General features: G+C 35.0%; 2 protein-coding genes across 3 annotated transcripts; one reads left to right on the top strand and one right to left on the bottom strand.

Moving 5' to 3' along the window:
* The first annotated feature begins 10,820 nt into the window (after positions 1-10,820).
* On the top strand, positions 10,821-11,901 carry LOC114733620 (vinorine synthase-like). Of its 2 annotated transcripts, none has more exons than XM_028921111.1 (2): positions 10,821-11,197; positions 11,325-11,901. In XM_028921111.1, exons 1-2 carry the CDS (start codon positions 10,843-10,845, stop codon positions 11,726-11,728), a joined length of 759 nt encoding a protein of 252 aa, XP_028776944.1. In that variant the 5' UTR covers positions 10,821-10,842; the 3' UTR covers positions 11,729-11,901. The 2 variants fall into 2 exon arrangements, with proteins under 2 accessions (XP_028776944.1, XP_028776943.1); XM_028921110.1 differs by having other exon boundaries at positions 11,286-11,901.
* A 34,879-nt stretch (positions 11,902-46,780) lies between these two features.
* LOC114733614 (vinorine synthase-like) lies at positions 46,781-53,293 on the bottom strand. Its single transcript, XM_028921097.1, has 6 exons — positions 53,119-53,293; positions 52,666-52,990; positions 52,359-52,580; positions 47,861-47,918; positions 47,675-47,764; positions 46,781-46,843 (listed from the first exon to the last, which is right to left on the bottom strand). The coding sequence occupies exons 1-6, from the start codon at positions 53,291-53,293 to the stop codon at positions 46,781-46,783; spliced, it is 933 nt and encodes a 310-aa protein (XP_028776930.1).
* Positions 53,294-72,089: the final 18,796 nt, after the last annotated feature.

Here is a 72,089-nt window from a genome sequence, read left to right as displayed (position 1 = left end):
TGATTATTGAATATCTATTTATCTCAAAGTATTTGTATGATCTACTTTCCCCTTTCTTTCCTAAGCCATTACCTCTTGGCCACGTTATAAGCCAAAAAATCCCTTTGATTTCAAATGTATATGGGGTGAATTGTAGACAGAGAGAGAGAAGAAGTTAGGCTTATGAAAGGATGCGGTTGAAGGTTAGTATGTTGGCTAAAGTCTCTCATTCCACTGAAACAGTATCTTAAGAGATGCTCATTGACTCTATACACACACTCACACTCCAAAATCATTGAAAGTTTGTTTTAAGTTCATGAAACTTGTTTCTTTGGGTGATTCAGTAATTTCCTATCATGTATAGTTTCTTGAGCATTTGATAAGGATACAACTGTTCCTACAATCTTTAATGTGCAATTTTGTCACTTAGTCGCTGGTTTGTTGTTTTACTCGAGGACGAGCAAAAGTGTAAGTTTGGGGGTGTGATAACCTCTCGAAATTCCTAATGAATTAAGCTGATTTAACACTCTTTTATTGGGTTTATAAGTCAATTTTGCAGGAAACAAAGCCTGAGAAGAGTAAAGAATGGAAAAAAGCTGAAAAGAAGTCATCCGCCGCGGCCTCTGGAAGAAAACGCCGCGGTGGATCAAACAGAAAGGGAGGAGTGTGCCTCTGTGAAATCTGCCGCGGCGCCTTGCTGAATCCGCTGCGGTGCCCAAGCTATCTTGGAGGAAACCTGTTCGGTGAAATCCGCCGCGGTCGATTATCACGTGCGCCGCTGCGCCTGAGCCATAATGTCATTCTGTAATAGGCGCCGCGGCGCCTGGCCCCTCGCAGCTATGCGTTTTACTTGCTAACTTAAAAAATTAGGGCATATAGAGGTGGATACTCGGTTTTCTAGAGAGAGTTCGACTTTTGGAGCAATTTTGGAGGCTGGCTCTGCTAGGGTTTGGAGTTTTGGAGGCTTAGAACCTTTGGGCTTGAAGCTAGAAGAGATTCAAAGCTTGTAACTTGAATTTTCTGGGTTTCCTTCTTCTTCCCTTCTTGTTTCTGCTATGACTACTAGATACTCTTATAGTTGTAGTTCTTTACTCGATATGTATAGCTAAATCCGTTTTTCTAGGGTTATTTTGATCTATTGTATGGATTGAGACTTGGTTTTACTATCTCTTGAGTGTTAATGATAATATTCAGTCGTTTTTACTTTGAGCTTAATGCTTCCTTTTGTCTGGCCATCATTTGGATTGATTGATTGATTAGTTTAACTTGAGAAAGTTAAACTAATTCGTGAACTTAGGTAAAAACATGCTAGTCCAGAAATTTAATTGAGTGAATAGATGGTTTGTCGATGGATCAGAGATGTATCTATTGACCTAGCATAGACTAAATGGGTTTTGGTTTTTAAAGTGCAACCTTTTCAAACAAATGCAAGAGATTGTTGTGTTTTAATTGTGTTTGCAAACATTTGGTTTTGACTTGAGAAAGCTTAATCAATTCTGTAAACCCAGGCTAACTGAACTTATTGTAAAGCATTACTTGAGAAGTAATTAACCCAGTTTCATGAAGTACTTTAGTGAAGAATAACCCTAGTCTCTTAATTGTTTCAAGGTCAATTTGATTTTATACTGCTTTAAACCATTGTTTTCTTAATTTCATTTCACAAACTCTTTTACAACAATTATTTCACTTAACCTAATCAAATACACAATTATGATTTTTCAACTCGTCTAGTCTTAATCTCTGAGGGAACAATACTTTTTATATTACTTGCGACCCATCCACTTGCGGTCAAGTTATTTGGTGAACACTGAAGTAGTGAGAAAAACCATAAAAATGGTTGATGGGGATTTTCTGAGTATGCTTCAACAAGATGGTCAGGAACCTTTTGAAACCCTTGAATCAAATTTACAAAAGATGTATTTGGTAATAGGGAAAGGTGTTCCTTGTTATACCTTCATTACCTGGTTGAGGCTTGGTTTATATGAACCAAACTTCGGATGGGGCAAGCCAACCTGGGTTTGTACTATTGGAGTGCCTATAACAAAATGTGATTATCTTGATGCCTACTTCTTCTAGGGTTGGAGAAATAGAAGCCTGGGTCACCTTAAATGAGCTTCATATGCCCCACGTTGAAAGCAATCCTCTACTTCTTCAATTTGCTTCTTTTGATCCTTAACCGCTCCCTTGATTTGTATGTATACTTATCTCTGTTTGCTAATTTAAGTCAGTGTTGGAGTGTGAAGTGTGTGGTGTATTTGAGTAATGTTAGCTGAATTTCTGAGTTACGTTGTTGGTTAAATATGTTTTGGACTATTGATAAGAAGTGATCAAGTCATTGATATAAAAGTACGTTGTAGTTTAAATGTTATCTACTGTGGTGTGTGTGGGTGTGGGTGTGTGTGTGTCAGTTGGAGTTTTATCTCCTTTATTATTGACCTTTTATATATCCGTCAAAAGTTTTATCTCAAAAGTCTCCATCAATTTTGTAATCACCTTCAATTACATACACTCATTCATAAGACTCATTTTATAGTATATTTTATATTACAAAATAAATCTTATATTTAAAAGCGAAAAAGCATCTTACCTGATAGAAAAACATGAGAAATATTGGATATATTCAATGAGACGGAGATCTCATCATGGTTTTGTTTTTCCTTTTCCCATTTATAATTTTTCTTTCTGAAAAATAAGGGACACAGGAAAAAAAAAGGGTTATTTGAGACAGAGAATAAAAAGACAAAGTCCCTGGGGGATACATGGGTTTTATCAAAATAATTATGGAAAAAGCTAAATTTCAAAATATTTATATTGACTATAAATAAATAAATTTATTAATTTTTCGCTGCCAAGTGAATTGACTCAATTCAAACATTGCCGGTGAGAACAAATTAAAAGACTAAACTGAAACTTAATCTAAATTTGGAGGACCAAATGCATTCCTTCTTATTCATAGTACAAGAAGTTTTATGAGAAAATTTTAGTCCATTTTATAAGACGTTTTGATGGTTTTAATTACCATTAATTTTTTCTCCAAATATGCCCATATTTAATAAGAATAGTGAGAGAAAAAATTAATACCCTTTTAATCTTATTTATAAGACACTTTCAACATGTTTTGCACAAATTAAGAAAAATCTTAAACTGCATTAACTCTCCATTAAAATATAACAACTTTTAACTTTACCCCTATTTAATATATACTCCTTTCAAAAAAATAACTATCTACATTATAATAAATAAAAGATAAAATAATACATTCATACTAAAAATTTAATAAAGTGACTTATAAATAAGATTAAAATAAAAACTCATCTTTCAACCTTATAAATAGGGCAAAGAAATATGATATAAGAATTTAGTATAGTTAATAAGAATAATATTGGGAACCACTTAAATTTCATGAAAGGTCTAAAATTATGGACTAGAAAGAAAGAGTGTATTTTTTTCCAATCAAGCACTGAATCATCTTCTCGATCGTCCGCATATCAACCCTACCAGACAAATGGAGGGAAGTTCCAAACAAGCACCATGTCCTGATCGGTTCCGTGCAGCCCATGGGCTTTGGGTTCATCCACTTGGGTCCCACAACCCCTCGGCAATGCCCAGCAACCTCGGCCACAGACCACAATGGCTACTAACTTAAATTCTAGAGTTAAGTTGTATTTAGCATAATATCCTTTTCAGTAGTATTTAGTATTCCAAATTAATTTTTGCTGCTTCTAACATCTGAAATCATTTTTTCAGTGGTACTCATTTTTCTCAGTAATTTTTGGAGCACACTAAATTATTTTTTAATTGGCACTTAGTATCTTAAATATAAAGTGCTCATACTTACTATAAGAAATACTTGATGAGCAAAACTGCATAAAAAATTGTTCAATATTAAGTCAATATCATAAATTTTGCGATATTTAAGATATTGGATGCCATTTAAAAGATAATTTAGTATGTTGGAGACACAAAAAATTATGAAAGATATTGAGTATTACTGAAAAAAAATATTTTTGAATACTCGATGTAGCAAAAATTAGTTTAGAATACCAAATACAACTGAAATTTATATTTTAAAATGTTAAATGCAACTTAAATAGCAACTTAACTCTAGAATTTATTATTTCATTTGGGCTAAATGCAACTTAAATAGCAACTTAACGTACTCGAAGTCGAGATAAAATTTTTTAGATATTTATTTTATACACAATAAAATTATTTTTTAAAAACTAATTTAAACACCCACTCGTCCGACTAGCTTGTGAACCCAACCAGCGATCAGGTGAATTTGTGCGTACGCTTCTTGTCCCAATGAAAAATGCAACAGAAATATTTATTGCTGAAATTGACATGTTATGTGTCCTCTACTATTTGATCAAAAGATTTTCTAGACAAGATGTTGGTGGGGACAGCACTGAAATTCTCCAAAAATTTAGCAAATTTTCCAACTCCATAACACTATGCAAATCTTGTTAATGACAACACCTATAGACAAATAGAAAATTCAAGTCGGGCCTTAAGAACATTATCCTTAAGAGTGGCAAAGTAATAGTGCACTCCTTAGGATTAAACAAATTCTCCCTCTTAAAATAGGGTGAGTAAAGAACAACCAAAGATGAAAAAACAAAAAACGTTGCTCGAAAGCTTAGAAGTTAGAACTTGGGAATGTGGTGAACTTTATTCTAAAACCCCATTTATAGGCCATGAATCACAAGAGAGCATTGGGCACTTAAACACAATTAAATATCAATTGCGAAATCATTAACTCACTTAATGAGGATTTAAAATTATTAAAGATGTCGGTTACAAACATTGAAGAGGTATAATAGTGATTAAAGTGATGGATTAATTAGACACATATTTTTCATAAAGAGTACCTAATACTGCATTTGAGTAGTGCACAAGAGGTGAGTGGAAATTACCACATTCACCTCAGATAGCCTATTGTGTGCACAAGCTCACTTTCCTTCTTGACTCATTTAGTAGCCCAAAATTATTTATTACTTGGATATTCATAATTTCAAACGATGTGAGACTTTTCCTTTGACCCACCCACACACATAATATTTACAGCGTAAGATTCTGCGTATGAGTTTGATATTAATACGTTTATGTCCCTACGTACGTTTAATTGTATTAAATCAGGGTGGAAAAAAGATTGAGGCTGAGCTTTGGGCTGCGCGGTCAGCTTTCTGTCTTTTGCATGAAAAAGATTCGAAGGGTTACTCCTCTAATTCTATTTATAAGGTACTTCTAGCATATTTCATATTGATTAAGAAAAATCTTAAAATGTATTAACTCTCCACTAAAATATAAAATATTCTAACTTTACCCATGTTTAATATATACACCTTTCAAAAGAAATAACTACCTACACTATAATAAATAAAGGACAAAATAGTACATTCCTTTTGAAAATTTAATAAAATGACTTATAAATAGGATAAAAAAAAAACCCTTCTCTCTTTATCCTATAAATATGACCAGAGGAGTATTATGGAATCGGATTCTCTTGCTCCTGTGTCCTTATTGAATGATTGGATTGTGAATAGGAAGACTGCTAACATATTCATTGCCCAAATCTGAAGGCTGGTCAATGAGAGTTGGGATATACATATTCTACACATTTGTAGAGAAGGAAATTATTGTGCCAACTGGATTGCAAATTGAAGCCTGTCACAGGACATTGGTTTTCTGCTTTTGAACAATCACCTGAGGGATTGAATATGCTGCTGTATAGAGATTTGCTGGGCTATGCTAGCTCAAGACTTCTTTCAATGGGAATGAATAATTTGGGCGATTTGCTCCGTTGCTCATAAAAAAAAGCGCCACTTGTGTGAGACACGCTTAAATTGAGATGCATTTGAGCTGTTGAATTTTTTTTTTCCATTAAAAAAAAGGTTATGGACTTATGGATCTTATTATTGAATAAATAACATTAAAAATATGATTTTAATTTTCAAGTTGCAATATTTACTCATACAGATGGATATTTAAATATTACATCAGCCCATACATATTAAACGTTAGGAGAGAAACGCAATCAGGTCCTAAGTAAAAAAAAAATTATTAAAAAGTTTCAATGACAACAAAACAGTCTGTAATGACAAGTTTTAAAGCAGTTATTATGTTTACTTATCATTAAGATTTTTTAATAATTATGTCTTTTATTTGAGACCTCATTACAACTCTTCCATATATTAAAGTGCAAGTTGAAAAATAAGATGTACTAGTGGGAACATGCGCATTGCGTGGCCACATGCGGTCGCTGCTGCTGGAGAACTCTTTAGATGACGATGTTGATTTTTTTTCTTAATTAGATTATTAGAAAACGATGTTGTTTTTCAAAATAAAAATAGGATTAGTTTCTTGTATACCTAGTAATCATTTTCTTACGATATAACACACAAGACTTCTATATTGGTAGCTTCATTATTTTATACAACTGATGAGTTGATGGAGATCAGATTAATTATACGAGTAAATCCTATTCCTTAATTGCTATAACTTCAGTAGCTAGGTTATATTTAGTTTAACATGGGTTTGTACTACTCCTTTTAGAGTTAAATATAAGAGCTACTCCCTCTTATCCTTATTATAAGAGCTATTCTAGTATATATATTTTTATAAAACCCTTTGATAATTTTGACTTTTAAAAAAGTAAAGTTGGATAAAAGTTAAATGAATAAGCTGAATTGTGTTTAGATTAGAGTTTAGAAAAGTTAATTTGTAAAAGTAAGATTAATAAAAGGTTGTCTGGATTATAATTGAGTAAAAGTAAGTTTAGTTATAAAATTACCAAAATGGGCGTGACTTTTATTACATGATATAAAATAAAAAATTATCAATTTACAGAGTCATAATTTAAATTATTTCAATTGGAAGAAGTTAAATATAATAAACAAAACAAAATATATTTAAATTAGAACATTTGCAGAATATATTTATTAACACGAAAATTATTTTCAGATTTAGCTTTAATTCAAATAAAGATTTCCCTATATACCAGTGAAGTAAGACACCAAAAGGAAAAAAACAGAAAAGGATGAAAAACGTGTATAATTCCACCACCTCTTATGTAATTATTTTTTATTTACAGATTTTTTTAGAGACCACAAGTCTGGAATTCCTTTTTGTTCTTCATCTCCTTTCTCTCGCTCATTCATCTTGGGTGCCATGGTGGCGACCCAATTGGTAACGGGTCTGGGAGCGCTGGCCTGACGGGAAGGATAGATCGGATAAGGAAAGAGGAGAGGCGTAGACGAAGAAGCAAGATAAGGAGATGAAACGGAGACCCAAATCTGGACATGGCTTAGGGAGGAGATGCGATGGAGATTCCATAACGGAGAATGAGGAGAAAAGTGACAAAATTTTTTCTGAGAATAATTATTACTCCTCCGGCCCTTAATATTGGACCTAATTATTGAGTTGGTTTTGGTCCTAAATATAAGACCCATTTCTCATATTTATCAATTTTCTCTAAATTACCCCTATAGATATTCTCTCAACCATAATCAAGTAGAAGAAGGAGAGGGGATATTAAGAAAGATGATTATGATATTTTAGGAAAAATGTGTCACTTTTCTTATAATTAACTAACTTACCTAACTTTTTTAATCTAATCAAATTAGTTAAATAGACATTATATTAAAGACCGGACGAGTATGTTTTAACGGTCCCTTACTAGCCACCCATAAGCGCGACACACAAGTTATAAGTAGATCTGAGGAGCTTATCAAATTGGGCTTATAAATCTGGCTTTTAACTGTTAAGGAGGATTGGATAAAAACTCATCCAAACAGACCAAACTTTTCAAAACGTGCTTACAGACCCAATAAGCTACTTTTAGATCACTTAAACGCTTAACCAAACAGGTCCTAACCGATTTATGCTTATCAAGAAATTAGTTAAAATCAATTTAAAATAATAAATATGTAATGTATGTATTTTTTTTCCAAATATATCCTTATTAATGAAAAAAATATAAGTAAAAGATATAATAAATGAATTAAAGAGAAAATAAAATATATAAAGAATAAAATAATAAAAAACTTATTAAATATTTAGACAAAATTAGAACATATCTTTTATATATATGTAAAGCCCTTTCAACAAAATGTATGTTATATTTTGAACGGGAGAAGTACGCGGTATTCCTCACTAATGGTATGACTGGGACCGGCGTGCAAGTGGCCCCTTTTTTTATGCGAAGTACAGGCCAATTTTTTCACACAAGAATTTTTGGTGAATTGTTAGAAAACTTGAACGATACTTGTCATGTTTATTGAAAATAATTTATAATGCAAATGATTAAATGGTATTTCTTTTAATTTTTACTCATATATTTTTAATTTTTAAATTAAATTATAAACTTTTATAGACTACGTTCTCCTTATTTTTATATTTTTATGTAACTGTATAATTAAATTAATCTCAAAACTTGAAATATATACATATAATTCATTTTTAATGGGTATTTTATTAATAAAAATGATTAAAAAAAAGAGAATCAAATTTAGGATAAAAGTTTCTAACAAAATGAATAACAATATTTAAATTAAGTAAAAATGATAAGACTTTTTCTTATTAAAATTAAAATAAAAATGTAAAAAAATTTAAAAAAATTAAAAAAAGTTTCTTTTTGGGGTTGGCAGGTTGTGGGCTGAAAAAAACTGTATCAAAACAAACTCATATCTTGCCAACCCAACCCACCACTTTTGGGGGGATTGGTAGGTTGATCTTGAAAGCTCAACCCATGTTACCACTTTTAGTTGCAGTGATGGCAGCGCTCAAGAATTCTATTTTCAAAATGCAAAGGGAAGAAGAGAGTGAAATAGAAAGCTGATTTTCTGATTACTTCTCAGACTTGTTTTTCCCTTTCGGCCTGATACTTCTCATATTTGTCAAGGGCATTGGAACAGAGGTCCTCTGAGGAGGTATGGAGTTGTGTTGATTGCAGAGTAGACCAAGAGGGCCAGTAAATAACAACTCTTAAAGTCAATGAAGCAACATTTCAATTGGGTGCTTCAAAAGCAACAAGCCCAGATGGCCTCTGTGGGTCGCAAGATGTGAACGAAAATGTTGTCAAAATTGTGCAGGATTTCTTTTCTGGAAAATGGATACTAATAACACTGCTAAGATCTAAGATCAGAGGATCTCTTATCTCCGCACTTCTTTATTTTGGCTGCTGAGGTTTTATCTGCTGCTCTTCTAGTATCATGTATAAGTTACTTCTAACATATTTCACATAAACTAAAAAAACCTTAAACTTGATTAACTCTCATTTAAAATTTAATAACTTTTCAATTTTATCTTTATTTAATATATATTATACCTCATGAGAATAAAATCAACACAATAATAAATAAAGGATAAAATTGTATATTTATGTCAAAAGTTTCCCTCTCTACCTTATAAATAGAATCAAAAATTTTTTTATCTCTTTGTTCTATAAAAATAGTACGCCAGAGGAGCATGTTGAACAAATGTGTGAGTTGAGGACATTCTAAAGGCATCATATTGCCTAATGGCTGACCACGCAAATATCCCATAGCTTCTTTTGGAGATTATTTTTTATTTATCTATTTATTTTATTAATCCCGGCTTGGACAACTGTGAAAAGTTGGGACATTTGTTGAAACCATACTTTGAGGCATGGGGACATGCAGCAACCAAATTTAAACAACTTACAAGCGAGTGGAACATATTGTGGCGCCGAATATGTAGACCTTTTTACTAAAACAAACATGATTCACGCCAGATTTTAATTTGGGGCTTCCGTGACAAACTTGGACTCGTACGTGCAACCACATCGCCTAAGTTTGAATGGCAATTCAAATACTGTGTTGACTGGCGAGTTAACCGGATTGGCTTTCCATAAGCGGTGGAGGGAAACGAAAGTAAATGCTATGCATTTCTCCTCTGGTCCTATTTATAGGGCAGAGAGAGAAGGTTTTTTTTGGTCCTATTTATAAGTCACTTCATTAACTTTTCAGTATGAATATACTATTTTGTCCTTCATTTATTATAGTGTAAGTAGTTATCTTTTTTGAAAGGAGTATATATTAAATAGGGGTAAAGTTGGAAAGTTGCTATATTTTAATGGAGAGTTAATGTAGTTTAAGGTTTTTCTTGGTCTGTGTGAAACATGTTGGAAGTGCCTTATAAATAGGACCAGAGGAGTATTATTTAAAGCTCCTCAATCTCTGTGTCAATATAAGATCAACCAAACCTCATCGACCTTGCTGCAATTCTACTGTTCGCATTCCTTTCTTGTATTGTTTTAGAAATATTTTGTTGTCTGAGAAATATGGCAGAAGCTAAGGTTGAGATTGTATCCAGAGTCACCATAAAGCCATTATCTCCAACTCCAAATCACCTTAAGCACTTCCAAATTTCTCTCCTTGATGAGATAGCTCCTCCCCCTTCAGTTTACATTCCCATTGTTCTCTTCTACTGTGCTTCTGATTATGATTTTCCCAAAATGTCTCAAAAGTTGAAGACTTCGTTATCTGAAATCCTCACCCCCTACTATCCATTCTATGGAAGAATCAAAGGAAACGAAGGCAATCTCTACGTTGATTGCAATGATGAAGGTGTCATTTACCTTGAATCTAGAGTTCCCTCAAAGCTCTCAGATTTTCTTGAGAAAAATACCAACCAACAGCTCAGGGAGATTAAAGGGCCGGGTTTCTTCCATTAGATCCCTACACGCCTAAACTAGATGATGATGATGAAGATTGTCTAATAACGGCTGTTCAAGTTACTGAGTTTGGCTGTGGAGGTATAGCAATTGGCGTGTGCATCTCACACAAGGTTTGTGATGGGACAACAGTAGCTTCATTCCTCCAAGCTTGGTCTCACAAGGCAATGGGAGAAGGAAGTGATGAAGTGGTGGCTTCTTCTTCGCCTCTTCATATGGAAGCTTCATTGCTATTTCCATCCAAAGGCATAGAGATTGACTTCAATGACATGATAGGTGAGAAAAATATTACCACGAAGAGGTTCATGTTTAGTGAAAATAGCTTGTGCAGGCTACAAGAAGACATTTCAAGAGATTGCGTCTTTAAGCCTACTAGAGTTGAAGCTGTGACAGCCTTGATATGGAAATCAGCCTTGGAAGCTGCAAGAACCACAGAGGCAACTCATAATGGTAGTTCATTGATGTTACATGCTGTGAACATACGAGGCCGGATGCTGCCGCCATTGCCAGAGAATTCTTTAGGTGACAATAACATGCTTCACTTATATATGTATTTATAAATGTTTTTAATTGCTTTCTTAATCTGAACATTTGTATTAACAAAATATAGGTAATCTCTATGTGCCTGCCATTTCTCCATTGTTTGAAGTTGACAAAGAAATGAAGGTGGAGCTACAAGACTTGGCAAAAGTAGTGAGAAGAACAATAAAAATGGTTGATGGAGATTATGTGAGCAAGTTTCAAGGAGATGGGCAAGAACTTATGGAAGCCCTTGAACCAATATTACAACTGTTGTATTTAATGATCGAGGAAGGTGTTCCTTGTTATACTTTCAGCAGTTGGGTGAGGCTTGGTTTCTATGACACAAACTTTGGATGGGGCAAACCAAATTGGGTTTGTACTATTGGAGTGCCTATAAGAAATGTGATTTTTTTGATGCCATCTTGTTCTGATGACGGAGGAATAGAGGCTTGGGTCACCTTGAATGAGTCTCATATGCCCCACTTTGAAACCAATCCTCTACTTCTTCAATTTGCTTCTTTTGATCCTTAACTACTCTGTTGACGAGTAGTATATGTATACTTTCATCTATTTGCAAATTATTTGGAGTACTGTCAAGCATATGTATTAAGTTGGATGATTGTTAAAGAAATATCATATTGTGAGGGTACTATCTTCACTCTATAATATAACAGCTAGTTAACTTATTTGAGTAGATCAAAAAAGTTTGTTAATTCAGTTGCTTGTAACAAATATGAGTTGAATTTTCTAGAATATCTTTACTAATCATATGTATTAACTAGAACTACTATTTGATAAAATTGCTAACATGTGCAACTATTCTAAAGACTAGTTTGAAAAAATAGATAAATATGACAGACAAAGTAGATTGAGATCTTATATTTAAGATTAAAATAAAAGTTAAATTAACTCTTATATTAAAGATCGAAGGTAGTTTTATTCGTATTATGTTACATGTCTATTTGTCAAAAGTTATATCTTTAAGGGTCCCCAAATGTAAAGGGTCTGTGTCACCTTTTTTTTTTTTTTTTTTTTTGGTACAAGGTCTGTGTCACCTTTTACTGTCAGACAAGTAAATAGATCTTTCAACTTCAATTTCAGGCCCAAAAAAAAGATCTTTCAACTTAGACGTCGGCTGGTCATCGCTCATCTCTCTTGGGCCCTGTCATTAATCAAAGGCTGTGCAGGGCACCATACTTAAAAAAGTGGCAAGCATGCGGACATACTGTCTTTGATTTCTATTATATATTTTAAATAATCTATTCACATAGTATAAAAAATTCGTTAAATTTAATAAAAAATAATAAACAGATAAGAAATATACTTTTATTTCTAAATAGATCTTTATAATAAATTAGAAAAAAATGAAAGAGAATAGATAAAAGAAAATGTGATGATAGGGAGTGAAAAAAGAAGAATAAATGAATGGGCCAGCAATATTGGAGCTGGAGAGGCCGAGCTCGGTGACGGAGGTGTTGGTTAGATCGCAGGTGATGCCGGAGCATGAGCAGGGGTGGGAATCGCTGTAGTTACAGAAGGAGAGGGAAGAGTCAGGATCATTCATAGAGATGTTAAATTTGTAAAGGTGACGGCTCGGTGGAGAGAGACGATGGGGCAATGTAGGAAGAGAGTAAACAAAGGAGCAAGATCATGGAACGCACCGTCTTCACTCGAAATGACCCAACAAAAAAATTATTTGACCGGTCAGCAGCCCATAAATTAATTAAGGACACAGTTGGGAAAAAAATGCATCAAATGATTAGACAAACAAAAGATAAATCTTACAAAATCCTTCTTTAATTCTCAATATAAGATCTAATTAATTAATTTGAGTAGATTAAAGATGTTAGTTAAATTAGTCAATATAATTTTCTTTTTACTAAAACACCCTAAGCATCTTTTTTAATTTCGTTCCTCCCTCTTTCGTTAACTTGCTTGCTAGAGGCTACGATTTAGGACACCTTTCTGTAGCTATTATGGAGGAGGCCATATTAATTATTCAAAGGGATTGGCCGGTGCGTATCCACCAAACTTAATGGGATATCAATTGTGACCATAAGAAAATTTTTGAGACAATGTCAATTAATTAAGATACTCCCTCCGTTCCTTATTATAAGAGACATTTGATGCTTATGACATGTTTCTATATATAAGAGACACTTAAAAGTTGTCTCTACTTTTTTGTGTTGATTTCCTATTTTACCTATATTTATTATCTCCAACTCACACTCTCTCTCCCTCCCACTTCTCTCTCTTTTAATAATTTAATTATTCTCTCTCATGCTCTCTCTCCTTATTAATGAGGGCATTTTTGGAAAAAAATTATATTTTTTACACATTAATTGTTCTTAAATAATTTTAACTATTTTTTTATCAACGTACTTCGGTTATTTGTCTCTTATAATAAGGAACGGAAGGAGTATTATGTTTATAATAAAAACATATCTTTTTAACTAGCTCTTATGTTTAGACTCATCGAAAGCAAAACCATTCAAGCTTCCAAATAGTGCATACGAAAATCAAATTTTTTCACATACTCTTATATTTCTATTTATAAAGCACTTTCAGCATGTTTTACACAGGCAAAAAAAAAACTTAAACTGTATTAATTTTTTATTAAGATAAAACAATTTTTTTTAGCTTTATCCCTATCTATTATATACACATTAAAAAAAAATATCTACATTATAATAAATGAATAATACATTCATGTTAAAAATTTAATAAAATGACTTATATCTAAGACTAAAAGAAAAGCACTCTTTCCCTGTCTAGTTGGCCGAGCTAGCTGCAGGCGAGCAACAACCATTGCACCATAATTGGGGCATCGCATTAAATTGAAATTAATGAGCATTAAATGTTCCTCCATACGGTTCAAAGTATATGATATATTTAGGTTCTGTTTGGATTAGCAATTGAAAAAAATAGTTATTGTGATGCAGATTTTAATTTAACTAATTAATTATTTTATTATTGTTTATTTTAGATCGTAGGTAGTTACTCCATTCACCCCACTTCCCCACTCCCCTCATTTTATTTCTTTTATTTATTTTATTTCTTTCTTTTATTTATAGTTTAGGGTTTCAGTTTGTGATCAGACTTGGCATTTAGAATTTATCGATCAGTTTTTCTCCCGTTCTCCCTGCTTCTCTGCTTCTCCTCTCTTCTTCTTCCTCTTCTCTAACTTTTCATCCCTTCCAATCCTTTCTTGTTTTACATCAATTTTGGCATCAGAGCTTGGTTGTGTTTCCCTGTGTTTAATTTCTATCAATCCAAACCATCCAAACACACCCTTAAGTTCAAAAGCTCCATCAGTGCCGTCACTCTCTAGGTTTTGCCGCACAATCGCCTCTGTCCATTCACTCCCAAGCTTCCTATCACCGTGCCACCACCGTTATCATCCTCTTCGGCCAATAACCGTCCAGATCACTCAGTTTCACGATGAGTTACTGCCTGAAGAAGTCCACTGCGCAAGATCACCGTCACCGTCACTTTGAAGGCTCATAACTCTCTCGTCCAACCTCAGATTGCCGCGAAACCACCGCCGTTCGAACCGTAGGGAGGAACACGGTCACACACCGGAGTTTCACGGCCAAAGAACTATCGACGCGCCTCCACACGCCGGAAGAAGTATCTGCGTGTGAGATCCACGCGCCTCCGTGCTTCTGCAGTTCCAGATTCAGTTTTAGCGAAAATTACACATTTGGACCCGAATTTTCCAGAAAATTTCGCCTTCGCCCCAGATTTTGAAATTTTGCAGTCTGACCCAATTCGTTCGAGGAAATTACACTTCTGGACCCGGATTTTGTCAAAATTTTCACTTCGGCCACAGAATCATTTAGACACTTTGGGGTAATTTTTCTGGTCTCTTTAAGTGCGTTGGTAAGGCGCAATTGACCCTCTCTTTAACTTACTGTGACTAGTTTGACATACTGGAGGTTACTAGTTTGCTTTTGCCATTTTATTGATTATTGTCTACCGTAGATATTGTATTTTATTAGCATTTTCATTTGTTTAAAAAAAAAAGCAAAAAAAAAAAGAAAAAAAAAAGGAGGAAGAATTTATTTTCATTTTATTAGTAGCTCTTTACTTGCTTCATTATTTGTTGTTAGCTTTCGTCTACCTACTGCATGACTATTCGTGATATTGAAAATAGACAAGACACCTTAGACCAAGCACTTCAATCTTTAGAACCTCGTGTTAGCTCCCTTCAATCCCAAATGGACCAGAGACTTCAGACCTTTGAACTAAAACTGAATGAACTTACCAAATGCCTTAAGGAATCTTTGGCCGAGATTAAGCAAGAATATAACTCCCAGTGTCAGGAGCTTAGAGCCACTACTCAGGAGCTTAAGGTATCTAATCAAGAGCTTAGGACCTCCCAGCAAGAAATTAGAGATTCTCTCCTAAGAATTGATAGGCATGTCTTTAGTAAAGGTGCAGAAGGGATTCTTGGAAATGTACCTGAGACCAATCAAGCGCACCTTAAGTTCGACACCATTGGACCATCTCACACTAGAGGCTCCCAACTGTCTATAGGGCTACGTAACCCGCAGGCTAAACCGCTACACGTTGAGACCCTTCCCCCACAGTTCGAGGAAGAGGACAACCCATGGGATGAGCAAGGGACAGAGGCTCGCTACGAATCCCATGTTGTGAACCGACGAGCCTATGGAGGATACGCCGCGCGCCCTAGGTATGGACGAGAACCGTCGCCGCCCAGACGATACCGAGACACCCCTCGGCAAGACTACAATGATGATGCGACGAAGAGGGTTAAAGTTGAGGCACCTGACTTTGATGGTCGTTTAGATGCGAATGCCTTCCTCGATTGGTTAGCCACCATGGACGACTACTTCGAGTGGTACAATATGAGTGACATACAACGCGTTCGTTTTACCAAGATGAAGCTCGTAGGATCTGCAAGGAAGTATTGGCAGTTCGTCCAAACGAACCTTGAACGCCTAGGGCAACCTCCTGTCACTACTTGGGAGGAGATGAAGTTGAAGCTTAAGGAAAAGTACGTGCCGGTCAGTCACTTAAGCATGCTTTTCAACCAATTGAACAACCTCAAGCAAGGAACCTCATCGGCAGCCGACTACGTCTCTCGATACGATGACCTTCTGATCCGCAATGACTTAAATGAGCCGAGTTTTGTGGTTATTGAGAGGTTCATCAGCGGCCTTAGGGATGACATACAGAGGGAGCTCAGAGTAAACCGTCCTTACACTTTAGAGGAAGCATATCATAAGGCTATCGACATTGACTCCCTGCCTAAGTATCCCTCTTTCAGGCGTCCCAGCTTCTCTGGATTAGAGTCTCGTCCAACACGCAGCTCCACTGTTTCGGGCAATCAGCGGATAAGTCAACAACTTTCAGGACCAAGCGCTCCTAGGCCAAGAGAGTCATTAGCCTCGAACGCTCGCACAGGTAGCTCATCGATAGAGTGTTTCAAGTGTCACTCTAAGGGACACATCGCTTCAAAGTGCCCGCAACGTGCGTTGCTTATCGAATCTCAAGACGATGCACTACTCGAGAGCGATCCAGATGTCGTCATCGACCCTGTCGATATTCCTTCTGATGTGGACGAAGAAATTAATTGTGATGACATGCCATCAGGTCATCTTGGAGTGATGCGATGCCTCTTGACTGTCCCAACGCCAGATGACTCATGGAAACGGAACAGCATCTTCCACACCTTCGTGAAGTGCGGTGATAAGTCATGCAAACTGGTTATTGATAGTGGAAGTGAAAGGAATGTGATCTCTAGTCGAGGTGTTGCTCGTCTTGGACTTAAGACAGAGCAAATTGCTAAGCCTTTCCGAGTTGCGTGGATTGACAACACTTCAATGCTTATCACTCAGCAGTGTCGAGTCCCACTCCAGTTGGGTGACTACAAGGAGGATGTTTTATGTGTTGTGATTCCTATGGATGTGTCTCATATTCTTTTAGGACGCCCGTGGCTATATGACCATGATGTCACTATCCAAGGCCGAGCGAACAACCACATCTTCAAGCATGAGGGCAAGACCATCTTACTCCGTCCTGCAAAGCCTGAGCCTAAAGCAAAAGGTCTAATCCCCACGAAAGGATCCACTTCTAAACCTATCAACCTTCACCTCCTCACGGAAAAGCAATTCATCGAAGAAAGTAGAGAGGGTGATGTCATCCTTGCTGTTGTTTCTAAAGTCATTTCTCCTCCTGCACCAATACCTGACAACTTCCCAAAAGAAGTGACCCAACTCTTGGACGAGTTTAAAGATGTTGCACCTGAGGAGTTACCTCCTGACTTGCCACCCATGAGGAACATCCAGCATGCAATCGATTTGGTTCCAGGATCACAGCTCCCCAACCTTCCACACTACAGGATGAACCCTAAAGATCGGGAAGAGCTCAATCGTCAGGTTAACAGCTTGCTTGAGAAGGGCTATATCCAGCATAGCCTCAGTCCTTGTGCTGTCCCTGCCCTTCTGACTCCGAAGAAAGACGGCTCGTGGAGAATGTGTGTTGATAGTCGAGCCATAAACAAGATAACTGTCAAGTACAGGTTCCCGATCCCTAGGTTAGAGGACATGCTTGATTTCGTGTCTGGGTCTAAGTGGTTCTCCAAGCTTGATCTTCGTAGTGGTTACCATCAGATTCGAATCAGACCAGGAGATGAGTGGAAGACCGCATTCAAGACACAAGATGGACTGTACGAGTGGCTCGTTATGCCATTTGGCTTAACAAACGCCCCGAGCACATTTATGCGAGTGATGACGCATATGCTGCAGCCCTATCTGGGAAAGTTCGTGGTTGTCTATTTTGATGACATCCTGGTTTTTAGTAAGTCCAGAGATGACCACTTGCACCACCTTAGACAGGTGCTTCTGACCCTGCGGAAGGAGAAATTTTATCTCAACCTACCAAAGTGCTCCTTCCTACAGAGCCAAGTTATGTTTCTCGGATTCATCGTCTCGGAACAAGGCTTATCTGCCGACCCTGCGAAAGTCCGAGCTATTCAAGATTGGCCAGAACCGCAGACACTGCATGAAGCACGTAGCTTCCATGGGCTTGCATCTTTCTATCGGCGTTTCATCAGAGACTTCAGCACACTTATGTCTCCAATTACTGACTGCCTGAAGAAGGATAAGTTCAACTGGACTCCCATGGCCTCCACAGCTTTCAGCACTATTAAGAAGAAACTCTCGAGTGCTCCCGTCCTGGCTTTACCTGATTTCAACAAGTGCTTTGAAGTTGCGTGCGATGCATCCGGGGTTGGGATTGGAGGCGTTCTCAGCCAAGAAGGCCACCCTGTCGCCTACTTCAGTGAGAAGCTCAATGAGGCCAAGCAAAAGTACTCCACGTATGACAAAGAGTTCTACGCCATTGTTCGCTCTTTGGAGCATTGGAAGTACTACCTCCTTCCCCAACAGTTTGTCATATACTCAGACCACCAGTCTCTCAAGTTCCTTAGCTCCCAACGGCATTTGAATGCCAAACATGCCAAGTGGAGCGAATTCATTCAGGAGTTTACCTTCGTGGTCAAGCACCGCCCAGGGGTAGAGAACAAAGTAGCTGACGCTCTTAGTCGAAGAATCCACGTTCTCAACACTCTAACGGTTAGTGTCATGGGCTTTGACCGGCTCAGGGATGAGTACACCTCGTGTCCTGACTTTGGCATCATTTATAACGAGGTTAAAGATGGCAACCGCCACGATCATGTGGATTTCCTTATCAATGATGGCTACCTGTTCCGTGGGACAAGATTGTGCATTCCCCGCACGTCAGTACGCGATTTTCTTGTTTGGGAATTGCATGCTGGAGGGTTAGCCGGACACTTCGGCGTTCAGAAGACTACGGTCCTGGTTGAAGATAGGTTCTACTGGCCTTCCCTTAAGCGTGATGTTGCTCGAATCCTTTCCCAGTGTCGTACATGCCATACGGCCAAAGCAAAGAAGAGGAATACTGGATTGTACACGCCTCTTCCTGTTCCTGAGGCACCTTGGAAGGACATTAGCATGGATTTCGTGCTTGGATTGCCTAAGACAGTGAGAGGGCACGACTCTGTCTTGGTTGTGGTTGATAGATTCTCAAAGATGGCACATTTTATTCCGTGCAGTAGGACTACCGATGCCTCACATCTGGCAAAGCTTTTCTTTCGAGAGGTTGTGCGTCTTCACGGTTTGCCTACCACTATCGTCTCTGATAGGGATGTCAAGTTTGTCAGCTATTTCTGGAAGACCCTTTGGAAGCTATTCGGTACACAACTGAAGTTCTCGTCTGCTTTCCACCCTCAGACTGACGGACAGACTGAAGTGACTAACCGTAGCTTAGGTGACCTGCTCCGTAGTTTAGTTGGCGATAAGCCTGGTAACTGGGATTTAGTCTTGCCTATAGCTGAATTTGCTTACAATAACTCGGTCAATAGATCCACTGGCAAAAGCCCATTCCAAATTGTTCAGGGTTACAACCCAAAGCAGCCTGTTGACCTTGTTCCCCTTCCCTGTCTGCTCGCCCTTCTGAGTCCGCCGAGACCTTTGCACATCGCCTTCACGATATTCATGCTGAGGTTAGGCGTAAGTTAACTTTAAATAATGACAGGTATAAGGTAGCTGCTAATGTCCATCGACGTCACCAGGAGTTCGATGTTGGCGATCTTGTCATGGCTCGTATACGGCCTGAGCGTTTTCCAAAGAGGCCTTACAAGAAGCTGCATGCTCGTGCCTCTGGCCCATTTTGCATTTCCAAGAAGTTAGGGCCCAATGCATACTTATTAGAGTTACCTCCAGATATGGCTATCAGTCCAGTATTTAATGTTGAGGATCTTGTTCCTTACCGGGGCACTTTCGAGCCGCCCCCTTTGTGTTCTGATGATTCTGCAGGTACCTCGACCTACCAAGCCCCAACTCCACCGTTGCCCAAGGTTGCGCCGCCTGCCCCAGCCATTGATGCCGTGATGGATGAGCAGACGATATCCACTCCAGCAGGTCCCATTAGTCGTTACCTCGTTCGTTGGAAAGGCTGCACTGATGCAGATGCCACATGGATTACTGAGGACGAATTTCGTCATATGGACCCCGCCTTCCTTGATGATTTCCAGCTGTCCAACTCTCCAGTGGCGAGTTCTTCCAAGCCGGGGAGAAATGATGCAGATTTTAATTTAACTAATTAATTATTTTATTATTGTTTATTTTAGATCGTGGGTAGTTACTCCATTCACCCCACTTCCCCACTCCCCTCATTTTATTTCTTTTATTTATTTTATTTCTTTCTTTTATTTATAGTTTAGGGTTTCAGTTTGTGATCAGACTTGGCATTTAGAATTTATCGATCAGTTTTCTCCCGTTCTCCCTGCTTCTCTGCTTCTCCTCTCTTCTTCTTCCTCTTCTCTAACTTTCATCCCTTCCAATCTTTTCTTGTTTTACATCATATTGTCAATTTGATTTTGAAAAAAGTAAAGTTGAGTAAAAGTTAAATTGAATAGGCTGAATTGTATTTGGATTGGAATTTAGAAAAGTTAATTTGTAAAAGTAAGATTAGTAAAAGGTTGTCTAAATTATAATTGAGTAAAAATAAGTTTAGTTATAAAATTACCAAAATGGGTATGACTTTTATTACATGATATAAAATAAAAAAATTATCAATTTACAGAGTCATAATTTAAATTATTTTAATTGGAAGAAGTTAAATATAATAAACAAAACAAAATATATTTAAATTAGAAAATTTGCAGAATATATTTTTTAACACGAAAATGATTTTCAGATTTAGCTTTAATTCAAATAAAGATTTCCCTGTATACCAGTGAAGTAAGATACCAAATTAACTACTCTGTTGACGAGTAGTATATGTATACTTTCATCTATTTGCAAATTATTTGGAGTATTGTCAAGCATATGTATTAAGTTGGATGATTGTTAGCGGAATATCATATTGTGGGGGTACTATGTTAACTCCATAATATAAGAGCTAGTTGACTTATTTGAGTATATCAAAAATATTTGTTAAGTCAGTTACTTGCAACAAATATGAGTTGAATTTTCTAAAATACACTTACTAATCATATGTATTAGCTACAACTACTATTTGGAAAATTTGCTAACATGTGCAACTACTCTAAAGATTAGTTTGGAAAAATAGATAAAATATGAGAGAAAAAGTAGATTGAGATCTTATATTTAAAATTAAAGTAAAAATTAAATTAACTCTTATATTAAAGATCGAAGGTAGTTTTATTTGTATTACATTACATGTCCGTTTGTCAAAAGTTCTATCCTTAAGTGTCTCCAAATGGAAAGTGTCTATATCACCTTTTTTTTTTTGTTGCCCACCTAATTCACCTGAGTTTTGCTCCAACTATATTTGGATTCTACCCGCGTCGCACACATGACTGTGGTAAGTAAGTCTTCAAACAGGAATTTTTGCATACGTTGAGGCTTGAACTCGAGACCTCGTTTAAACGATACCAAACAACTTACCACTTAGATTAACTCCTGTTGGTTGTCTGTATCACTTTTTACTGTCAGACAAGTAAATAGATCTTTCAACTTCAATTTTCAGGGGAAAAAAAAAAAAAAAGATCTTTCAACTTCAATTTGTTATGTAGACGTTGGCTGTTCATCACTCCTCTCTCTTGGGCCTTGTCATTAATCAAAGGCTGTGCAGTGCACCATGCTTAAAAAAGTGACAAGCATACGGACATACTGTCTTCGATTTTTATTTTATGTTTTAAATAATCTATTCACATATAATAAAAAATTAGTTAAATTTAATAAAAAATAATAAATAGATAAGAAATATATTTTTATTTCTAAATAGATCTTTATAATAAATTAGAAAAAAAATGAAAAAGAGTAGATTAAAAAAATGTGATGATAGGGAGTGACAAAAGAGAGAATAAATGAATAGGCCAGCAATATTGGAGCTGGAGAGGCCGAGCTCGGTGACCGAGGTGTTGGTTGGATCGCAGGTGATGCCGGAGCATGAGCAGGGGTGGGAATCGCTGTCGTTACAGAAGGAGAGGGAAGAGTCAGGATCATTCATAGAGATGTAAAATTTGTAAAGGTAACGGCTTGCTTGAGAGAGACGATGGGGCAAGGTGGGAAGAGGGGAAAAAAAAAAAAAAACAAAGTAGCAAGTTCATGGAAAGCACCGTCTTCACTCGAAATGACTCAACAAAAAAAATTATTTGACAGGTCAGCAGCTCATAAATTAATTAAAGACAAAATTGGGAAAAATACATTAAATAATCAGACAAACAAAAAATAAATCTTATAAAATACTCTTTCAATACTCAATATAAAGCCAAATTCACTAATTTGAGTAAATTAAAGATATTAATTAAATTAGTCAATATGTTTTTTTAATTCTTTTCCCCTCTCTCATATTTGATTATTGTTGGGAGAATATAATATGATTAAATTAAAAAAAATTGATGAAAGTATGAAATAAATCTTATATATATGACTAATATTAACTCTTTAACTAATTTTATATTAAAGACCGAAAGAGTAAATCACACTCCACTGCGCTCTTAGAAGGAGAAAAAAACAGGCCCATAAAAAAAATCTATATCTTGTGTTACGGTTTTAACAACTCCACTTTATATTATGCGGAACAGATCAACAGGGTCAATACACACGAGTCTTGTTAACTAGTTCCCTGTGACAACTGACAGTCAACATCGCAGGATGAGAAGTTAACTTAGGCTTTGAACCAAATACTACCTCCAGTACTTAGTCATGAGATGACTAATTTAAAGAGATTAATATAAATAAATAAATTATTTTAAATTATTTTGTCTGACTTATAGATTTATATATAATATTATAATGGACATAAGTATTTCATAAAAATTATATAACATATGTTATAATTAAATAAATTATTTAGTTTTTTTAATTTTTTTACATTGGCAACCGGGTCTTATATGAAAGTCAATTGAAGGAGTTTACAGGAAAGCAATGCTTCTGCATTTTTTTGCTCTCGAACTATACATTTTTTTCAATCTAAAACATTTTTTGCCTTTCAGATATAAAATTAAAGATTTCATTATAAGAAGTTGTGAATAAAATTTTTTTATATAATAACTAATGTATGATACTTTTAGGTTACACTTAAGCACTATTTAGCGTTAACTAATGTTATGTCTAATTCGTCACTATTCTTTTATGAGAACTAACACTTGTTAGTGATTTTTTATGAATATTTTATTGATGAATAATGCATCTATGTAATTTGTTTAGTATGTATACTACAATTTTATGATTTTTTCAAAATTTATATACCAATTGGTCTATTGATAAAACTCAATCATGTAACCGATCTCACTTGGTAAGATCGTTTTTTTTTTGGGCCGATGGGATAAAACTTTATTGCCTAAAATGTGTAGACTCCACCTACCGCTCTCTTAGCTGTAGGTCATACTTTACTTCTTCAAATGATGGTGGAAATTGAAAACTTGCTAATTGACAGAACACCATCAATTAATGGGACTTCCTTTAGGAATTCACAACACAAATTAGGTTTCCATACATCGTCTCTCTTTGGTGAGCCTCTTTATCAAATGATAACATATTTTGTGCATTATTGCGATTTGTATCAGAATGAGCTACGCGGTAGGTCTCAAATTGAATGACGTGTTTTATTAAAACACATAAAGAAACTTTTGACAAAAAACAGTGTACAACATGTGATCTTTGTTTTCTCATAACTTAGACTTACTTTTTTTTTTAATTCTTATAGAGCTCCTTTGGTTCGATTTTTTAGACTGAAAAAACATGTCTTGAAGGCACAAAATGTTGGTTGGGAGATTATTTGAAGGTTAGGTCATGTTTGGAATGCTTTGACTAAACAGAGCTTTAAGCCAATAATGATCCAAAAGCCAACGCTACTTTCACTTGCTTCTAGCATTTCTACCGCAACGTTGAGCCACTTTTTTGGACATTTAAGTCATGTTTGGTGTGAAGCATTGAAAAATAAAAGATAGGGAGTATGATTATAATTGAAAAAAAAAAATCATTAAAAAAATCATTAATATGAGTAATTGTTTGTTATATGGGATCAGCTAAACCCAGAAGGTAGGATCAGAGAATACTACTTCCCCCATGGTATTCCTCAATCTCACATACATGAGTTTTTTTAATCCAATGTAATAAGAAATCTCTCATGCTAAACATTCTTCTAATATATTTTCTCAATCTCAATCTCAATTCCTATTTCTTATTTTTAATGATTCGTGCCAAACTGTACTTTAGTGCTCTTTTAGAAGAGCATTTACAGATTTACCCCCAAAAATCATATTTTTTATCACATAATAAATAAAATAAGATAGAGGCAGGGAAGTGGGGATATCAAGATATTCCTCTAATTCCCATTTATAAGGTAGAGAGAGAGATTTTTTTTATCCTATTTATAAGTCACTTCAAAATTTTCTCACTAAAAAAATTTTTATTTTATAATTATAATTTAATTATTTTTAATAATTATCACATTAATATCATAAATATAAAACACTACTATTTAATAAAGATTATGTCCTTTTTAGTTATTAAGTTTTAACTTTTTCAACTAACTTTTTATAAAGGTCAATCAAAACATAAATCACATTATACCAACAAGCTGCTAGTTGAGGTGGTAACAGCATCAATTTCCTAGGGAGGAGAATACAAGTTCAAATATCTAAAAATGTACTTGTTGGGAAGACTACTTTTTAACTGTCCCAGATTTACAAGGGATTAATCTTAAGTACAATGTGATTTGAAAATACCTTTGTTTCATCCAAAAAAAAGTTTTGCCAACACTAATCTAAGCACTCCTTAAAATGACAAAATAAACGCACTATAAGGTAAAGAATAGATAATTGGGTAAGATACATGGATATTTTAACTTGCTAAAATTTCCTCCACTTGACTTTGTATATAGAGGTTCTTCCATAATTAAGTACTCCTCCGTTCCTTAACTACTTTAATTAAATTAAAAAAATTAGTTAAGTTAGATAATAATCGTAAATATGGCACATATTTTTCAAAATACCTTCAGTTAAAATTTTTTTAAAAAAAATTGACATTTCAAAAAATGTTTTAAATTATTTTAGGCTAAATTATACAAAACTTCCCTAAACTATGGGCCAGTTGCATATAACCTACTTGATGTTTAAAAGTTTAAATTCAACCCCCCTAATCTTTCTTTTTTATTTATTTATTATGAACACCTTGCCATTAACTCACCGTTATCTTTCTAATGAAATTTGCCACGTCAAATCAATAAAAGACACCTCGCATCCTACGTGGTATCTTACACGGCATCCCATCTAAGTTAATTTTATAAAATACCACTGAACTTTAAACTAGTTGCACATAACCCCCTAACATTTTAATACTAAACTTCCATTACTTTTTTTCCTATTTAATGCTCATCAAAACCTACTCATTACTTTCATTGCAGCATTTTTACAATGTTATAATTTTATTTTATGATCTTAATAAATTTATTAAGATTTTGACAATCTTTTATTAATTAAAATAGCAATTTTTGTGCGATAAAAATAAAATAAAAATTTTGTTTAAGAAATTATGTTGACAAAAAAATAAGAATAAAAGCTCAACTTCTAATTGGAAAAAAACAAAAAAAAATGCTAATAAAAGATAAATATTGTTAAAAGTGAAATACTGAATAAGGCTGGAAGTTTTTTTGACGGCGTGAGGGTTTCATAAGAATTGAAAGGTAAAAGTTGCGTTTCATCGAAGAGATTTTTGTTAATATAAAATGACATTTTAATCCTCATATAAAAATGATATAATTATAATAAAATGAGTATATTAGATAGGATGCTAGGTCAGATCCCACGTATACTACAAAAAAAATAGTAAATTACTTCTAGTGGTTAAAAAAAACGCTACAAAAATAAAAATTTCTAGTGATTATAACACAAACCACAAGAAATCTGCTACGTTTTGACTAGAAAGGGTGTGGACCCCACACATTTTTAGCGGTTTTGACCCAACCGCTAGAAAGTGACCTTCACAACTATTGCCTCCATTTGGCATGAAGTTGGCGCTATATTTCCAGCGTTTAATTTCTAGCGGTTTTGTTGCTAGAACCGCTAGAGAATGCAAATCGTCGTTGTATTTTTTAGCAGTTCCTTAACTGCTAGAAATGTCATCAAAGTTTCTAGTGTTTGTCATTAAAACTACTAGAAATATTTTATTTTTCTCGAGGAGTCCTGACACGTGGCTACATGCAGGTGGTGGAGGAGGAGCAACGCTACAAATTTCTAGTGGTTTGCATATAACCGCTAGAAAATCGCAGCCTATACATACCCCCTCTACCTCATTTGCACACTTTTGGCAAATTGTGAAGCGAAGCTCTACTGAATTCTCTCCACAAAGCATATCCAGATCCAGTTCCAGATCCACATAGTATTCCACATTTTCAAGTAAGAATAGAAATTTATTTATAAATTATTTATTTAGTGTATGTCTTAGATAGTTCTCTATAGTTTGAATTATGTGTTATATTTTTTATATTGAGTTTAATAGACTGGTTTAGTTAGAATTAATAGAAATAATTTTTTTTATAATAGACTGGTTTATTTAGAGTCAATGAAGCATTGTTTATTTTTAATGAGTTGATATGAGATTTAAATATACAAATATTTGTATTATCAATTATTATTTGATTATATTTATTTGGAGTTATATTTTTTATATTGAGTTTAATAGACTAGTTTAGTTAGAGTTAATAGAAATAATTTTTATAATATACTAGTTTATTTAGAGTTAATAGAAATAAATATTTTTTAATGAGTTGATAGCAATTTAAATGTACAAATATTTATTTTTTAATTATTATAATTTGATATTATCTATTTGAAGTATTTATTTAGAGTTGATAGATATAATTGTTTATTTTTAATAATTGTTAGTTGTAAAATATATTTTTCATTATAATTGCTATATGCTATTATTAGGATGACTCATCAATTAGGGAAGGAGCCGGTCGATCCTGAACGATCCAGCAAGGATCATGGTGTTGGAGGTGATGATGTTGTTGAGCCATTCCCAAGCATCCATGACGATGATCTGAACAAGGAGGACATCTTAAGCTTCATGGCAAATGATGATATCCAGCCTATTAAGGAGGCTAATTCTTTGGGGGATGAACAACCCCATAATGATGATGGTGAGGAGGAGGAAGTTTAGGGGAATGAGAATCCCCATAATGAGCAGCGTCTTGCTTCAAGGCGCCAGACCAGTTTTGAAGTAGAGTTTGTGGGTAAGTATTTATTTAATCTTTTTAATTTGACAACTATTTGATTTATATAAAAATTGTTTTAATTTAATTAATATATAATTAATTTCCCAATTAGATTTTGCAGATTCTAAGGGAAACAGGTCCTATAGGAGGTTGACAGCTAGAGATCTGTCCATGATGACGAGTGGACGAGTGGTTGTGCCGCTAAATGGATTGGGCCAACTAGCTAAGAAAGGTGGCCAGCTATATAATAAGTATCTGCACCTTCTTGGTCAGTAGTGGACTTTGTTTCCTATTTATGTGAAGGATTGGAAGAAAATCACGGCAGAAAAGAAGCAATAAGGTTGGGAAGTGATAAAGGTATATATATTTTTATTTAAATTACTTAATTTTTTTGACTATAATTTGTTATTTTAATTAATTTGTTATTTATAATTTTTAAAATTAGTTAAATGAATAATTTTTATTTATTTAATATAGAGTAAATTTTATATTAGGAGAAAGAGTTAAGGGCGGATACCACAAGAGACTTGGGGTAGCATGGAAGAACAAGAAGGTTGACTTGTGGCGGGAGAAGAAGGTGACAGGACAAGGCCCCTGCAGGGAGATACTGGCAGATATACCTGGTGGAGTCCCACAGTAAGATTGGTCAAGTTTGTGTATTTTAGGACATCGGCTAAGCAAATGGTATGATATTATGCATTAATTACAAAAAATTTTCATTTTTTGTCCAATTTGACTAATTTTATTTTTATACATTTTGTTCAGGCTCTTTCCTAGAGAAATGCTAGAAGCATCAGGCAACACACAATGCAGCATAGGGCTAGATCTGGGAGCTTTGCTATTACCTATGATGAGATTGTAAGTACATAAAAGAATTTATATGTTGTGTGTATGTATTTAATTTGTAAATAATAATTTTTTTCTTTTCATTTACAGAAGAAGGAAAAGATGCTGCAGGAGCAGGGATACGCGCCTACCTATGGTGAGATGTGGCCTTATCTATACAGGCCTCGAGATGGGTCTCCAAGTTGGATGAGGTGAGGGGATGGCGGTAAGTAATTAATTAATTAAATATTAATATCGCAGTATAAATATTGATTACTAGTATTTTTATATTAATTTTGATAGACGCAGATGACTTAGGTCAATACAAAGTTGTGTGAGTCTCAAGTGTTCGCCTTGGATCCACACCTCCTCACTTTAGTGGGTCGTGGGCAGAGCGCAACACCCTGGCTGAGTTAGCGAGCTTGGTCTTAGACCCATACTGAGTAGGCTGCCCCGCTCAAGTGGCGCTAGCCCTTGAAACATTGTGGGGAGCTCTCAATCAACAACGACGTCCCATTAGGCGAGCGCAGGAGCGAAGCAGCCGAGTTCCTCATCCTCAAACAAGTTGCAAGAGGAGATCGGTGAGAGGTAGAGGCCAAGACGGAGGAGCGTAATCATAATTTGCAGTTACAACTTGACCACTTCAAAGCAAACCTATAGCCATATGTGATATGATGATCAGTTTTGCTCTAAAACATCCGCGTTCCCTAGTCCCTGACATAAGCCTAACACTAGCAGTGGATAGACCAGCAAAACCAACCCAGCCCCAGCAAAAAACCAGCAAGAGGATCACAAACAAACAGACGATCAAGATAAACTGCTTCTGCCCCTCACCCTTGATTTACGTCCTTTGTAACATCCTGGATTTTGGGCCTAGAAGTACCAGAATTAGCTTGAAATAGGTAGACTACCAGACCCCTTTTGGCAGAGGTCCCAGAGATTCCCTAGAAGGACAGAGGGATTCCCAGGGACTAAATCGCAAAAAGGAAAGTTTTCTGAGACTGAGAAAGAGAAAAGTTAGAGACTTGAAAAAAGTCTTAGGCCCAAGAATGAGAAATAGAGATAAATGTAGACTAAAGGTTACGTTAAAGGCCTCAATGAGGTGAATTTTGAGGTTAAACCAAACCAGGAGCAAAATTGTAATTTCACAAAGTTTGGGCTGGTAGGGGTAAAAATGAAAATTATGCCCGAAAAATCCTAGAAAATGGGAAAATGGTAGGTTAAGGCCTAAACACTTCAGAAAAATTCCAAAAAATAGGAATAAGGTTTCAGAGGCCTATATGAGGCTAAAAATGATGAAAATACCCCTAGAAGGAAATTGTGGAATTCCCAGGGTTTTGACTGATTTTGAATATTATTGAAAATAAATTATTTAAAGTATAGGGAGGCCTCAGATAATTGGAAGGAAATGGGGGAAGACACTTGAGGAATTATCACAGGTTTTAAAAATAATTCTGTCCCCTAGAAACTAAAGAGATTAGCTTTAATGGAATTTAAAGCTTATTTACATACTATCCGGGGAAAGCAAAGTCAAATTCTAGAGGTTGGCTTTTGACTTAAGAAAAATTAGAGGAACTTCCCATGATGAATGAATAGTATTGGTACCCGGAGATAGATTCTTGGAGTTGTGGATCGGTAGAAAGAATTCGGTCAAGATCACTCCGAAATAAATATTATTAATCATTTTAATTATTTTAATGGAAGAACAAGGAAAGAGCATCACTTTATCTTTGGGCATGTTATATAATGCCATGTGAGTTTATTTGAGGAGAGAAAATGGTATCAGAACATGTCCTGTGGTCCCGGGTATGTCAGGGCCCTAAAAGGTACCCTATATAGTGCAAAATGGCAAGATAAGTGGAGGAATGCTTAAGGGTGGTATTTTGCATGAATTTTATATTAATTTTCTCCCTATTTTAATGCCTTAATGATGAAGGAAAATGGAATAGACAAGTGTACGGTTAGATGGGAAAAGAAGGTATTATGTGTACGGATGGATGCAAGACATGTGTATGGTCGGATGCAAGACACGTGTACGATTGGATTAAAAGCATGTGGATTGATGATGTAAGTATGATGTCATCATGATGAGGTGAGCATGATGTCATAGGACACTTGTCACCATAAGATTAAAAGAGAAAATGGACGGTCCAGATCAAGTCATGTATTTTTAAGATCAACGGCCCAAATTCAGTCTTATTTTCTATAAATACCCCCTCCCCTCCCTCTCATTTTGTCCAAGCTCATGGAAACCTTAGGGAAGCTCTGGCAAAATGGTTTCCAGAGAGAGAGAGAGAAGAGGGAGAAAGAAAGGCCAAGTGGTCCCATGCAAGATCAAGCTTTAAAACAAGGTATGTTTATGGTTTCTGATGTAGTTTTCACTACTCTTATTGTTGTTGAGCTTGGTTATGGATTTTAATGATTTTTGGGAGCTTGAAACCCTTGGGGGAGGTGCTGCACGAAATTGTTAAGGATAGGGGAAGATGAAATTGATGTTAGATTAATGTTCAACTGCTTGAAAGGAACACGAATCAAGTGTTTTATGCTAAGTTAGTTGAATTTTATAATTGTGTAACTTGAGTACTATTTCGGCCAACCTGATTCTTATGCCTAGGATGTGATTTTGATAATTTTGATTCTCCCAATGTGTTTAAAATGAAAAATTGTGTAGGGATAAGATAAAAAAAATGAAGTTGGAAGTATTAGAATCAAAACTGAAAATTAAGTGGTAGATTTCGTTTTTGGCCTAGAACCAGGGGAAGGAATTGGAGTTTGATGAATCTAAGCTCATATTTGGATTCCTTGGGCAAAATTGTGTAGGATTGGCTTAAGGGAAAAAATTTTACAAAGCTAGAATACTACATTATAAATGAAGGAAAAAGGGATTTTAAGTTTAAGGACTTAAGTCTTCCATATTGTGTAATTCTTGATCCTAATGAGTAGTGTGACCCTTGTGGCTGTGATTAGGACCTTGAGACATTTAAGAGAAGGTTTGAATGTGGTTGAGCAAGGAACTTTAATGGTTGGAAACAAAAAGTGAGTAAGAAGAAAGCTTAAGGCACAAGGTAGCAAACGTGACCTTACTCTTATGTCCTTGTTTGCTTACATGTATAACATGTTCTGTGTTTATATGATTTTATAAACTCATGCATTGTGATTATGAATATTTGAAATGTGTCATAGGCCTATGTGTTTATGTTTAATGCATGATGATTTCCAAACATGTCACTATGTTATAGAAATGTTAAGTTGCAAGCATGTTATGAATGCCAAGCTTGCCATGTATGTTTGGGGTGGTTATTGTGTGCTACTGAGATTCTCCCGAATCTGACCCTCCCTTAACCAATCATAGTAGGTCAAATGATAAAGAGAAGGCTTGCATGAAGAAGGGCAAGAAGATGGAAGCAAAGAAAGTGGAGAATTTATATGCGCTTCAATGTAATGATTGACATCGCTAATTATGTAATTAATTGTGGATGTGTCAAGCATGAATGTGATGTAATGTTTGATGTATAATTTAATGTCATGCAACTCAAAGTATATGAATGAATGGGAATTCATAAGACTAGTTGTTGCATGTTCAAATGAAGGGAGAATTAAAGTAAGAATTGTTTGATGGATAAAACGTAAGTCTTAAAGAAGTCAGTTTCCAGCTCTAGTTTGACCTATCAAATGAATGAGTTAAGGTAGGAAATTTGACGTGATTAAATTATACATCCTAAGTTTTAAAACAAGTGGTACATCACTTAAAACGGATGTGTGTGTTAAGAGTTATGCCCTCCCGAAGTTGGACCTGTAATCTGAAAAATACCCAGTAAATAGTAACTAGAATAAATCCCAAGTTCAATTTACGGGCTTGTTTTGGGAATTGCTTGAACCATAACGCTTCCAGGCGCGTACTCTAAGGGGTTAAAGGAAGGATGTTTTACCCTTCCCTTATATTGACGTTTAATAATTTGGATTTTATTATGTTATGTTTTATGTGGATATTTATTTAAATTTTATTAGTTAAACACCAGCATAAATATCACTTATGGCCATACATGATATTTATTTATTTAAAACTATAGTTGTTTAATTTTATTATTAGTTACTCATTCCTTTTTTTATTATTTGTTACTGTTTCTTTTTATGCAGATGAAATTTGTAGCGATTACAAAGCGCTACAAAAGTTGCAAGAAATTTTAAAATTTCAACTTTAGATTCTCCTCCTAACTGACAATTTCTAGCGGTTACTAACCGCTGGAAAATTCTTACTGTTACCCTCTTACTTTGAAATTCAAATTTCCTTCCAACCTCAACATTTCTCGTGGTTATTAACCACTAGAAAAGTCTTACTGTTACTGTCTTACTTTCAAATTCAAATTTCCTTCTGACCTCAACATACCGTTACCTTTTTACTTTCAAATTCAAATCTCCCTCCCACCTCAACATTTCTAGCGGTTATTAACCGCTAGAAAATTCCTTGGAATTCAATTTTCTAGCAGTTGTAACCATTAGAAAATGTCTACAAATGCTAGAAATTTCTAGCGGTTTAGACCCGCTAGAAAAAGTTTATCGTTATCTATTTGTTGGCAGCCTCCTTTAAAAGTTGAAGAACTTTATCTTAAATTCATTTTAACTTCTCTTTGAGCTTTTCATTTGAAATGTTCACGAAATTTGAGCAATATTAGTGATTGATAGGTTGTGTATCAACTTGCACCGGTCGACTCTGCAATACTTGGCTAATCTAAACTATTTTTTAGATTTTGCTTTTGCCAATGCCACTGTAAATGGTAAGATTCAGTGTCTATGTCCTAAATATAATTTCAAGAAGTGGCATCTAAGAGATATTGTTAGAGAGCATTTGATAATTAAGCCCTTCCCGCGAGAGTATGTATTTTGGCAACTACATGGGAAACAACCAAATATGATTGCTGAGTCAGTTCTAGTAGTTTCACGAATGGGAGTTCGAGCAGAAAAAGCCGATGCCGTGAACAATGCTGTGCGTGATGCTTTCGGCATTCACGAAAGTGAGGATCCCGAATGTTGTTTGTATTATTGTGGTATTTAATTATTTAATAGGGATAATTTAGAAAAGAATTAATAAATATGAGAATTAGGTCATATATTTAGGACCAAGATCAACATTCTAATTAGGTCCTATATTAAGGACCGGAAGAGTATTTATAAAATCACGGTTATTTTATGAAGATAAAATATCCAATATTCAGAACACTAAGGTTTCTGGTAACCGACCTTGTTTGGAACATATATTTTCCAATGACGACGGTTGGACCTTTAGCCACTAGTTGACTTTTATGGTGTTCTATTTTTGGGGGAGGAGATGAAGGACATCATGGTTATTTACCATAAACAAATTCATGATAATTAACGTTAAATTATATTGCATTAAATTTTATTACTGAAAAGCCTGCAATTATTAAACCAAATAAGCCCTTAATTGATTCGAGTTGTATTTTACTCAAATTAAAGGCTTACTTTGGTTCTAAGAAGGAATGGCAATTCAATGAAATGCGATCTTGATTGCTATGAAGATGTATGATATATTATCAAAAGGCGGATTGGGAGAAAAATTAATCATCTAATTAAAAATAACAATACAAAGTCCAAAATGCCCCTAAACCATTTACCCACTGACCTATGAAAGTGAATTACTATGAACAAGCTTAAATTTTCAATATTTGAAGCTCCTCAGTCTTGATCTCCTAAGAAAATCAATCAAAATCAGCCCTCTTGATGCAAGGTCGGGCAAGGCTTTTTCTTCTTCTTTTGGATTGCTTATAAGTATTCTCTTATTGAAGATAATCCTGTTCAATATACGATCAGATACTAAATGTGGATATATCTTTCAACAAAAATTTGAATATTGATTCAACATCTTATTTTCTCACTAGTTGCATTGGGTATGTTTGGGCTTTTATATGCGTGAAGGATATATATTTGGATATTGTTATAGTTAATCTTCATTACAATTATGTGGGTTGTCTTGATTATGTATTGGATTGATAAAACGTGATTTAGTAATTATATTTAGTATTTGATACTAGCAACTTAGATTTAAGAAAAGAATAATTTAAGATGTAATTTTTATTTGTGAAGGTGTAAAATTTATAGATGAAAGAATGTAGCAATGGAAAAATTTTCAAAGCTAATAGCTAGGATTTAAACTGCTGGTCAATGTTCTATTCCAATAGGATTGCACATAGGTAGGGTTAGGCAAGGCATGACCCTTGCCCGATGTCCAACCCAAATGATCAACAAGGCTATATTTTGGAGCTCATTGCCTAGTCCTACCTAATGAAAACCCAAGTTATTTAGGGTAGAGTTAGGCAAGGTGGGCTTTCCTGTCCACCCTAAGTGATGATGTATTGATGTGTTGTTTATATTATGTGAAAATTTTCACCAAACCAAATAAATAATATTATATCTATTTATCATTCCACATCTTCTTATAATTATATAATCAAACACAACATGATAAGTCTCCAAACAAAATCCATAATCAAATATATCAACAATTTAAATCTTGAAATATATAATTCTATCATATATGAATATTACATATGTGTGTATATATTAAATATAATTATATGTAATGAATATATGTATATTATATATCTAAACTCTGGGTAGGGCCAAATGGGCAAGGCATGCACCTTGCCTAATGCTCGGCTGTGCCCGACATTTGGCCATGTTCAAAAATACTAATTTATTGTTTGAGCTGCTTTTTTAGGGCTAGGCTGGGCATAATTTCTCTGGGTTCGGGTAGGCATTGCAAGCTTTTAGGCCTCCCTATACCCCAAGAAGAAAAAAACTTTACACCAATTTTGGAACCAATGTAAAAACAACTGGTATGAAAAAAAAAACCTAGATTATACAACCGCTGTGGAGAGTGAAGAAAAATTAGCGAAAAAATTAATGAGACTTCGTATATTGTGTTTTTTTTTCTAAAAAAAAAAAGGGCATTTTTCTAGATTGTAAAAAAAACTTACAAGCTACAAAAATGCCCCTGTTTTTAGATAACAAGTTCAATTAAGGTTTTAACGAGATAATTTATTTGATTCGATATTTAGATATAACAAACGAATATGGAGCCTTCATATTCATCTATGTTGCTAGAACAGATGAATATGGAGCTCCCAACCGCATTTATATATATATATATATATATATATATAAAAGGTGCAAAAAGCTCTACCACTCATGTCACATTGAGTTGTGGTTAAAACTTAAATATATTTTTTTAAGTGATATTGTTTTTCCTTTAATCACCTTATAAGCATTAACATCATTTCGTTTATTTTTTTTTTCTATTTTTGGAAACAATTCATGTAATGAAAATAAGACTCTGTTGCAGAAAGAGAACATTAAAGACAAAGATAACACGCACAAAGTGAGTGAACTTAATGGATAAAAGGTCATATCAAGAAGACACTTTTAGATGTTAACATATATATATATATATATATATATATATAATATTCCACCATCAAACATAAGATACATACACATTCATATATATATGACCAGATAATTATACGACTGGGCATATCCAAGAAGGTTGGTAGAGGAGGGCATAACATATATAGTTTATGTGGAGCCATGCACAGTTGGAATCATCTCTTATCATGTTGCCTGTATCTTGTCCTGCTTTCTTCGTTTTCTCAGCCATCAGATCAATTCAGTAGACAGAATTAAAGCAATCAAAACCATTAGATTAATCCAACGGACTAGATTATGGAAATTGCATCTCATCATCATCACCGTTGGATTTATCTGATGTTCTGAAAAAATACGAATAGATCGTAGACAGAGAGAAACAACACGACAGAACAGATTATCCAAATTGCCTTACTTATTCTATATATATGTATATGTATATGTAATATATTAGAACTTGGACACATGCATGCAGGAAGCTGAACAGCCATTATTAGACGATCTTCATTGTCATCGTCTAGTTTAGGCTTATAAGGATTTAATGGAACAAACCCTTCATTCTCATTGAGTTGTTGGTTGGTATTATTACTGAGAAAATGTGATAGCTTTGAGGGTACTCTAGCTTCAAGGTGAAGGACACCCTCATCATTACAATCAACAATGTAATTGCTTTTGTTTCCTTTGATTCATCCACAGAATGGATAGTAAATAGTGAGAATTTCAGACAGCGAAGACTTCAACTTGTGAGAGATTTTGGGAAAATCATGATTAGAAGTAGAATAGAAGAGAACAACAGGAACATAAACAGAAGGAGGAGGAGTTATCTCATGAAGGAGAGAAATTTGGAAGTGTTTAAGGTGATTTGGAGTTGGTGATACTGGCTTTATGGTGACTTTCGACACAATCTGAACCTTAGCTTCTGCCATATTTCTCAGACAATATGATAAAAGATTGGGTTTAGTAGAATTGCAAGATGGTTGATGAGGTTTGGTTTATTTTCTTGAGACACAGATTGAGGAGCTTTAAATGATACGGAAAATTTAAAAGCTTGGTAAGCCATGAGCATGTAAAGTCATGCATAGCATTTATTTTCGACTCGTACCCCTCCTCCACCTACTTTTATGTCTTCATGTGAAAAATCATCAACACAACATAAATTGGGGTAATTTCCAGCATAAATGATAAAAATGAGAGATACTCCTTCTTGTTGTTATTATAAGCTTCAAATAACTAATTTGTGAATAATAAAAAATTAGTTAAAAGTAAGAAATAGACTAAAAATATACTTTTATTTTTAAATATGCCTCTATAATAAATGAAAAAAAGAATAAAAAAGAATGTATAAAGAAATATGATGAGAGAGAGTAAGGTAAAAGAGAAAGAATAAATAGTTAAGGATAAAATTGGAAGAAAAAAAAAAATTAAAGATTAAAATAACCTAAATTGAAATTTATAAAATACACCATACTCCTCTTTAAATTTAAAGCTTATAAATAGGATTGGAGGAAGTATTTTAAGAAATACACCATACATTTTTTTACCAATAATAAACTTAACTTCCTTAATCCATGTGAAGTGCTCCCTCGAGTCCTTTATATCAAATGTTTCATACAAAAGTTGGATCGTCTTGTGTTTCTTATGTCAAAAATTCCAACATTACAATTATACCCCTATTAATTAAAGGAAGACCTCATAATGCCTTCTTAATTTACAAGAAATCTATTGAAATTACGGATATAAAAATAAAACATCATTTGATTTTTTAACTAGGCATCTTATAATTTAGATTAGCTTTATTTTTGGAAGGCATTTCATATAAGAGATAGAAAGGACTAGTTATCTACTCCCTCTTGTCTTTATTCTAAGAACCTGCTAACTTTGCACGTATCAATAAAATTAGTTAAAAATATTAAATTTGTCATAAAATCCAAGTGAATTTTAATATTGTCCTCATTAATTATACTAAATTTCAAGATCATATTAATTTTTGTTCCCTTAATACCCTCGTTAAATATGGGCATATATTGAGAAAAAATGTATTTAATACTCATTGAAATTATCAAAGGGTTTTATAAATTAAAAAAAAACTAGAATAGCTATTATAATAAGGATCAAAGGGAGTGGCTCTTATATTTAAGTCTAAAAACCCATGTTAAACTAAATCTAACCTAGCTAGTGAACGTATAGCAATTAAGGAATATGATTTAGTAATAAGTTCTTGACCTTCTTACTCGTATAATTAATCTGATCTCCATCAACTTATAAGTTGTATAAAATAATGAAGTTACCAATATAGAAGCCTTGTGTGTTATATTGTAAGAAAATGGATACTGGGTATATAAGAAACTAACTTGTGTGTTATATTGTAAGAACATGGTTATTGGGTATATAAGAAACTAACCCTATATATTTTCATTTTGGGAAAAAACATCGTTTTCTAATGATCTAATTAAGGGAAAAAAAAATCAGCACTGTCATCTAAAGAATTCTCCAGCAGCAGCGAACGCATCTGGCTACACAATATGCATGTTCCCACCAGTACATTTTATTTTTCAACTTGCACTTTAGTATATGGGAGACTTGTAATGAGTTCTAAGTCCTAATGACAAGTAAACATAATTACTGCTCTAAAACTTGTCATTATAGGCTATTTTGTTGTCATTGAGACTTTTTAGTAATTAACTTTCTTACTTGGGACCACATATTACAATTCTCTCGTAACGTGTATTATGTATGGGCTGATCTAATATTTAAATATCCATCCATATGAGTAAATGGTTGCTACTTGCAGATTAAATTTTAATATTATTTATTCAATAATAAGATCCATAAGTCCATAACCTCTTTTTTTTTAATGAAAAAAAAATTCAACAGCTCAAATTCATCTCAATTTAAGCGTATCTCACACAAATGGCTCTTGTTTTTATTTATTTATTTTTTATGAGCACAGGGGCTACACGCCCAAATTATTCACTCACCACTGAAACAAGTCTAAAGCTGGCATAGCCCTGCAAATCTCTATACAGAAGCATATTCAATTCCTCAGGGGGACCATTCAAAAGCTGAAAACCAATGTTCTGTGACAGGCTCCAATTTGCAATCCAGTCTGCACAATAATTTCCTTCTCTATAAATGTGTTGGGTACGTATACCCCAACTCTCATTGACCAGCCTTGAGATTTGGGCACTGAATCTGTTAGCAATCTTCCTATTCACAATCCAATCATTCAATAAGGATACAGGAGCAAGAGAATCAGATTCCATAATAACTCTTCGAATCCCTTTTTCATGCAAACGGCAGAAAAATGACCACGCAGCCCAGAGCTCAGCGTCAATCTTGGTTTTTTTTCCCCCCTGCTGATTTAATACAATTAAACGTATGTAGGGATATAAACATATTAATATCAAACTCAAACTCAGAATCTTATGTAGTAAATATTATGTTTGTGTTAAAAGAAGAGTCTCACATTGTTTCAAATTCTGGAGATCCAAGTAATAAGTAAGTTTGAGCTACTAAATGAGCGAAGAAGAGAAGTGAACTCGTATGCATAACAGGCTATCTAAGATGAATATGGTAATTTTTCCTCACCTCTTATGAACTAGTCAAATGCAGTACCGGGTGCTCTTTATGAAAAATATCTATCTAATTAATTTGCTACTTTAATCACCATTATACCTTTTCAATATTTGTAACCGACGTCTTTAATAATTCTAAATTCTCATTAAGTGAGTTAACAATTTTGCAACTGACATTTAATTGTGTTTAAATGCCCAATGCTTTCTTGTGATTCATGCCTTATAAATGGGGTGTGAGACCGAAGTTCACCACACCCCTAGGTTCTGAGCTTTTGGACAATTTTTTGTTTTTTCATTTTTCGTTGTTCTACTCATCCTATTTTTATAGAAAAAATCTGTTTAATCCTAGGGAGTTTCATTTATTGCTTTGCCGATAGTTGCGAAATAGTTTTTAAGGATAATATTAATAAGGCACGACATGAACACCACAAAAAAATATGTGAATTATAGCGGTTAAATTGAGACATTTCTAGCGGTTTTAACCACTACAAACGGTTACAAAAACCGCTAGAAAATCAAGTGCAAGAAAAAATTTCTAGCAGTTATGGCAACTGCTACACGGTTTGGTCAAAATGCCAAAAACTTTCTAGCGGTTTAATAACCGCTAGAAAATGCTAGCAGTATGAGACGAATTTCTTGCAGGAAAACCGCTAGAAAGATTTGTAGCGGGTACATAACCGCTAGAAAAATCTGAAACAATTGTAGCGGGCAAAAATCTCATTTTGCTGGGAATTAAAAATTTGCATTATGGTGCTAATATTTCTAGCGGTTCTTGAACCGCTAGAAATTTCGTGAGAAATTAAATTTTGCCGGCAAATTAAATTTTTCAATTAGCGCCAAAACATTTCTAGTGGTTGTAACCGCTAGAAAAGTTGGCGAAAATTTTAGTTTCACGAAATATTCCCGCCATTTTTTTATTTCTAGCGGTTTTGAACCGCTAGAAATGTTTTCTGAGGCAGAAAAAAAATTTATGCTGTTTCATTATTAGAAAATATAATATTATAAATTTAAAAACCATTAAATAGATTGTGTTGGATAATTTTTGTTAATTTGTATAATTAGTTATGTATTACATTTTATATATTTGAATTTTGTAATAAACAATATGTAATTAAATTATGAGTGAATTTCATTTAATAAGATAGTTGAATTGAAGATGAGATAGTTTGTAATATTGAACCTAAAATGTTATGTTGAGAAGTATTTGAATCAGTTGAGAAGGGCATGACAAGTGTGAAGAAGAAAAATTTGAAAGAAAAAGAGAAATAAATATGTTAGTAAATTATAAGTAAAAACAAATAAAAGATACAATGACTTATAAAATAAAATTCACTTACCATACAATGAAGAGAAAAAAACCACCATATGAGAGAGTAAAAAAAAAAGAGAATTATGAGGAAGAATAGGAGAGGAAAGAAAAGAGATGGAGTAAATGAATGTAGAGATGATATGATATTTATAGAGATCAGCAACACATTTGTAACGTTTTTTTTTGTAGCGTTTTATTGCATTTTGTAGCTGTTTGTCATTTTTTAGCATACGTATAACCGCTAGTATTTGTAGCGGTTAGACTTTGTAGCGGTTATGTAACCGCTACAAATTTTAATTGTAATCAATTTGTAGCGGTTACATAACCGCTACAAATTTATTTTTTTAATTTTTTAAAAAGCTATACCAATTTTAATTTATACATATGTATTTATGGAAGGAAAATTTTTTTTAATAATAAAAATTTTGGCTGCTGCTATTCTTCATCATCATCGGGCCTGAAAGGACTTATTTAAAAAAAAATTGTTAGAATTATAATGTATTTAGAAGAAATTAGTAATTAGTAGTTAATTATTTAAATAATTTAAGAAAAGACGTATACCTGATAATTGGCAAATTATCATTTCCTTGAGGAAAAAAGTCTTCAAAATTCGAGGGTTGGAAGGGTTCACTGTCGTAAATAATGTCACCATCACCCATATCATAAAGATCCCGTGGCTTGAGGTGAACGACCATATTCCAATCTTTATGTTTCTCATCCTCGACATAGTAAACCTGATGTGCCTCGGAAGCAAGGATATATGGCTTATCATCTTTAGATGCTCCCGTATGAATAAGTCTAGAGAAATTAACTGAGGTGATGCCCAAATGGTCAGTAGCGAGTCCTCGTGAAGTTGTCGTATTTGCCCAGGAGCACTTGAACAGTGTCACGATGAAAAGCTGGTAACTCAACTCAATAATGTCAATTAGCTTTCCATAGTAAGTGACGCCTCCAAAGCGCATATCGCCATCACTGCTGCTAGCATAACATCTCGTTCCGAATGTCCCGCAAACTCCAGAGTTTTGTGTGAGCAATCCCTGATCACATCCAACCGTACAGAACTTGAAGCCGTTGACATTATACGCGGTAAACCTTCGTGCATGGTCTAATGGACTGAGAGAAAGAGCTTTGAATTCATCTGTGTATGGGCTGTTGTCATTACGTATTTGACGTGTAAACCAACTGGGGAACTTTTTGTGGACTCTTTTATCAACGTCAGCAGAACGCGTACGCCCCCGTAGCTGACGCCTGAGGTAACTCCTAAACTCACTACAGTAAAGTGTAATTTGTTAGAAGAGTCAGTGAGAAACAAATATAAAGTGTAAAAGCTAGTGAGCTTATATGATATACTTACTGCATGAAGGGTTCAACTTGGCTGTAATTTATCAAAACGTGTCTGTGTGCCTAGAGTTTCTCTGTAGGAGTGAGTCTGAAGAATTCATATCCTCCAACTGGTTTCCCGACAGGAGGAAATAAAGTTGATGTGGAAGGACCAGGAGGAGAATCATCTACGCGACGCGGGCGGTTAAAAGATGTCTCCGTGTCATCAAAGTACCTTGAACAGAAAGTTAGGACCTTATCTCTGGAATAACCTTATGCTATTGACCCCTCAGGCCATGCCTTATTCCTAACATATGATTTTAATTTTCCCAAGTACCTGTAAGTTAAAATTGCATTAATAATTACGAGCAAATAAAAGAACAATGTGAAATTTAAAGAGGCGGGAATAAAAGATAATCTAGTACCTCTCTATAGGGTACATCCATCGATAGTGAACTGGGCCAGCAACCTTTGCTTCTCGAACAAGGTGGACAGTTAAGTGAACCATAACAATAAAGAATGATGGAGGAAATATCATCTCCAAGTGACAAAGTGTAAGAATAATTTTATTTTGCAGCTGATCAAGCTCTTCTACTATCAAGACCTTCGCACACAACTTCTTGAAAAATGAACATAATTCTACCAAAACCACTGATACATCAGAAGGAAGTGTGTTTTTCAAGGCCAATGGAAGTAACTGTTGCATAAGAACATGAGAGTCATGACTTTTTAACCCAGTAACCTTTCGAGCCTGCAGATCGATACACCTTGAGATGTTGCTGGAATATCCATCTGGTACTCTTATGTTCTTCAACGTCGAGAGGAAGATATCCTTATTCTGCTTCATCAAGGTGAATTTAGTTGGTTGAAACTTTCGTTTTCATCAGGCCAAGCCTCTTCACGAATTCCCTAGGCCCGTAAATCTTTTCTAGCTGCGAGATGGTCTTTGGACTTTCCAGCTTCATTCAGCAACGTATATAGCACATTATCGCACACATTTTTTTCAATGTGCATAACATCCAAACTGTGCCGTAGCAAATTAGATTCCCAATAAGGAAGATTGAAAAATATGCTTCTCTTCCGCCATTGCATAGCTTGCATATCAGATGTCCCATGAGATCGTCGTCCCAATCGTTCGGGATCCACACTCTTACCAAACTCGATATTAACATCTTCTAACTGCCGCAAAATATCCACACCAGACAAAGTAACAGGAGGATCTCTCTTCTCCTGTTTCCCATCAAAGCGAATCCATTGCAATCTAAGTTTGTGCTTAGAATCAAGGAACCGTCGATATCCTATAAATCACCACTTGCGACTGTGTGGAAGGCGACATAGCGCAGAATCAAAATTGCACTTAGGACAGGCCAACCACTATGCACGTTCCAACCGAACAAAGTTCCCAAACTGGGAAAATCACTTATTGTCCACATCAAGGCTGCACAGAGATTGAATAGTTGCTTGTCATATGAGTCATATGCCTCAACACCATTCGTCCACAGGTCGATCAATTCGTGCATCAACGGTTGCAGGTATACATCTATATCATTTCCCGGTGCTTTCTTGCCAGGAATGATCATGGAAAGCAAAAAGGAGCTCTACTTCATGCACATCCAAGGTGGTAGATTGTATGGAATTAACACCACTGGCCAGATACTGTAACTTGTGCTCATGTTTCCGAAGGGATTGAAACCATCGGTTGCCAATGCAAGACGTACATTTCTAGGATCATTGGCAAAGTCTGGAAATTTCGCATCAAATGCTATACACGCCTCCGAGTCTCGTGGGTGCCTTAACCTACCATCTGGATTTTCCTCAGTCGCATGCCACCTCATGTGCTGAGCCATTTTTGATAACAGATACATTCTTTGCAACCATGGTTTCAAAGGAAAGTATCTAAAAAAATAATATATTAAAAATTTCAAATACCGAATATTTAAAGACTGAACAAGTAACACATCATAATCAATTGTATTGAGAATTTCAAATATTGAATATGTAGAGATGGAACAAGTAACACATTATTGTAATAAATTGTACTTGAGAATTTTGGCCGGTTTCTTCTTTTGCTTTTTGCCCTTTCGTACCGACTTATAGCGTGACGTCTTGCATCTCGTACAAATCTCCTTGTTTGCATCATCTCCCCAGTATAGCATACAGTCGTTTAGGCATGCATCTATCTTCTTGTAGTTCAAGCCAAGCTTGTTAATAATCTTTTTTGCTTCATAAAAAGATGGAGGGAATTCAGCTTGGGGGAAAGCATCTCCCAGTAATTCCAACAACATGGACATTGCCTTGTCAGTCATACCACACAAGCATTTGATATGATATAGCCTCACCAGGAATGCCAACTTCGAATACTTTGTGCACCCAGAATTAAGAGGTTTGTCAGCTTCGCTCATGAGGTCAAAAAATTTCCGAGTAGTTTCGTTTCTTAGAAACTCTGGTTGAGGCCCCTCTACTTCATCTTCGTTGGGATTCGGGCTTTGGTGAACACCAAAAGCATCATGCACAGCATCGTTCACGGCATCGTCTTCATCCACTTGAACTCCTATCCGTGAAACTACTAGAACTGACTTAGCAACCATATCTGGCCATTCCCCATGTAGTTGCCAAAATACATACTCTCGCGGGAAGGGCTTAAAGATCAAATGTTCTTTAACAATATCTTTAGGATGCCACTTCTTGAAATTACATTTAGGACATGGACACTGAATCTTACCATTTACGGCAGCATTGGCGAAAGCAAAATCCAAGAAATAGTTTAGACCAGCCAAGTATTGCGGAGTCGACCGGTGCAAATTGATCCACGACCTATCCATCACTAATGTTGCTCAAATTTCATGAACATATGACACAGGAAGCTCAAAGAGAAGTTAAAATGAATTTCAATTGGAGTGTTTTAGCTTATAAAGGAGGCTGCCAACAGATGTGTAACAGTCAATTTTTTGTAGCGATTACCAACTGCCATAAATTTCTAGCGGTTTTAATGGAAATTTTGATTTTCTAGCGGTTTAAAACCACTACAAATTCAATCTGACAATGGTTATAAAATTTCCAGCGGTTAGGAACTGCTACAATGTTCTTGATGTGGCTTAGAGGTTTTAACGGAAATTTTGAGTTTCTAGCGGTTTAAAACCGCTACAAATTCAATCTGACAACGGTTATAAAATTTCCAGCGGTTAGGAACCGCTGCAATGTTCTTGACGTTTCTAGCAGTTATATAACTGCTAGAAACTTTGTCACCCTTTCGGTTTTGTAGCGGTTTAGTAACCACTAGAAATTGTAATATTTTTAAATATTAAAAATTTCAAAAGTATTTTAAATACTGCGTAATAAATTAATAACATTTTTAGTATAATGTACTAATTAACACGTGATATAAACAAAATTATTAGCAAATTATTAATATTTATAAAATTAATAAATTAATAAATAATTATAGAAATATTTAATTTATAGAAATAAATTGTAGAAATATTTTAATTAATTAACATGTTTAATAAAATTTAATGTTTATATAGTAATAAATTAATAAATATTTCAATGTTAATTAATACTTGACATAAATAAAATTATAGAAATAAATAAATAAAGTAAACAAATAAATATAAAATTTAGATAAATATCTAAATAGAATATAAAATCATAAAATCAAAATTCAAATAAAATCCTATACAATGAAAACAGGAGAAATCATGGGTGAGGGGCAGAAGCAGCATTATCGTGATTGTCCTCTGCTGGATCCTCCTGCTAGGGGTGGGCAGGGCGCTCAACGTGCTGGGATTGGACTGGCGGATGGGGGGTAGGGGTAGGACTGGTGGCAGGCGTAGGTTGGGGATCTCAAGAATCGTGATGTTTGGAGCCATACGGATCACCACATGACGCATAGCCGTAGCAGCTGCCAAGAGCTGGTCAAGCTGCGCTTGGAACTGAGCATCACGCTCCTGCAACTGACGATCACGCTCCTCGATCCTGGCCTCCACCCTGGCCTTGATCCTGGCCTCTAACTCTTGTCTGAGCTCCTCTCATAACTCCTCTGAGGATGAGGAACCCGGTCGCTTCGCTCTCGCACTTGCCTGAGAGCTCCCAGTAGTATATGAAGGGCTAGCGCCACGTGAGCGGGGCAACCTAGTCGGTGTAGGTCCAAGTCCAAGCCCGCTAACTCGACCACGGTGCTGCGGCTGGCCACGACCCGCTAAAAGTGAGGCGGTGGGATCCAAGGCAAACCCCTGAGACTCACGCAACTCGGTATCGACCTGAGTCATTCGTGCCTACCAAAATTAATGTAAAGAAGTTAATTAGAATAAAATGATATTTACACTGTGATATTATATTAATATTTAACTTATTACTTACCGCTATCTCCTCAACCTTATCCGACGCACGCCCGTCTCATGGTCTATACACCATCAGCCACATCTCGCCATAAGTGGCCGTGTATCCCCGCTCCTGCCATATCTTTTCCCTCTGTAAATGAAATGAAAGAAATAATTAGTTACAAATTAAATACATATACATATTTAACAAATTTATTTCAAGTACTCATAATCTCGTCATAGGTGATCGCAAAGCTCTTGGATCCAACCCTATGACGTATCGTCTGATGCCTAACGCTCCCAGCATTTCTCCGGGAAAGAGCCTGAAGCAAAATGTAAAAAAATTAAATTAAATTAGTCAAGTTGGACAAAAAATAAAGAAATTATAATTAATACAATATTATCATACCATTTGCTCAGCCCTCATCCTAAAATAGACGTAACTAGACTAGTCTTGCTCCGGGACTCCACCAGGTATATCTGCCAGTATCTCCTGCAGGGGCCTCATCCTGTCACCTTTCTTCTCCCTCCACAGGTCGGCCCTCCTGTTCTTCTATGCCACTCCAAGCCTCTTGATCGTGTTGGCCCTCAACTCCTTCCCCAAAATAAACTTACTCTGTGATTAAAATAATAAATTAACTAAATAACAAATTATAAACAACAACTAAGCAATTTCAATAAAAATATATATGTTTTTAACTAACTTAAAAATATTATAAATGAAATATAAATTATATCAATAACAAATCATAATTAAACAATTAAGTAATTTAAATGAAAATATATTTTCACTCAACTAATTTAAAATTATTATAAGTAATAAATTAATGAAATCAATAACAAATTATTTTCAAACAATAAAATAATTTAAATCAAAAATATATATTCATTTAAATATTTTAAAAATATTATAAATAACAAACAAATTAAATAAATAAAAAATTATAATCAAACAATTAAATTATTTGAAAACAAAATATATAATCATTTATTTAAATTAAAAAAATATAAATAACAATTTCATATTACCTTCATCATTTTCCAGCCTTGCTGCTTCTTCTCTGAGGTGATCTTCTTCCAGTCTTGCACGTAGATGGGGAACAGCATCCACTACTGACCAAGGAGGCGCACATACTTGTTGTACAACTGGCCACCTTTCTTCGTCAATTGGCCCAACTCATTGAGTGGCACAACCACCCGTCCGCTCGTCGTCATAGACAGCTCTCTGGCTGTCAGCCTCCTATAGGACCTGTTCCCCTCAGAGTCTGTAAAATTTAACTAAGAAATAAATTACATATCAATGAATTAAAACAATTTCTATATAAATTAAATAGTTGTCAAATTTAAAAAATTTAAATAAATACTTACCCACAAATTCCACCTCAAAACCGACTTGACGTCTGGGAGCAGGACGCTGCGTAGCCTGGGGATTCTCATTCCCCTGAACCTGCTGCTCCTCCTCCTCAGCAGCATCATTATCAGCATGGGGTTGTTCATCCCCAGTAAAATGAGCCTCCTCAGTCCGTTCAACATCGTCCTGCTCCATAAAATTGAGTATATCCTCCTCGCTGAGATCGTAGTCATGAATACTGAGAAATGGCTCACCAGCATCATGACTACCATCACGACGAACCTCACTGGGTCTAGCCCTCTCAGGATCAATTGGCTCCTTCCCTAGCCGATGACTCATCCTAATAACAACAAATAGTAATTATTTATAAATAAAATAAAAAGAGAAACTATTTATAAGTAAAAATATAATAAATTAAATAAAAAATAAGAATAAAGATTATTTATAAATAAATTACTACTTGTACCTAAAAATAAGGATCTGTAACTGAATCAAAACTCGGATATGTTTTGTGGAGAAAATTCAGCAGAGCTTCACTTCATGAACAACTGAAATAGCGAAAATGACCGTGGGGTATATATAGGCAGCAAATTTCTAGCGGTTTTCAACAAAACCGCTAGAAATTTCTAGCGGTTATATAACAAAACCGCTAGAAAGTGCAACGGTCAGCCGCCCGCATTTAGGGCACCTCGGGAGTTCCCAAAATTTCTAGCAGTTTCGGCAATAACCGCTAGAAAGTGGAAATATTTTATAGCGGTTTAGTCAAAACCGCTAGAAAGTGTAACGGTCATGAAATATTTTCTAGCGGTTTTAGCCAAAACCACTAGAAATTCTCAGACCATTACTAGCGGTTTAAAGAACCGCTAGAGAATTGCAAGACTCTAGTGGTTTGTTGACCTTGACCGCTAAAAAATAAACGCTACAATTTTGGCGCCAAGTTCCTGCCAAAACGCGGGAAAGGTTCTAGCTGTGATTTTCTAGTGGTCGGCTTATAACCGCTAAAGAGTTACGGGCCCCACACTCTACATGGTCAAAGCGATGCTAATTTCTAGCGGTTTCAAGAAAAACTGCTAGAAATGCTTACATTTCTAGCGATTTTCTTAAACCGCTAGAAATGCTCCGCTGCTAACCCTCCATTTTCTTGTAGTGGAACTTATTATTTCTCTTTAGGTGTCGTCATTGATAAGATTTGCATAGTGTTATGGAGTTAGAAAATTTGCTAAATTTTGGAGAATTTCAGTGCTGCCCTACCAACATCTCATCTAGAAATAGTTATAAAATGTTTTGATAGTCACTCTAGTTCAGTCGGCTGTCAAATTAAAGAAGTGCCATCGGCTTCAAAAAATCTGTTGATCGGATCGTAGTGAGTGGACACAAATCATGTCAATTTCAGCAATAAATATTTCTGTTGCATTTTTCATTGGGATAAGAAGCGTACCCACAAATTTAAATGCCACAGCGGTTGGGTTCACAAGCTAGTCGGACCGATTTCAATTTACGTAAAAGTATTTTTTTCCCCAAAAATGTCATCCTAGAAATGTGATGAGGGTGGTACTCTCTCCATTCCATCCGCAGAGGCACTTCTCTAGTCCACCTTCGGTGCTCATCTCTAAAAATGTCATCCTTCGAGAAGATTATAAGTACTGGATGAATTTTTTAAAAAAAATGACAAGTATTTCCTCCATACCTTGTTATAAGAAATAATTATTAAGATTACATGATTTAAAGTGCTCCTCTAGTCTTATTTATAATGCAAAGAGAGAAAATACATTTGTTGATCCTATTTATAGGGAATTCAGAGAAATTTTTATATAGATGTACAATTCTATCATTCATTTATTGTTGTGTTGACCTTGTTTATATGAGGTATAATGTATATTAAATAAAAATACAGTTGGAAAATGGTTGAATTTTAAATGAGAGTTAATGAAGTTTAAGATTTTTCTTGGTATGTGTGAAACATGCTAAAAATGACTTATAAATAGAACCAAAGAAGTATTAGTTAAATTTAATTAATTGAAATAAATGTGTAAAATATATAAATATTTTTGCAATTATATCATTAATTGTAAAGAGAATATATGAGAGATAATGAATAAAAATTTATTACAGAAAAATATTAAGTCGCATATATTTAATGGGGTAAAAATGAAAAAACTAGTTTAAAATTTCAGAAATTTTTTTTTTCCTTTTAGCAACATTGTTATGAGAGATATTGTTCCTTATAAAAAGTAACGGATTGAGTAACATTTGTGTTTTAAAATCATGTAATAAGCCTAAATGAAATAATAAATTCTAGAGTTAAGTGGCTGTTTAAGTTGCATTTAGAATTCTAAACTATAACTTTTAGTTGTATTTAGTATTCTAAATTAAGTTTTGCTACATCGAGCATTTGAAAATATTTTTTTCCAGTAATACTTAATATCTTTTGTAATTTTTTGTGTCTCCATCATACTAAATTATTTTTTAAATAGCATTCAGTATCTTAAATATCGGGTGCTCATTTCTATTGAGAAAATACTTTAAGAGCGAAATTTACGATATTGACTTCATTTTTAACAATTTTTATGCAATTTCGCACATCAAGTATTTTCTTATAGTAAGTATGAGCACTTTGTATTTAAGATATTAAGTGCTAATTAACAAATAATTTAGTTTGCTGAATACTCCAAATACTACTGAGAAGAATGAGTACCACTGAAAAAAATGATCTCAGGTGTTGGAGGTAGCAAAAATTAATTTAGAATATTAAATATTACTGAAAAGTATATTTTATGCTAAATACAACTTTAGAATTTGAGTTAATAGCCATTGTGGGCTGTGGCCGAGGTTGCTGGGCATTGCCGAACCCAAGTGGATGAAGCCAAAGCCCATGGGCTGTATGGAACCAATCAAGACATGGTGATTTGTTTAGAACTTCTCTCTATTTGTCTGCTAGGGTTATAGGCTGATGATCGAGAAGATGATTCAGTGCTTGATTGGAAATGGCACAGTGATCGAGCTTCTTTCGAATGTGTTTTTGTCTCATAACAGAATTCTTTTCTTGGCTAAAATAAACTCTTTCTTTCTAGTACATAATATAAGGGCTGTCATGAAATCTAAGTGACTTCTGATATTATTCTTATTAATTATACTAAATTCTTATATCATACTCCTTTGGCTCTATTTACAAGACATAGAGAGAAGGGTTTTTTTTTGTGTCTTGTTTTTAAGTTACTTTATTAAATTTTTAATATCAATATACTATTTTGTCTTTTAGTTATTATAGTGCAGATAGTTATGTTTTTCAAAATAGATATGTATTAAATAGGAGTGAAGTTGAAAAAGTGTTATATTTTAATAAAGAGTTAATATAGTTTAAGATTTTACTTAATCTGTATAAAACATGTCAAAAATACCTTATAAATAAGATTAGAGGGGTATTAATTTCTACTCTCTCACTATTCTTATTGAATATGGACATCTTGGGGGGGGAATTAATACTCACTGAAACTATCAAAATGTCTTATAAAATGAATTAAAAATTCCTTATAAGATTTCTTATAACAAAAGGAATACCTTTGGTTCTTTAAATTTATATTAATTTTCAGTTTAGTCTTTTATTTCGTTCTCACTTACAATATTTGAATTCAATCAATTCACTTGGCAGCGAAATTAATTTATTTATATTCAATATAAATATTTTGAATTTTAGCTTCTTCGGTAGTTATTTTGATAAAACCCATGTATCCCATAGGGACTTTGTCTTGTTATTCTATGTGTCAAATAACCCTTTTTCCTGTATCCCATATTTTTCAGAAAGAAAAATTATAAATGGGAAAAGAAAAAAAAAAGCATGATGAGATCTCCGTCTCACTGAATATATCCAATATTACTCATGTTTTACTATCACGTAAGATATCAATATATAATATCTATTTTGTAATGTAAATTATACTACAAAATTAATATTATATTATGGAGGACTATATGTAATTTAAGGTGACTACAAAATACAGTCAAAAGTTGATGGAGACTTTTGATATAAAACTTTTGACGGATATGTAAAAGGTCGAGATAAAACTCCAACACACACACAGAGTAGTTAACATTTAAACTACAACGTACTTACATATCAATGACTTGATCACTTCTTATCGATAATCCAAATCATATTTAACCATCAACGTAACTCAGAAATTCAGCTAACACTACTCAAATATATATATACTTCACACTCCAACACTGACTTAATTAGCAAATAGATATAAGTATACATACAAATCAAGGGAGTAGTTAAGGATCAAAAGAAGCAAATTGAAGAAGTAGAGGATTTGTTTCAAATTGGGGCATATGAAGCTCATTTAAGGTGGCCCAAGCTTCTATTTCTCCAACCCTAGAAGAAGTAGGCATCAAGATAATAACATTTCTTATAGGCACTCCAATAGTACAAACCCAGGTTGGCTTGCCCCTTCCGAAGTTTGATTCATATAAACCAAGCTTCAACCAGCTACTAAAGGTATAACAAGGAACACCTTTCTCTGTTACCAAATACATGCATCTTTTGTAAATTTGATTCAAGGGTTTCAAAAAGTTTCTTACCATCTTGTTGAAGTATACTCAGGAAATCCCCATCAACCATTTTTGTGGTTTTTCTCACTACTTCAACCAAGTCATGTAGCTCCACCTTCATTTCTTTGTCAACTATGTAATAGAGAAAAGGCAGGTATAAAGAGATTACTTGTATTTTGATAATGCAAAAGCTCAAATTAAGAAAACCATTAAAATAGTTTATAACTACATGAATAAGTGAAGCATGTCATTGTCACTGAGAGAATTCTCTGGTAATGGCAGAAACATTCGGCTTCGTATGTTCACAGCATGTAACAGGAATGAACTACTTTTGTCACTTGGCTCTGTAGTTCTTACAGCTTCCAATGCTGATTTCCATATGAAAGTTGTTACAGCTTCAATTCTAGTGGACTTAAAGCTGCAACCTCTTGATGAAATTTCTTCTTTCAATCTGCATAAGTTATTTTCACTAAACAAGAACCTTTTTGTTGTAATTTTTTTCTCACCTATCATGTCATTGAAGTCCATCTCTATACCCTTGGGCGGAAAAAGCATAAGCTTCCATATTAAGAGGTGAAGAAGAGGCCACTTCACTTCCCTCTCCCATTGCCTTTTGAGACCAAGCTTTGAGGAATGAAGCTACTGATGTTGTGTCACAAACCTTGTGTGAGATGCACACACCAATTGCTTTGCCTCCACAGCCAAACTCAATAACATGAACAGCCATTATTAGATGATCTTCTTCATCATCGTCTAGTTTAGGCTTATAGGGATCTAATGGAAGAAACCCTTTAATTTCATTGAGTTGTTGGTTGGTATTATCCTTGAGAAAATCTGAGAGCTTTGAGGAGGGTACTCTACCTTCAAGGTAAAGGACACCCTTATCATTGCAATCGACATAGAGATTGTCTTTGTTTCTTTTGATTCTTCCATTGAATGGATAATAGAGAGTGAGAATTTGAGATAGCGAAGTCTTCTACTTTTGAGACAGTTTGGAAAAATATGATTAAAAGCAAAGTAGAAGAGAACAACAAGAAGATAAAAAGAAGAAGGAGTAGCTATCTCATCAAGGAGAGAAATTTGGAAGTGTTTAAGGTGATTTGGAGTTGGAGATAATGGCTTTATGGTGACCTGGGATACAATCTCCACCTTAACTTTTGCCATTTCTCAGACAATATAAGAAAAGAATGGGTTCAGTGGAATTGCAAGAAGGTTGTGATTTTGGTTGATTTTCTTGGGAGAGACTATAATATATAAAAAAATACATGCAAACTCTTGTGAAGCTGTCCAAATCGATAGGTTGGACGGGTTATTAATTAGGCCAACCCATCATAAGTCTTAATTGAATTGTCAAACTTATTTGACCCACCCTTTTCACACTTTTGAAACTGATGAAGCACTTCACTATTTGGATGGCCAAAATCATTCAACTTTAATTCGACTCTCCTTCTTCTAATTATTCAACTTGAAACTCTAAGAAAAATGGATTCATGAGTGGCACATAATAATGGAATTGCCTGACTGCACAAGAGCGTTTGAGTTTGAGACGAGAAGGAGAGGGAGTACTGTGCAAGGTATATTGTGACAGCTCTAGGTTTAACGAGAAATAACATTTACGTTCCCAAATTAATTTCTTTAGTTGAATCACCTTGGTTTGATTTAGTTAGAGAATAAAATCATTTTATATTAGTAGACATTGCTGTAGGATGAGAATAAAGTTATCACCGTTGTATTGTATATGTCCTTGTATTAGTACGTGGCTCTTGTATATTGGTTACCCTGTACCGTTTCCCTATATATAAATGTGAACAGTGGGAGCCAGCTATCCATCAAAGCTTTTGGCTTATTTCTCATTTTGTGATTTTCATCTACTTTCCTTCTTGGTACCAGAGCCAGGGGTTTTCTTTTTCACCAAACATGTCGGACTCTGTTTCCACCGGAACCAATGATACACCTACCACCATTACTGTCAATACTGTTTCCAAAACTAATCCCCTCTTTCATAATCAAGCTACCTCAGTCAAGTTGGATCGAGAGAACTATATGTTTTGGGAGTCAATTATTCTACCTTTTATTGAAGGGAACAAACTTGAAACTCATGTCAATGGAGTCGGCCCTGTTCCACAGAAGTTCATCCCAGAAGGTGCTGAGGTGAAACTCAATCTTGCTTATGAAGAATGGTCTGTTGTTGACCGACTACTTGTTGGATGGCTTAGAAATACAATGAGCATGGAGATAGGAGCACAACTTTTTCATTGTCGTACTGCTCAGGAGCTTTGGGATGGAGCTAAAGCTCTTGCAACAGCATCAACCAAAGCCAAAGTCATGGCGCTCAAGTCGGAGCTCCAGCGAACACGCAAAAATGGGTTGCGTATGGACGAATTTCTGACTAAACTGAAGAACCTCACAGATCAGCTTGCTTTGGCCGGCTCCCCTGTCTCCACCGAAGATCTCATTGCTCAAGCTCTAAATGGTCTTGATGCAGACTATAATGCCATAGTCGTTAAACTTATTGATCAACCCAAACTCACATGGATTGATGCTCAAGCTTCGTTGTTAGCTTTTGAAAGCAGAATCGAACAGCTCAATCAGTTTTCATCTCTGACTATTCAACCTACTGTTAATGTTGCACAGCGAGATTATCACCATCCTGAAGCTAGTCGAGGTTCATGGCGTGGTGGACGAGGGACCTGAAACAACAATCGCGGTCGTGGGCGCTCATTCCGGAGCGTAAGTGGTGGTCGTCCCTACTGTCACCTGTGTCGTCGCTTTGGTCATCTAGTCACAAACTGTTACCATCGCTATGATCGTTCCTTTCAGCCACCAACTGACTTCGGAAATGCATCATCAGGGGCCTTTTCTCCTCAGGCTTATTTTGCTTCACCAAGTACCGTCTCTGATTCAGCTTGGTATATGGATAGTGGTGCTAACTACCATGTTTCTCCATCTTCTGATCATTTAGATAAGACTCTTCCAGCTAGTAAGTGTCATCTTCTTACTTGCACTGGTGAGAAAACTCAAATCCAAGCTGTTGGTTCAACTACTATTCCTTGTTCTCCTTCTTCACTCAAGCTGAATGATATTCTGATAGTTCCCACTGCAACTAAGAAATTAATGAGTGTTTATAAGTTGATTGAAGATAACATGGTTGATGTTTTGTTTACTGATCATGGCTGCATTGTGAAGGACAAAGTGACAGGACAAGTGTTGCTTCAAGGGAAACCACGACAAGGAATGTATCCAATGAGGCATGATAATCATGGTCAAGCTCAAGCTCATTTTGCTGCTACACTATCTTTTGCTCCAGAAGCATGTTTTTCTGATTTAGTTGAATGGCATCGTAAATTAGGACACCCTTGTGACAGAGTTTTGAGACAAATATTAAGTGATTGTAATGTGAAAATCAAGTCTAGAGACAAACTTTTTTGTGAAGCCTGTCAGTATGGAAAATCTAAATATTTACCTTTTCCTAATTCTAGCTCTCATGCTTCTGCTCCTCTTGATTTAATTCATACTGATCTCTGGGGACCCTCACCTGTTCAATCTGTTCAAGGGCACCGTTTTTATATTCACTTTGTTGATGATTTTAGCCGTTACACGTGGTTGTATCCACTAAAAAGCAAAGGAGAAGCAATACATGCTTTCAATCAGTTCAAAGTTTTAGTTGAGAATCAATTTGGAACTAAAATTAAGAGCCTGCAATGTGACATGGGAACAGAGTACAAGCCCTTCGTTAATGTTGCTCAAACTCATGGAATTAATCTTAGATACACTTGTCCATATACTTCTCAACAAAATGGCCGTGCTAAACGCAAACATCGGCACATTGTGAAAACTGGTTTAACTCTTTTGGCTCAAGCTCACATGCCTTTAACATACTGGGTTGATGCTTTTCAAGCTGTTGTATTTTTAATTAACAGACTCCCTACACCAGTTCTCAACAATAGCACTCCTCTGTTTAAACTCTTCAAAACAGAGCCAGAATATAAATCCTTACAACCATTTGGGTGTGCGTGTTATCCCTGTCTTAAGCCTTATAATAATCACAAGTTTCAGTTTCATAGTCAAAAATGTGTGTTTCTTGGCTATGCTTCTCAACAAAAGGGGTATAAGTGCTTGAGCTCTACTGGACGGATTTACATTTCAAGGCATGTAGTTTTTGATCCTTCAGTTTTTCCCTTTGCAATAAGTTTTTTAAATCGCAAGTCTAGTGGGATTCAAAGTGAACATGTGGTCCCCATAGTCATTCACTCCGTGCCTCATTCTACAGCAGCTTTATCCTCTGAGCAATCTGATACGCTGCCTCCCTTACCAAGACAGAGCTCACACACCACTATCTCACCAAGACAGAGCTCACCAGCCACTTTCATACCTCAACATTTATTGAGGAGTGATGATACCACTGCACAACCAGCTGTCTCTTCTTCTGTATTGGGGAGCAACTCTTTATCATCTTCCTCTTCTTCAAGTGGTCCCACTAACATCATAGATCAACCTATTACTAATGTGCATCCTATGACCACTAGAGTCAAGAGTGGTACTTTCAAGCCCAAATACCCGTTTGTTGGGCTTTTATCTTTTGAAGATCCAAAGTCCTTAACTCAAGTAGCTGAGCCCAATAGCATTCCTGAAGCCTTAGCTTCACCTCAGTGGAGACAAGCTATGGTGAGTGAATTCGAAGCTCTCCAATGAAACCAAACATGGTATCTTGTACCCTATGATGGGTCTTCGAAGATCATTGATTGCCGATGGGTGTTTAAGACAAAATTCAATGCTGATAGCTCTCTGTTGAAGCACAAAGTCAGGTTGGTGGCCAAGGGTTTTCAACAAACTCCTGGTGTTGATTTCAGTGAAACTTTCAGCCCGGTAGTTAAAACAGCCACCATTAGAGTTGTTCTTACAATTGCTGTCACTTTTAATTGGGAAGTAAGGCAGTTGGACATCAATAATGCTTTTCTTAATGGATTCCTTCAAGAAGATGTGTATATGCGTCAACCAGAGGGTTTTGTTGATCCCAAGAGACCAGATCATGTATGTAAGCTTGTCAAAGCAATTTATGGATTGAAACAGGCTCCGCGGGCTTGGTATGAGAGATTAAGAACGACTTTGTTGCAGTGGGGTTTCAAGAATGCTCGAAGTGATATGTCCCTATTCATGCTTCGCACTAACAGACTCACAGTATTCATTTTGATTTATGTTGATGATATTTTGATTACTGGGAATAATTTGTCCTATTTAAGGTCCTTTATGCATAGGCTAAATTCTCTCTTTTCTTTAAAAGACTTGGGTCCCTTGCATTATTTCTTGGGTATTGAGGTGGTGCGAGATAGTTCTAGCATTTTTCTTAATCAGGCTAAATATGTTCTTGATCTTCTTAAGCGTTTTAATATGCTTGATGCTGCACCGATAACTACACCAATGGTCACAGGAAGACAATTTTCTATTTATGATGGTGAACCACTCACTGATGCTACAAAATATCGGCAAGCAATTGGAGCACTTCAATGGCTTACAACAACTCGTCCGGACATTGCATTTTCAGTTAATAAACTTAGCCAGTTTTTATCAAAACCCATGGATGTTCATTTTCAGGGGGTGAAACGGATACTTAGATATCTCAAGGGAACTTATCACTATGGACTTCACATTAAACCATTTGTGAACCTACATTTGACAGCTTTTACAGATGCAGATTGGGGTACAAATGTGGATGATCGCAAGTCTATGGCAGGTTTCTGCATATATCTGGGCAATACTTTGGTAAATTGGGCTTCTAGAAAACAGAGAGTTGTGTCAAGATCAAGCACTGAATCTGAGTACCGTGCTTTGGCTGATTCTGCAGCAGAGGTCAACTGGCTATGCTCTTTATTATTTGAACTGGGTCTCTTCTTAAAGCATCCTTCGATTATTTGGTGTGATAATCTCAGTGCAAATGCCTTAGCAGCAAACCCAGTCCAACATGCGAGAACAAAGCATATAGAAATCGATATTCACTTCGTTCGCGATCAAGTATTGGCGAAAGCACTTGATGTTCGACATATTCCTTCACCATGCCAAGTAGCTGACTGTTTGACCAAAGCTTTAACTTTCCCTCAGTTCTCTGCTTTTCGCCGCCAACTTGCTTTGTGTATCCCCCCGTCTCGTTTGAGGGAGAGAGTTAGAGAATAAAATCATTTTATATTAGTAGACATTGCTGTAGGATGAGAATAAAGTTATCACCGTTGTATTGTATATGTCCTTGTATTAGTACGTGACTCTTGTATATTGGTTACCCTGTACTGTTTCCCTATATATAAACGTGAACAGTGGGAGCCAGCTATCCATCAAAGCTTTTGGCTCATTTCTCATTTTGTGATTTTCGTCTACTTTCCTTCTGATTTAAATATGCCAACTACACAGACAAATGAAACATTAGATCAAACTCAAGAAGTAAATATACAACAACAACCACAGTGTGCGTGGAGGAGACTAAGATATATGTGGCACTAAGAGTCATTATTTGTGAGATAAATTAATTCTTATTTTTTGTTCATGTCAATTTAATTATTATTTAGTATTAATTTTATAAAAATTAATCATTACTTATTTTCATTAATCACTTTTTAATTAATGTAATATTAATTATTACTATTATGATTATATAATGATTTACTCATTGTTCTAATGATATGATTATTATTAAAATCCTTGTAGGGGTATTTATGTGGTGAGAGATTGTAAAGAAGTTGTTTAAAGGCTGATGAAGTTTAAATATTGTTCATACCAAGATGAAGTTCAATTACACCCCAAACAATGTTTATTGAGAAAATTTTTCGTACTTGAATGAATTTTAACAGTTGTTTAAGCTAAGAACAACTTTTAGTGTAGTATTTGGAGAAATAATTCCCACTATATAGCATTTGAAGAATTTATTTTAATGTTTGTAGCCTATTGATAAAAGTTCCACGATTTTTTATTTCAACTGATTTTTAAGGATCAAAAAGTAAGTTTTGTGCTTCCAAATGAGGTGGTAGACAGACAAACACTATTTTGTTCATGTTGTGAAAGTTTATCTTGAAACATGAGCCAGTTGGGTGTTAAAAATATTAGAACATGCAAAAACGGCAAAAGAGACAAAAGAGAAGCATAGATCCTTGCATCCAAAAACAAGACAAAAGCAAAATTCGCTTCTGAGCAAAACCGTTTTTTTTGCAAAAAAAAAAAAAAACATTAGACTTTACGTATTGCCACGTGAAATTGGTTCCCGCCCTTGTATTGTTTAATTCCCGCGTTTTTATAGCACGTGTATGATTATAGACCATCAGATTAATCTAATGGTCAATGGGTCATATTTATAGCTGCAGATGAAGCCATAAACCTAAAACACTAATCTATTCTGTTCAAGTAAAGCCAAGCGAACACTTCAAGACCGGGCCATCTTCCGCCTGTGGGGTGGGCCATTTCTGAGTCACCGTCGTGCCCTCCGGTGGTCTCTTCATCGTAGTTGTGCTCCAATATTTTCGGATTCAAGGCTGTATCCATAGGCAAATCTCGAAGCCGTCGAGGGTCCATTTGCGAATAGAAAAGTTTGGGAGAAAAAGGGAAAATTTTGACTCTTCTGTAGACTTCCAAATCCCGCATCGTTGTTGGAACCTGAGGCACGTTAGATGACAATTTTTTTTTTTTTTTTTTGTATATTTAGAAATGCTATCTATCTAGAACTTTCACATCGAAATGCAAAGAGAACATCCATTTTGCATTATTTGGTATATTAGGTTTGGCTTATTATATGGTTTATATCTCTTTTCGTTGTGTGTCTTCTGAAATTTGTAGCAATGAAATTTGGTTTTTGCAGAAAGACCCAGCCTCTTGGTTTTGTTCTGTAAGATCACGGCTTCTTCGCCCGAAAATCTGAACATTTCATTGACTCTGCACATAGACTATGAGAAAAGCAAGTTCCTTATGCTGAAGCAGATAACGACTTCGTTGATGTTTTATTGAGCTTATTGACACTACCATTAGCAACTGTCTCTAGACTTGTTAGTAAGGAACCTACTGTACAGCCTTGCGCATTTAACTGTATTTCCTCACTGCGTTAAATTGTTGAGAAACTGGACCAAAATATTTTTCTTGGGATTGGATCAAAGAAAAGTTGCTGAATCCACTCAATCCAATGGGAGCTGATTCCAAAACTCTGGTATATAACTTTGATGACCCACAGATGTCCGGGGCTTTGCTGGCTATCTTGCAAATCATCATGTTTTATAGTTTCGGATGATCTAACACTGATGCCTAGTGATCTGAATTCAACGTTATGGATACTAGAAACTCTCGGTATTGATTATGTTCCGGAGAAATTGACTGTAAATGTTACTGAGGCGGAGGTAAGCATGTTGTGGAATTGTAGAATAAGGTTTGTGTTTTTTCCATTATTATTATTCTCAGCTATTATTGTATTCTTTGTTTGTGAAGGTATTGGATCTCCTGAAGTTCTCATTATGGTCAAGAACACCATTGACAGACCTGTTCTTACGCAAAAAGCTGAACATTCAGAACTGTCAAACACTACCACAGTCCAGGTTAATGAAAGGTGAGCTTCAAATCAATGACTGTTGGAAGATGAAGTTGAAGATAATGATATCAAAATCAAAGAAGAAAATTCTGTTTGCTGAAGCAGAAGAGGGGCTCACAGATCAGCTTTTAATTTTCCTGACCATCCCACTTGGTGTAGTTGAACGTCTTGCTCAAGGCAATGCTGGTTTGGGCTGCATTGACAATTTGTACAAAAGTTTGGCTGGTATTGATTCAACAAGATATTTCAAATCTGATCTGAAGAACAAGCTACTTAATCCCATGATTGCCTCTCGTAAAGTGAAAAACCAGATGTTACTAATTTATTATAAATTAAGTGAGGCTTCAGAAAGTAGGTATGCTTGTTATGTTAAGCAGGGAACAACGTTCATGGTGACAGATGATTTATCTGCTGAACCATTTTCATCCTCTGCTGCTTTGAAATTTCTGCGTGAACCCAAATTTGTCGAGCAAGACTTGGAGGTGAAGCTCATACGCATTGGGGCAAATGAGGTATTCTTTTTTCTTCTCTTCATCATCCATCTACTTCTCTCCATGTTTACTCATTGAGAAATTCGTTTGAGAATTTGACTGTTGTTTACTCGACCTTAGTTAAATTTGAATTAGTTATATTTAACACTATATCAATGATTGAGCTGTCAAATTTCAGTTTGTAACAAAAACTTTGAATGATCTATATTTAATAACTTGAATAGTGATTGAGATGTCAAAATGTCACACAACCTAAAGCCTGAATTTCAGAGTCCAAATAAAAAGGCTGTAGTCAAATCAGAAGAACAGGAAAGTAAAAAAAAAAAAAAAAGTTGAAGAATAACGTAACGAGATAGAGTAGAGAAAGTAATTTTAGTTTGTTGGTATTTCTATTTTTTTCCCTCTAGTTCCATTGAGTCGGTGATTAAAACCTTACCCATGAGGGTTTTAACACTGCAGGTGTATGAAATTCTCAGAGCTACTATATTCACATCGTCAGCCTTGACAACTGGCTTGAGTCCATTCCTTAACCTTGTCAAACAAGAGACGTGAAAATTGATGTTAATATAATTTGTTGCAACTAGGGTTTTTGTTTAGTTTTTTGGTTTCTGAATCTTGGTTTAAAGTGCTGATTAACCAAAGTTTCTAATGTTAAGCTGAACTTTGTTGTGCTGTCAACGATATCAGCATATGGTTTTCACTTTTCAGTGTAGGACCATGTAAGGCCTAGATACTTTTGTATAAAGCTGCAATTATAACATTGGTTGTTAAAAAATGTCATCTTTCAAAAGTGCGTTCGTGTAAAAGGTTTCTAAGCCCTTTTTTTTTTTTTTTTTACAAATTTGTGCGTGTTTGTAGGAGTTATGCCTCCGCTTTTTATAACCATAACACGGCAGAATAATCATGCAGATGGTTTCCTGTTCCACCATCATGGGCGGAGGTTCATTTGGTATGCAAATATTTATGTATTGAAGATTGGAACTGCCAAAATTTTTTCTGTTCTGCCTAGATCATGGGTATTCATGAAAGGTTTTGCCTAAATTGAAATCACGAAATTGTTGCCTTTAGTCACTCTAAAGAATCGATCTTATGTCAAAAATGTTAAGCATTGTGTTCATTCTTTGGCTCGTTAAGGTTGCCAGATGAATGTTGAAGCAATCATCATGAATATTCGTCGTGCAAAGTACAAGCTATTTCAATCCTCACACACACAACCCCCCGGGTATATATATAAGGTTTTTTTTTTTTTCTTTTTCTTATTTTGGTTTTTGTCTTTTAAGTGTCAAATTAAATAATGGGTTTCGGTCCCTCAATTTTTTTTTTAAATTTAAAATATTGGTCTCTATAATCCCATAAAAATTTAGATCATTTTGCCCCTTGATTGATCAAAATCAAAATGAGTAAATTAAGAAAATAAAAAATTATATTAACCTTCTATATATATATGAGATTGAGATGAATTGCGTTGTTTCAGCCGGTAGGGTGGTTGCAATCTCACCAAAGGCCAGATTCATGCATTTGCATTGGCAACCAAAGCGATAAGCCTAATTTTCTGTTCATACTATGAATGAAGTTAATTTACTGGCGTGCAACTTCAAATCGATTAAGTCGAAACTATGCTGTAAGATCTTTAATGGGCAATTTTTTTTTTTTTTTTGGTATAGTCTCAAAATTCAGGCTAAATATTCAAAACTTCAAATTAATAAAGTTTTCATAGTAATGTTCTCACTAAAAATTAAAATTTGGTGACAATTAAAGTTATTATTAAGTTGGCCTGATATCAGACTGAGACTATTTTCCATTTTGTTTTTTGGGAGATGAAAAGACTAATTTGACATTTATTTATTTATATGACTTCACTGGTTCTATCTCTCTATTGCAAATCCAAGCAATAGAATGCAATGTAAGGAAAGATAAACACATGATTTAAATGGTGTATATATATCTTTTCCATCATACGTATTCATATATGTGAATTTATTATGAAAATAAAAGAAACATAAGATACTAGTATTCAATAACAGAAAAAAATTAGAGAAGAGGAGTAGAAAATTGGATGTAAGAGAAATGAGAGATGATGAGCCTTTTTCGTTTTCCTGATTTAAATGTTGTAACTATACCCAAAACAGTTTTTTTGGTTTTGATGAAAAATTAAATAAAAATAAAAATAAAAATGTGGTTTTTGTTGTGTGTTCTGAAAAACAAAATAATTAAAATTTGTTTTGGGAAAAAATAGAACATCTTCTAAAGACTATCATAAAAGTGAAATTATGGAACTTTATATGGATAACCACACAAATATTATCTTCATAACATAACAGATGAAAAAAAAAAAAAGCAAAAAGAAAATCTCCAAACCCTAATTAAATTGTTTCCTCCGCTTGGGTTTCTCACTTCCCAGAGAGTACACTAATAACTGCAAACGCAAAACCATGAAGTCTAACAACAACGAGGAGGCGCGAACCCTCGGTAACACAACTTTTAAAAGATCAAGAGGCCATTATTAATTATGGAAACGAATTAATCTACGATATACATACAATGGGTGCATCAAAATTTAGAGTCTTCTGCGGAAAGATAAAACTTGTTTGCCCAACATCATCTCTTCCTCTGAAAATCAGAATCAGATTTTCTTGACTCTCGTCATTGACAAGAAAAAACAAAAAGTACTGTACGCTGAAGCAGGGAAGGACTTCGTTGATGTTCTACTAAGCTTTTTGAGATTACCCTTAGGAACTGTCTCAAGACTTGTGAGGATTCCACTGCACAGCCTTGCAGATTCAACTGTATAACCTCCCTGCGTCGAAGTGCGGAACAACTGGACCCAAAGTATTTTTCTGCGGGTGGGGATAAGCACATGTTGCTGCATCCCAGAAACCCAATGGATGATTATTACAGAACTACTGGTTATCTTCACTCTGACAACACACCCATCTCAAAGGGCATTAAGTGCTTTAAGGGCTATGTTCGCGAAGTGATTTGTTATATTGTGTCTGATGATTTAAGAGTGATGCCTAGTGAAGTCGGTGCAACCTTCTGGATTCTACGAAATTTCGGAGTTCACTGTGTTACCGAGAGATTGACGGTTAGAATCACTCAGAAAGAGGTAAGTATATTATAGCGTATGATGATGATGGGTTCTGGTATGTGTATGCATATACATATATTTATATATAGTGATTTCAATTATTACACCTTTATATATGCACTGTTTTGAAGGTAATGGATCTTTTCAAGTTCTCCTTATGGTCAAAGACACCATTCACAGACTTATTCTTGCGCAAGAAACTCCACATTCAGAACTGTGGAACCCAAGTAGTGTCCAAGGTAAAGATCAATGAAGTTCAAGGCAAGGTGGCAAAAGGATGAAGTTAAAGATAGTGATATCAAAATCTGAGAGCAAAGTACCGTTTGCTCAGGCAGATGAGGATTTCACTGTTCAGCTTTTGAGTTTCTTGACTATACCAGTGGCTGCTGTTGAACATCTTGAGCAAGGCGACTCTGGTTTGGGCTGCATTGACAACTTTTATAAGAGCTGCACTAATTTGGATGTACCATATATTCTAAAGGACAACCTCCTCAACCCTCTTACTGCACCAAGTAAAGTCAAAAACCAGCTGTTACCAATTTATGAATTTGGAAGTTCTTTATGGAATAGGTGAATATATGTTAGGTGGGGAACTAAGTTCATGGTGAAAGATGATTTGTCCGTAGAACCATTTTCATGTCCTGCTGCTTTGTCATTTCTTGTTGAATCCAAAGTTGCTGAGCCAGACTTGGAAGTAGGCATTGGGGTTAATGAGGTGCAGCATACTTCTAAGCTTGATTAATTGATTTCTTCTCAATATAATTAATGGGTTTGATCATACCATAAACCAGTACTATTTAATACTATTTGTTTGTTTCAATATTAATGCAGGTGTTTGAAATCCTAAAGGCTGCTGTGTTATCCACGTCCGCTCTTACGATTGGGTTGAGGCCGTTGCTTACCGTTGCTAAACAAGAAAAGTGATGTTATTACCGTTAATTAAAGCGGAGAATAGTGATGTTATTACTACTAAAGTGTTAAATTTGAAAGTTCATGAGTTTAATTGCTGTTGTTCTAAAAGCTATAGGGATAAACCGATCTAATGGAGGAAAGAAAGAAAGGAGTACTTCATAAGGACAAATTTCAAATTTTAGTAGAAAGTGTTCGGAGTTTTCCTATTTTCTAGTTTTTAAATTATAGGGTGGCTAATTGTGAAAGAAAATGTCAATAAATTTTTGTATGATTGATTTGATAAATAAACTCTAACAAGAGATCAGACATTATTCATGAGTCATATGGTTTCTTATTCATGACTAAATTTCTTAGGTTTCATGGAAGCATCTACATGTGTTTTAATTAATTAATAATTAAAAGAACAATATTTAATCACTAAAAAAACAATCCTGATGATAGCTAATTATTATTTATGATTATAACATGCTTCTTTAATTCACTATTAATGTGTTAAAAAGTAATTATATTTTCTTAATATTATTATATGCTATTCTTCATTATTATATTATCCTAAAATTTCAAACTAATTATAATATCTTAATTCAAATTTTAATTATTACTAACAAACTTTTACCCCTTAATAAAAATTTCTGGTTCCGTTCCATATGGCCGCATCAAATTTGCTTTCTATATGAGATTGTCCTATTTTCCCCAAAAATCAATTGAAAAATTTTAAGTTATCCGTACTCATGATTACGATGAATTTTTTGAATCGAAATGCTGCAAGAATGAGATATATAATCCATTAATATGGACAGAAGTACAGAAAATAAAAAAATATAAATATAAATAGAAGAAGGAGTATTGTTCGTTCCATGGCCATTAAATCCGAGAAAATCATTTTCATTGAAATTTTACACACACACACAACACACGTAAATCCATGCGAATGCATCTTATTTTTCCTATCAAATATTTCAATATCCCTTTATATAACTAAACAGTGCAATTTGCAATTCACGTTTGGTAGTATAATGTGGAGAAACGTAATTTTCGTATGAAAATAAAGGGCTTACCAAATAAAGAGAAGACTAGTACTCCCTCCATCCCTTTTTATAAATATCGTTAGAACTCATCACGTAGATTAAAATATTAATTAAAATTGGTTAAAGATAATAAATATGTAGAAATTAGAAGTTCTTTCTCTAACATGCCCTTATCTATGGGAGGAGAGAGTATAAGAAAGAGAATAAGAAAATTATTATAATAAAGAGAATTATGAAAAAGAGATAATAAATATACTAAGTATTAAAATAAATAATTAATGAGTGTAAAATGGGGAATTCGCCTAAAAAATTTAAGACAACTTGCACAAATTACTTATATTTAGAGATAACAAAAAGATGATAATTGTTGCTTATAAAAAGAGATGGAGAAGTATAATGGAAAGCTAATTTGGTTTTGGATTTGAAAAAAGTGAGGCATCAAAAGAAATTACAGTTATACCAATACAAATTGGGATTAACGCGCGTCTCAAGCGATGCTCTCGGGAAAAACGACTTCTCACATTTCCTCTTCTCAGGAGGAAGACGATCTGCTAGCTTGAAGTTATAAGAAGGTTAAGAATATGAAGAATGGTCACGCAGAGAACCTGTATCAAGTCACAGGAATTTGCTACCGGTGGACCTTCCTTTGCGGATAAGTTGAAAGGCATTGATAGTCAAGGTGCAGATAAGGAAAACGACATAGAGAATGATTCTGACACATATTTGAATATGTCCCTTGAGCACGAAAACGAACCTCTAGTTAAAACAAAAGAAAATCCGGATAGGAACTTTCCAACATTCTGTTTTTCCAGAAGGATGAAAAAGAGATTATACAGATCATGGAAGAAGGCACTCATTGTGAAGTTGTTGGATAGAAGTATTGGATACAAAGCCTTGCTTACGAGGCTTCAAGCCCTCGGGGCAAAACAAGGAGTGATTAACATTATTAATATTGGATATGGTTTCTTTGTTGTCAAGTTATCCAACAAGGAGGATTAGTTCAATGTGCTAACAGGAGGACCTTGGATGATTTATGATCACTATCTCATCGTGAGACCTTAGGACCCTTAATTCAAACCGGCAAAGGCAACAATCGACAAAGTTGCGGTTTGGGTCAGGCTACCTAGAGTATCTCTGGAATACTATAATCAAGAGGCTTTAACCATTATTGGAAACAAAATAGGAGAGACGATAAGGATTGATATGAATATGTCCTACCAGTTAAGGGGTCACTATGCTCGAATTTGTGTGTTGGTGGATTTGGGGAAACAACTTATGGCTGGCTTTCATCTTGATGGCAAGGATTATTATCTTGAATATGAGGGGCTTCACATGCTCTGCATTAACTGTGGTATCTATGGCCATAGAGGGGAGGCTTGTCTAGGAAGAAGAAATGCTGCCGAGTCAACAAGAAAATCAGAGAATAATGGAGGAAAAGAAACAAACCAGGAAGAAAGAATGCAGGTTAATTCTAAAGTTAGCCACGACATTTGGTGAGTGGTATAGAAGACACGCTGGCAACAAAAATGCAAAGATTCGATGCTGGAGGGAGCCAGGCTGGAAAACAAGGGTTCAAGGTTTGGGATCCTTGTTGACATGGAAGGGCAGGAAAATGATGGAGAAATGGCCGTTATTCTTTACACGGTTCCCATACAAGAGGAGAAGCAAAATGTACCTCGTTAGTAGAGCACTGCACCATTACACCTACGCACGACACCTCTACAAACGCACAAAGAAAAAACGAGGAATGTAGCAAAAAGGCCACAAGAAAGCAGTACAGGTACTCTTGTTATGGTCCCGAGTAAAAAAGCAGAGGAACTACGGGAGGAGATATGTCACACCTTAAGTTTATACCAATTAACTTGCCTTGCAAAAGCATTTTGTATCACTTTTGAAGACTACAAGTTATGAAAAATCAAGTTTGAAAATTTTCTTTTCCGGGTTACTATTCATTGTAACCCTAAAATACAGCAAACTTTGAAAATTTATAACTAATTATAGGAAAATCAAAATTGAGTGATTTTGAGTTCTATGGAAAGCTCTTTGGATAAAATTTTGAGGAAAAATAGTTTTTAGACTGATTGCCTTGAAATTCTAGCACAGTTTTCTTTGAAAAATTTAATATTCATTTGGTTATTTTTGGATTTTTACCTTATCTTTGCCTAAATTTGGAAAGACATAACTTTCTACTCGATTATCAGAATCAGGCAAACTACCTCTCGTTTTAAAGAGAAAAACCAGATCTCTTTGCTCACCAAATTTTATAGCCTAGCTCACTCATTTACTCAAATGGCCATTAGTCAAACTTTGGTCCATTTTAGTTGACCTTTTGCCCTCTTGAAAGGGTAACTTAACTTAATTGACCATTTGCCATCATAGCATACTCTCAGTAGCTGTACTAGCTATTTCTAACATGCTTGGACTATTCTAATCATGCTTGTATACTTCTAACCTTAATCATAGTATTGGAAACTTAAAACATGCTTATCATTACATTCTTCCAAAATAGAAAGGTTCAAAGCCATATAAAGTTACTATGGCTTACTACCTCTTCAAGTAAGAGCTAACTCCCTTCCTTTGCCCTTGGATGTTGAAAGCCCTAGGGTTTGTTTAAATATTGGGGTAAGATTCTTGGAGAATCTTAGTAGCAATTGCATACATTATTAAGGTCACACAATACATTGTAAATCAAGCTACACGCATGCATATTTTAACTTTATGTTCATGCTATGGCAAGGACATATCATCATAAACATTCATGGCACTCAACATAGCATAAGCTGAGGCATAAATTGCATGGAGGCAACATCATATAACATAACATTCTCATCCACCTCAGAGCATAACAAGTTAGCAAAACACGTAGCCATAATCATACAAGGTAAAGTGATACTCTAATATAATGGATTGCAAAGCTACCTTGAATACTTTCCTTCCTCTTGAACTCTTCCCTCTTGACTAGATCTTTGCCCTTTTGTTGTGTATAGTTTATTAGGCAACCAATGACATAACATTAAGCATTATTACAACTCCATAACTTAACATAACTCCCTAAACCCCTTTTTCTTGATTTTTAGGGTTTATTTTTCTAGCTTTGATTCTTGAATTTTCTTGAGCCTTTCCAATTTTTACTGCTTTCCTATACAAATCTTAAGCTATGTGGCTTAATATGTTGACACTTGGATGGTGAGTTATTAGGGCTTACGTCATCTCTTCTTGTCCATTAAGATTAAGTATGCTTTAATCAAGGTTAACTCTCTTGATTCCTTAATTAACTTGGCTAATTAACCTTCTAGAAGCTTTTGACTTTTCAAAGATAGATGGTTGAATCCTAGCCATCCAATGAACCATGTTTGCCATGTCTCAAGATCTTATGGAAGATGACTTAACTATAAGCATCTTACTTAACCCTAATTGGATTTTAATCTAACTTGATTATTATTTTCTTTTTCTTTTTCTTTTCTTTTTCCCTTTCTTAGCCAATTTTGGCATGACATGTGTTCTTGACATTCTGCTAGAAATTTTACCACCTCAGTTGTCCTGACAATCTACTGAGTCTTAATATAATATTGGTTTATTTTATCTAATAGCAAAAAAATTCTAGTATCTTAGAATTCTTATATCAGATCACCATTAATTATATCTCGATAAAGGAAATTTTTTTAATTAATTTCATAATTTTTCTCCCCTATAACTCTTTAAATTGCTGTTTATGTAAAAACAAACAATATACCGATATTAATTTAGTTTTAAATTCAATTAAAGCTAACCTCCTCATCATTTAGGGTTGGAAATAATTTTATAAATCTCCATAATTTCTAAATGAATTTCATTTAATTTTTCATAATTTTCTGAGATTTCTAGGTATTTTTAATAATTCATATTGACCAATTTTCCCTAATTTAGTCAAAGTATTAATAATTAAAAATAATTTTTTAATAAATTATTTTCAACCTGTATTTACTTCCTAGATCTCAATACCATTCTACAGCATTAATTCTATTTTTCATAATTTACTGAAAATTTTTAGAATTTTTGACACTAATTACGATAATGCCCTTTATAGACCAATCATTTTAAAAATGACAATTTGGTCCTTTTTCAGTTTTCACTTCAATTGTTGTGCTATTTATCTATCTTTTATGTCACCTGGCTTTAGTCAATCCTAATTCCTTCATTAATCATGTTGAAGACATCAGAGTGTGACATATTTCCCTATTTCTATGTTAGAAATTTTAGATGTTACAAGATACGGGCAAAACATATAGAGAAAAGGACAAGAGAGATGTTAAGACAAGAGATGAAAAGTGGCGAAATAATTATGTTAACAATGGAGAGTAATGATGAGGAAAACAACTCAGAAGATAAGATTGAGGAAGGTAGTAGCGCCCTGCATCAAATGGATCAAGACATTGATGTCCAGAATTGGCCCAATAATCTATATTTAGACCCAGGAGAAGCACACATACAAGTGGACCCAGGAGATCAGGAGTTTAGGCCTAACCACGAAAGTCCTGTTGGTAATGAGGCTAACAAGGAATTCAGCAATGTGGGAACATTAGTTCCAGAGATGCAGTTTGAGGCTTAATTGGGCTGAGTATTCTCTCTTTTTCTAGCCTTTCTATGGATAGTATTTTTTTTATTGGAACATAAGGGGAGCTTGTGATAAAAGGCTCCTTAGAAATATTAAAAATGTTTGTGATGGGCCCAAGCCCAAAGTCATCTTCCTGGTTGAAAGTAGATGCCAAAGGGAAGATAAGTTTCATTGTCTATCAGGATTAGGATTTGACAGCTTAAGAGTGATGCCTAGTGCAGGTTGATCTGGTGGGTTGGTGTTGGCCTAGAAGAGTAGCCAAATTCGGTTGTCTATATTGGAAGAAAATCACCAATTCTTCCATATTCACTGTGAATTTCCCAATCATCCTTTGTTTCTTCCAACTGCAGTTTACGTAATTCCTCACCACAACTTTCGTCGGGAACTATGGGAGAAAATGAAGAGTATATCTTCTTCAACCTCTGCTCCTTGGGTAGTCCTCAGTGATTTCAACGACATTCTCACAACTTCTAATCGAATAGGAGGATCTCAGGTGGCCTATGACAGAATTAATTGGTTCTAAGAATAGGTGAATGAGTGCGGGCTGGTTGATTTTGGATTCAAAGGACCCAAATTTACTTGGCGAGGACCTCAACTTTCTGGTTGTAGTTGGCTTTATGAAAGATTGGATCGGGCTCTTTGCAATTCTTGGTTTTTGAGCAGCTTCCCAGATTGCTTCCTTAAGGTATTACCCCAAACCAAATTCTTAGATCATAATCCTATTGTACTTCAATTTCAATCTTATTGTTTTGGCAACAAAGTTAAGTCCTTTAGATTTGAAGCTATGTGACTAGAGCATGAAAATTTTTGACAATGCCCCACGAACAACTGGAAAGAAAATGATTATTTAAATGTCTCTCTAGAGGAGTTCAGGAATTCTATTGTTGTTTGGAATAAAGAAGTTTTTGGATTCATAGAAAAAAGAAAAAGAACCATCTTGTCCAGGTTGGGGGGAATTCAAAATTCACCAGCTTACCCTTATTCTACTTTCTTGAATAAGCTGGAATTAACTTTGCAATCTGAGTTAGAAGAGATTCTTAATTTAAAGAGATGAAATGGTTTCAGAAATCTAGATCACAACGGGTCACTAAGGGAGACAGGAACACTCGGTACTATCATTTGAAAACCAATATGCGAAGAAGAAGAAATAGAGTGGTTACTCTAAAGGATGAAAACAATAAATGGTTGGATGATGAAGAGAGTTTAAAAGGATTGATCATCAATTTTTTTTAAAAAGCTTTATCAAGATGACATGGATAATCCCTGCTTAGTACAAACTGAAGCTTGCTTCCCTGC

Source organism: Neltuma alba, unplaced genomic scaffold (assembly GCF_004799145.2).
Source record: "Neltuma alba isolate B1F8T4 unplaced genomic scaffold, ASM479914v2 tig00013021_pilon, whole genome shotgun sequence".
Classification (NCBI taxonomy): domain Eukaryota; kingdom Viridiplantae; phylum Streptophyta; class Magnoliopsida; order Fabales; family Fabaceae; genus Neltuma; species Neltuma alba.
This window is presented reverse-complemented; position numbering and strand designations above follow the sequence as displayed.

What these genes read in the sequence shown, in the direction of transcription:
- LOC114733620 (XM_028921110.1), top strand. Translation starts at nt 10,843, where the DNA reads ATGGGAGAAGGAAGTGATGAAGTGGTGGCTTCTTCTTCGCCTCTTCAT. An exon ending in ATTGCCAGAGAATTCTTTAG is followed by an intron (nt 11,198 to 11,285) that starts GTGACAATAACA and finishes AACAAAATATAG; the next exon opens with GTAATCTCTATGTGCCTGCC.
- LOC114733614 (XM_028921097.1), bottom strand. Translation starts at nt 53,293, where the DNA reads ATGGCAAAAGTTAAGGTGGAGATTGTATCCCAGGTCACCATAAAGCCA. An exon ending in TAATCATATTTTTCCAAACT is followed by an intron (nt 52,991 to 53,118) that starts GTCTCAAAAGTA and finishes TTTACCTTGAAG; the next exon opens with GTAGAGTACCCTCCTCAAAG. An exon ending in CTGAGGAGGAGGAGCAGCAG is followed by an intron (nt 46,844 to 47,674) that starts GTTCAGGGGAAT and finishes TTTTAATCACAG; the next exon opens with AGTAAGTTTATTTTGGGGAA.